This window comes from Chiloscyllium punctatum, chromosome 15, assembly GCF_047496795.1.
Source record: "Chiloscyllium punctatum isolate Juve2018m chromosome 15, sChiPun1.3, whole genome shotgun sequence".
Taxonomy (NCBI): domain Eukaryota; kingdom Metazoa; phylum Chordata; class Chondrichthyes; order Orectolobiformes; family Hemiscylliidae; genus Chiloscyllium; species Chiloscyllium punctatum.
The window spans coordinates 42,607,863-42,674,193 of record NC_092753.1 but is presented as its reverse complement, the minus strand read 5'-3'; the positions used below and the strand labels follow the sequence as shown (position 1 = coordinate 42,674,193).

The 66,331-nt window shown below is 41.1% G+C and overlaps 1 protein-coding gene across 1 annotated transcript; it reads left to right on the top strand.

The window, feature by feature from the left end:
- The first annotated feature begins 33,654 nt into the window (after nt 1-33,654).
- On the top strand, nt 33,655-66,110 carry LOC140486215 (organic solute transporter subunit alpha-like). The gene is made up of 8 exons (XM_072585042.1): nt 33,655-33,775; nt 39,644-39,798; nt 42,094-42,167; nt 45,498-45,656; nt 50,172-50,283; nt 52,177-52,323; nt 62,361-62,466; nt 63,157-66,110. Exons 1-8 carry the CDS (start codon nt 33,700-33,702, stop codon nt 63,333-63,335), a joined length of 1,008 nt encoding a protein of 335 aa, XP_072441143.1. The 5' UTR covers nt 33,655-33,699; the 3' UTR covers nt 63,336-66,110.
- Nucleotides 66,111-66,331: the final 221 nt, after the last annotated feature.

Genomic DNA, 66,331 nt, shown 5'->3' with positions numbered 1-66,331 from the left:
TTTTTGTTTTCCCTATGATGGGGGTTTCAAGACTTGGGGGCATATTTTTAACGTGAGAGGACAGAGATTTAAAAAGTCATGGGGGCAAAAAGTTTTACAGACAGGGTGGTCCGCATGTGGAATGAACTTCCTAAGGAAGTGGTGGATGTGGGCACAGTAACAACATTTAAAAGACACTTAGACAAGTACACAAATAGGAACAGTTTGGAGGGATATGGGCCAGGAGCAGACAGATAGGATTAATTTGGGATTATGTTCAGCATGGACTGTTTGGATTGCAGGGTCAGTACCATTCTATGAATTAACAATTTAATTGTATGTCTTTCAATGTAACCTATGTAATTGCTGCACCTAATGGGATCTTCTTTATATGGGGGAGACTAAAATCAGATTAGGTGATTGATTTGGTATTCACTTCATTCAGTCTGTAAATAAGACTGACCAAGCAACTTGTCATTTTAATTCTCCACCCCATCCTTACAATGTTCTAGATATTTTCTAGTCAATCTTGTCAGAGTTGTTACAAATTCTAGAAAAGGTGAAACCTGAAATTTGAGCTTCTGCCCAGAGGGACCTGGAGTCTATAGATACTTTTTTTAATCAGTGTGTTCAGAAGCATTATAACACACCTCTGGAGAAGGTGAGACTTGAACCTAGGTCTCCTGATCCAGAAGTAGGGACAATACCATTGTACCACAAAAGAATTACCTACGATATCCTACCAAACTTAATACAGCTCAAGAAACAACACCATCATTAGGCATTTCACAGCCTCTTGTGCTCAACATTGAACTCACAATTTCTGCTCCTAACCAGTCTGTCCATTTATTTAAACATCAGCTGATTCTTCTACCTCCGTGAACTCCTTGTCTAGACATATTCTTTTATGTATCTTCTTTGCCTTGCATAATCGTGCTTTCCTATGTAGTTTCTCATTGCACCCCATCACAGATCTCCACTTTTTTTCTTTTATATTCTCCCTGTTTTTCCTATTTTTGTACTTTTTAAAAACTTGTTACATCCCTTGAGTTTTATAGTTTGAATAGAGATCATCAGGCTGAAATGTTGGCCCATATAATAACTAGAGTTGAAAAATGTGGTGCTGGAAAAACACAGCAGGCCAGGCAGCATCCGAGGAGCAGGAGAATCGTTGTTTCGGGCATAAGCCCTTCTTCAGGAATGAGGAGGGTGTGCCAAGCGGGCTGAGATAAAAGGTAGGGGGCAGGGAATTTGGGAGAGGGGCACTGGGAATACGATAGGTGGAAGGCGGTGAGGGTGAGGGTGATAGGCTGGAGAGGGGGTGGGGCGGAGAGAACAGGAAGAAGATTGCAGGTCAAGAGGGCGGTGCTGAATCTGAGGGTTGGGACTGAGATAAGGTGGGGGGAGGGAAAATGAGGAAGCTGGAGAAATCTACATTCATCCCATGTGGTTGGAGGGTTCCTAGGCGGAAGATGAGGCGCTCTTCCTCCAGGCATCGTGTGGTCAGGGTCTGGCGATGGAGGAGGCCAAGGACCTGCATGTCCTTGGTGGAGTGGGAGGGGGAGCTAAAGTGTTCAGCCAGGGACGTTTGGGTTGGTTGGTGCGGGTGTCCCAGAGGTGTTCCCTGAAATGTTCCGCAAGTAAGCGGCCTGTCTCCCCAATGTACAGGAGACCACATCGGGTGCAACGGATACAGTAAAAGATGTGTGTGGAGGTGCAGGTGAATTTGTGATGGATATGGAAGGATCCACTGGGGTCTTGGAGGGAGGTGAGGGGGGAGGTGTGGGCACAAGTTTTGCACTTCTTGCGGTTGCAGGGGAAGGTGCTGGGAGTGGAGGTTGGCTTGGTGGGGGGTGTGGACCTGACGAGGGAGTCACGGAGGGATGGTCTCTCCTGAATGCTGATAGGTGGAGAGGGAAATATATCCTTGGTGGTGGGGTCTGTCTGGAGGTGTGCACCCAATGTGATCTCCTCTACAGTGGGGAGATAGGCCGCCTACTTGCGGAACATTTCAGGGAACACCTCTGGGACACCCGCACCAACCAACACAACCGCCCCCTGGCTGAACACGTTAGCTCCCCCTCCCACTGCACCAATGACATGCAGGTCCTTGGCCTCCTCCATCGCCAGACCCTGGCCACGCGCCTCGGAACTCTCCAACCACACGGGATGAATGTAGATTTCTCCAGCTTCCTCATTTCCCCTCCCCCCCACCTTATCTCAGTCCCAACCCTTGGATTCAGCACCACTCTCTTGACCTGCAATCTTCTTCTCGAACTCTCCGCCCCCACCCCCTCTCCGGCCTATCACCCTCACCCTCACCTCCTTCCACCTATCGTATTCCCAGCGCCCCTCCCCCGCCCCCCACCTTTTATCTCACCTCGTTTGGCACACCAGCCTCATTCCTGAAGAAGGGCTTATGCCTGAAACATCGATTCTCCTGCTCCTCGGATGCTGCCTGGCCTGCTGTGTTTTTCCAGCACCACATTTTTCAACTCTGGTACTCCAGCATCTGCAGACCTCACTTCCTCCATATAATAACTAGATCAGTTTCACAGACAGGTCAGGATGGAGTTTCAAATGGAAACCCCCAAGGTACATGTTTTCCTGCAGACTGAAACTCGGTGGCATGCTAGAGTACAAATAACCAGACAGTGATGGGTCGACCACTGGACCACTTCAATTCACTTCCAAGCTTTGAGTTACAAACAGCATATTGTGCACTTTCAATATAAAAACTACAGTTTCAGTGAGTTCCTAAATGTATAAGCCCAGCTGAGTACCCAGCTAACATGCACAATCTGGATATAAGAAACCACCTACTTAATATACAGCTAACATGACATGTATCTTTAGTCTGCAAGTCCCAAGTTTCTCAAGTTCTGGGAAATCCAACTAGCCTCTTTCAGTCTGCAAAGTAGGTTTAATCAAAAGCTGCTAGCCTCACCAAAATATGTAAATTATCAATTCGTTCTTGATTTTGTTCATGATCAGGTTTCAGATTTTTAAAAATGTAAGCATTTGCACTATCTCCAACTCAGCCATTTTTGAGAATCAAAGTTCAGCAGGTGAGTTTGTTTCTTTCCACAGACGCTGTCCAACCTGCTGAGTACTTCTGGCATTTTTTTAAAAATTCAGGTTTCTATATCAGTATTTTGCTTCTGTCTGATTAAACTATTGCAACAATGATCCTGAACAATTTCCACAGCTTTTTGTGGTTGAGAAATAAGCAGCTTGTAACAAAGTTTAAAACAGAGGCTGTGGTTATTCTACTTTCAGTACAAACTCAACAAACTGAGAAAACCTCTTGGTGTGGCAGATCTCAGATGCTAGGGCTTTTAATCCGTTACTGATTTATAATCGCAATTAAATGCAACTAAAACTGCTTTTAATTTGTTTTTGTTTGGAAGGGGTCTGACACATGTGAAACAGGCATATAAAAGGGAGTTTTGTTGTGAAGTACTGCAATTCATTACCAAATGTTCCCAAAAGAAACTGCATTGTCAACTCTGTTTTAGCAAACTATATTGGAACGTTTGCCATCTACTTCCCTGCAAACTTTTTGCATTGTTTTTAACTGTTATAATAATTTATTTAACAGATCAACAATGTAGTAATTGAGTGAATAAAATTCATTTGCTGTCTGCCCCTCCAATCTAAACATCCCAATTTAAGTTTCTTCACTTTGTTTATGATCATAATTATCAATTATATTGTGCTAATTCAACCACAAAGTTACTTATATTCAGTCCAAGCACCCATTTCTCACATCACTACATTAATTGTTGATAGAGCTGGTGCTGGCCCTGATATTATCCAATAGAACATTGGAATGCAAAATGGGGTGAAGCATCAGCTGAAGAATCCCACATTGTTTCATTTGTTAATGGGACATGGCAGCTGTTGACAGCAGTTAAGTGTCAGCAACATTGCCATGGGATCTGGACCCACAAATAAAACCCAGTAAAGATGATCTATTTCTTCCCTGAAGGACATTTGTGATCAGAACTGTCAGGAGGGGCAGTTGAGACAAAAAAAAGAGAATACTGTAGTCACTTTCAGAACCATGCATAAACCTCATCATCCAATCAGAATATTTTTCTAGATGAACCGTTTGCTGCTCACTCACATATTTTTTCCATAGGAGTTACCTCCTGCAGCTGTACCAACCCATTACAAACCATTGGGAGCCCTGGAATCCTGAATGTTGATGACCTCAGGATGTTTTAAAAACAGTCTTACCAGGATTAACTATACCTAATAGTCCTTGATGGGGTGGGGGGGGGGTCCTTTTCAAACTATTATAATCTGAAGTGATTTATGGGAAGTGTAGGTTAACCCATAGTGCTATGAGGAAGGAAGTTGTAGGATTTTGACCTTATGCCAGTGAAGGCCAGTGAGGCAGTCAAGAAGGCAGCTGCAACTGGCTGTGACCATAAGGTGGCAGTAGCAACATTTGGGCCATTGGAGGTTAACATGTCAGATTTAGTTAAAAATCACACAACACCAGGTTATAGTCCAACAGGTTTAATTGGAAGCACACTAGCTTTCAGAGTGCTGCTCCTTCATCAGTTGGTTGTGGAGGCCACAATTGTAAGGCACAGAATTTATAGCAAAAGTTTACAGTGTGATGTCACTGAAATTATACATTGAAAAATACCTTGATTGTTGAGTCTTTCATCTACTCGAATACCATGATAGTTTCACTTCTTTCATGTGTAAATCGCAAAACTTTATTTTAAAAGTTGCATTCTCAGGTTAACTGTAACAATGGGTGTTAGCTAGACAATATGTTGAAGGTGTTAGCAACCTGTGTTCTCTGTCTGTGCCATGATGTTTCAACTGATTCTAATCTTAAAAGTGAGATAACAGAGTCGTACATAGATTCATACAGTTTTTGAGCAAAGTACAATGTAACTCTGCAAGTACAAATTCACCCCACAAATGTATATGTATATGTGGGTCTTTGTGTGTGTGTGTGTGTGTCTGTCTGTCTGGGTTGGGGGGGTTGAGTGTGAGAGAGAGTGTATATGTGTGTGTATGTGAGTGTAGAGTGTCTTAAGTCTGTGAGGGGATGCATGTGTGAGTGTGGGAGTGTGTGTGTGTCTGGGGTAGGGGGTTGTGAGTATCTGTGAGAGAGAGTGTAAATGTGTGTGCGGCACAGACAGAGAACACAGGGGGCTAACACCTTCAACATATTGTCTAGCTAACACCCATTGTTACAGTTAACCTGAGAATGCAATTTTTAACATAAATTTTGTGATTTACACATGAAAGAAGTGAAACTATCATGGTATTCGAACCACAGTGTGTACTCCACAACCACCTGATGAAGGAGTGGCGTTCCAAAAGCTAGTGCTTCCAATTAAACCTGTTGGACTATAACCTGGTGTTGTGTGATTTTTAACTTTGTACACCCTAGTCCACCACTGGCATCTCCAAGTCATGTTAGATTTATAGAGGGATATGGAAGAAGTAGCAAACAGCGGTAGAACACCAGGGGGCAGTAAAAGATACTAATGGCATCTGGCAGGAATAGAAAAGAGTGGCAGCATGATGTTGCATTCAGCAAACCTTTATGAAAATACAATATAGGAATGCACAACATGGGAAGGAAGCCACATAGAGGAGGTTGGGTAACTGATGGTGGTAGCAAGGGAAGTGAACAGTCAGAGAAAAACATTGTCAGTAACGTCTGGTGCACATTCAAAATAGCCTGAGAAGACCAGTCAAGATCCACATGTTGCATCAGCTCTGACCAAACGGGCCGCAGGAGCAGTCATAGAGTCATGGAGATGTATAGCACGGAAACAGATCCTTCAGTCCAACCCGTCCATGCCAACCATATATTTTAACCAATCAAGTCCCATTTGCCAGCACTTGGCCCATATCCCACTAAATCCTTCCTATTCACATACCCATCCAGATGCTTCTTAAATGCTGTAATTGTACCAGTGTCCACCACTTCCTCTGGCAGCTTATTCCATAAACACAACACCGTTTGTGTGAAAAAGTTGCCCCTTATGTCCCTTTTAAATCTTTCCCCTCTCACCCTCAACCTACACCCTCTAGTTCTAGATTCCAAAAAACCCCCTCCCCCACCAAATCCGACTCCCCATCCCAGAGAAAAGACCTTGTCTATTTATCCTATCCATGCCCTTCATGAGTTTATAAACCTCTATAAGGTCACCCCTCAGCCTCCACTATGCAAGGGAAAACAGCCCCAGTCTATTCAGCCTCTCCCCATAGCTCCACACCTGGCAACATCCTTGTAAATCTTTTTTGAACCCTTTCACATTTCACAACATATGTCCGATAGGAAGGAGACCAGAATTGCATGCAATATTCCAAAAGTAGCCTAACCAATGTCTTGTACAACCACAACATGACTGCCGACCTACAATACTCAATGCTCTGACCAATAAAAGAAAGCTTATCAAATGCCTTCTTCACTATCGATCTACTTGCAACTCTACTTTCAATGAGCTACGAACGTGCAGTCCAAGGTCCCTTTGTTCAGCAACACTCCCTAGGACCTTACCATTAAGTGTATAAGTTCTGCAAAGATTTGCTTTTCAAAAATGCAAAACCTCTCATTTATCTAAATTAAACTCCATCTGCTACTCCTTGGCCCATTAGCCCAGCTGATCAAGATCCCATTGTACCCTGAGGTAACCTTCTTCGCTGTCTATCACACTTCCAATGGTGGTGTCATCTGCAAACTTACTAACTACATCTTCTATGTTCACATCTAAATCATTTATATAAATGACGAAGAGTAGTGGACCCAGCACCAATCCTTGTGGCACTCCACTGGTCACAGTCCTCCAGTCTGAAAAACAACCCTCCACCACCACGTTCTATCTTCTACCTTTCATCCAGTTCTGTATCCAAATGGTTAGTTCTCCCTGTATTCCATGAGATTCCACCATCAGGAGCCTTGTTGAGCACCTTACTAAAGTCCATATAGATCACGTCCACCACTCTGCTCACATCAATCCTCTTTGTTACTTCTTCGAAAAATTCAATCAGGCTTGTGAGACATGATTTCCCATGCACAATGCCATGCAGTCTATCCCTAACCAGTCCTTGCCTTTCCAAATAAATGTACATCTTGTTCCTCAGGATTCCCTCGAACAAAATGCCCACCACTGATGTCAGGTTCACTGGTCTATAGTTCCCTAGCTTTTCCTGACCACCTTTATTAAAAGGGAACACATTAGCCAATCTCTAGTCTTCAGTAAGAGGCCAAGCAATTACTTCCTTAGCTTCCACAGAATTTTAGAGTACAGCTGATTAGGTCCTGGAGATTTATCCACTTTTATGCATTTCAAGACATCCAGCACTTCCTCCTCTGTAATATGGACATTTTTCAAGATGTCACCATCTATTTCCCTACATTCTATATCTTCCATGTTCTTCTCCACAGTAAACACTGATGCAAAATACTCGTTTAGTATCTCCTCCATCTCCTGCTGCACCACGCATTGACTGTCTGTTGATCATTGAGGGGCCCTATTCTGTCCCTAGTTACCCTTTTGTCCATAATGTATTTGTAAAAACCTTTTGGATTCTCCTTAACTCTGTTTGCCAAAGCTATCTCATGTCCCCTTTTTGCCCTCCTGATTTCCCTCTTAAGTATTCTCGTACTACCTTTATAGTCTTCTAAGGATTCACTCGATCTATTCTGTCTATACCTGATATATGCTCCCTTCTTTTTCTTAACCAAACCCTCAATTTCTCGAGTCATCCAGCAGTCTTACAACTACCAGCCCTTCCTTTCACCCTAACAGGAATGCACTGTCTCTGAACTCTCATTAACTCATTTTTGAAGGCTTCCCATTTTCCAGCTGTCCCTTTACCTGCTTACATCTGCCCCCAATCAGCTTTTGAAAGTTCTTGCCTAAAACCATCAAAATTGGCCTTTCTCCAATTTAGAACTTCAACTTTTATATCTGGTCTATTCTTTTCCATCACTATTTTAAAACTAATAGAATTATGGTCGCTGGCCCCAAAGTGTTCCCCCACTGACCCACTCCCCCACTGTCACCTGCCCTGCCTTATTTCCCAAGAGTAAGTCAAGTTTTGCATCTTTTCTTGTAAAGGTCATCCACATACTCATTCATAACATTTTTAAATTGCTTGGAATCAAACAAAAAATTCACACCGACTACCATTTGCAAAGCTCAGGCATGGTATAGCAAATGAATAAGACAATGAAGAGAGCAGTAGCTGAGGTCATCCAGGAGACAAGAGAGGGATGGATTGGTCTGTTGTCGAGTATCCAAATGGGTTTCATGGCAACACCGTCTAGAATGACTGGATACACTCCATATAAACTAATGGCAGGAAGCCAAATGAAATTCCTTAGGATTTTGTGACTGGCTTTGAGTATGTAGGACCCATGAGAGAGAGTTAACTGTTTGTGAGAGAGCTGTGCAAGCAGCTGCACAGACGGAGACTAGAAGTTCAGAAGTAAAGGCAGGAACAGAATAGGCTGAGATGTCCAGAGTCAGGGTTAAGGCAATGGAGAGACTGACAACAGAGAAACCATGTTTTGCCTGCAAGTGAAAAGGACTTTATGAAGTAATAAAGAATAGTGATATGAAAGAGAGAGGGCACTGGAAACACTGGTCACAACTGAAGGCAAGTCATTCATTAACTAATATTGTATATCTTTTCCAGAGTAATTAGTCATGGGGGTAATCGAATCTTGCTAACTGCAGTAGTGGCATGGACTGTTGGGATATAAACTGCCTCCCCAATAACTCCTCAGACCTATTAATAAATGAACATTTACTGTGCAATGGAACTGTTTGCTGCTTTGACTAGGAGCATCTTACCTTTATGCTGAATCACTTATTGTGCATGACAGTAGTTTTCTTAATAGTGCACAAGTGGAAGAGGAGGAATAAGTAAAAATACAGCTGCCCTTTGCTTAAAGCTTACAAACCACACCATGGTAGCACTTGAATCTTCCTCAGGTAGACCGACAACAATAGCATTGACTGCCATCATGTACATCTAAAGTGAGGCAAAAACATTTCATCACCCATCTTGAGGATGGACTGCATGAGCAAAGAGATAGTGACAGGGTCAACGAAACTGGAGATGCTAACAGGAGAATGCTCATAGAGCAACAAACCTACCACGAAAAGTAGCAACAACAATTGCATCCATCATCTACTGTGCAGCAGAGGATAGAGAACCAGAGCCACAAGTAACAAACCCATCTAGTCTGGCTCTAAGCCCAGAATGAGAAAACTGTCTAGTGTTTGTGAAGGATGAGAACATTTTTGACAATAACATACACCATAAGTTGTAACCCTTACTTCTACACATCTCCAATACTGGTTTGCCAAAGTGGTGTTTGGTTCAGACCCAAGCATTGTTTACAGCTTTGGTTAAACAAACGTCCACACAGGACAGCAGCATGGAAGACCGTCAATGGCTGCATCCCAACTCAGCGAAAGGGTCGACTAAGTCTGGTTGATGATGTCACCATGGCATTTAACAAAGTGACCTCAGTAGGCAGTTCACTTGATTTGGCCACCATGGACCAAACATTTTGGACATTAAGTTGTCAAAATAGTTGAAAAGGGTCATGGGATCCAGAAGAGACAGCTCAGTGTGGAGCAAGGCTTGATGTGTAATTCAGAGCTTGGCCACAGTGGCAGATAGTTATGCTTAGACTATTAACGGATGGATTACCGTGCACAAAATTCTATCAAACAGTACAGTCAGGAATGATACCTCCAACACTTTGAATCATGAATTCTTGAGCAGATACAGGAAAACCTGAGACAAATTCATGAGAGTGAGGCACCCCCTGTTGATAACAACTGCACACTTATTTAACCTGCCACAGCACAAGAGCTTGCCTGACAGGCTACCAGCTTGGGGGTTTAACAATTCTACTTGTGCCTGATGCAGAATGTAATATAAATAGTAGTATGTTAACTGGTATTGTTATGATAATTCCAGTTATACCAGTATCGTTATCCAATAAGACAGTATATAGACTGGAGAACTTTGAGGTAATTAGCAGGTTTAGTACATTTGCACTATTTATTTATTATGTAATGTGTTATTATGTGGGGAAAATAGAAGGAAATATTGGAAGCACCAATATAGATAGATTTAGTGTAGAAATCTCTTTGGTAGTTTGTCCCCAGATGATAGGAGTCAGATGAAGTAAGCTGAGGGTTTAATGCAACAGTGTATTGTGTAATGGATGTTGAATGGGCTACAATAGAACCAGCTACACTGCATACCTGGGTACAGGAAGATATTGTGTTACCATTTCACGGAAAGAGTACCAACATAGGAACAATCAATCAACTCTGAATGACGCATGGAAGGCTAGCAGGCTGGAGGCCTGAGCAGAGAGGGATAGGTTATGGATTGGGGAGTGGTGCAAGTGGTCAGTATTTTGCGAGTCCAGTCAGACCATGTGTGAAAGCCCCTTGCGCTGATCTACGCAAGCCCTTCATGGAAAGACTGTAATACTTATCTTTTAAACTTTATTTCTCATTTTTCTGACTTATAATATGGATAACTGTAAGTAATGTGTCTTTTTTTCTTTTTTTTCTTTTATTTCTCGATTTTGTATCAAAGATCTGTACCTAAGTACTTTGTACCTAAGATGGTGCCATGTGGGGTAACATTGTAAACTTCGCTGTACTCCTGTGCTTCCATACTTGAGTACAGACAACATATAAAGGATATTTTAATTCATCTCTTATAACCAACCATGCTAAAAAAAACATAAAAACATAAAAAACATAAAACAACAGTGTGTTTATACTCACAGCTAGCAGCTAGGGTGACAAAGGTAGAATTGGTAGAAGTGAGGTAGAAATTATTAATGTACAGGTGAAGGAAAGGAAGGAAACTCTGATACAGTATCTGAACAAGATCTATTATGTAATCTTACTGTTATCGGAACACATTATAAGTATTCATAATGAAGCTCAGTGAATGCAGAGCATATATTACACACTGTAGAAACAAGCTATGACATTGGCTAATGATGCCATGCAAATACGTGCCATCGCTTGGTGAAAGGACCTTTGAAATTTGGGAACAAATGCACAGATTCACTCGTGGATGAGGATCTGTCCCACATTTTCATTGTTAACCTATTAATATTGGTTCTATTATTGGCCGACTTGCGTAAGGGTAAAGAGATGAGAACTTGTGGGTTTTTGCCAGAGTTCAGTTCTAGAATGGAAAAGATTGACTCTCCTTGGCTCATAGTTTTTGGTATCAAGATGAACCAAAATAGGTCCATCTGATTCTGCTGACCTTACCTGGTCTTGGAGATAGGGAAGACTGTTGATGCTGGAAAGTCAGAGTCGATAAAATGTGGAACTGGAAAAAGCACAGCAGGTCAAGCAGCATCAGGGGAGCAGGAGAGTCGACATTTTGAGCAGGACTTTTCATCAAGACTGATGAAGGTCCTGCCCGAAACATAGATGTGCCTGCTCCTCTGATCTTGCTTGACCTGCTATGCTTTCTCCAGCTCCATATTTTATTGACCTTGCCTGGTCCGGCATACATGTGTCTCCAGGCTCAACAGCAATGTAGTTGATTCTTAACTGCTATCTGAAATTGTCTAGAAAGACATTCAGCAGTATCAACCTGCTATGAATGAAATCTGATTGATCACTGAGCATCAAACTAGGCATTAGAAACAAAAGTGACAAATTCAGCATTGTTGAGTCTGAAAAATCATCTTATTAACATCTAGAGGCTAGTGCCAAACTTTGGAGAGTTGTCTTATGCATTAGGCAACCAACTGTCTGACACAGTCATCTGCAGTTCGCTCGTTCATCTAAGGTACGACGTTCATTTTTGGATGATTTGTAAAATGCTCAAAAAGGTCCTAGGGTCAATTCTCATTTCCAGGAATATGGTGAAAAGGCAGCAGATTGACACTAGGTCATTGAACAATCACAAAAGATGAGCTGAATGGCCTCACTTAGCACCGTATCAATTTTGTGCTTCTGTGATACTTATAGAATCATACCTTAGACATGATGTCCCAAACAATACTATTAACAGGTTTGGACCTATCCTTTCCCACCAACATAACAGACCCAGCAAATATGGTGGTACAGTGGCATACAGTGGGGGGGTGGTAGAGGGGGATTGCATTGGGAATCTTCAACATTGATTCCTGACCCCAAGAAGTTTCATGGCACCAGGTCAAATATGGTAAGATACTGCTGATTACAATCTATCATGCCCTTTCCCCCAGATGATGAATAAATATTTGATGAATCAATATGTTGAACATCATTTGAAGGAAGCACTGTGTATGAAAAGGGCGCAGATTAAACTTTGGGTGGGGAACTTCAATGTCCGTCATTGAGAATAGCACAATCAATCAAAGTTAAAAATCACACCACACCAGGTTACAGTCCAACAGGTTTAATTGGAAGCACACTAGCTTTCGGAGCGATGCTCCTTCATCAGGTGATTGTGGAGGGCTCGATCGTAACACAGAATTTATAGCAAAAATTTACAGTGTGATGTAACTGAAATTATACATTGAAAAATTGATTGTCTGTTAAGCCTTTCATCTGTATTCTAACAGATGGAAGGCTTAACAGACAATCAATTTTTCAATGTATAATTTCAGTTACATCACACTGTAAATTTTTGCTATAAATTCTGTTACGATCGAGCCCTCCACAATCACCTGATGAAGGAGCGTCGCTCCGAAAGCTAGTGTGCTTCCAATTAAACCTGTTGGACTGTAACCTGGTGTGGTGTGATTTTTAACTTTGTAAACCCCAGTCCAACACCGGCATCTCCAAATCATGACAATCAATCAAGATCAAGTCCTAAAGAGCATAGCTGCTGGATTCTGTTGCAGAAGGTAGTGAGGGACCCAACAAGAGGGAAAAAACATATTTAACCTTATGCTTGTCAATCTGATAGTAGCAGATGCATCTGTTCAAGACACTATTGATAAGAGTGACCACTTGGACAGTCCTTGTGGAGACAAAGTCCCACCTTCACATTGAGAATACCATCCATCACATTCTGTGGCACTACGACAGTACTAAATAAAATAGACTTTGAATAGAACTAGTGACTCAAGACAGGAAATTTATGACTCACTGTTGTCCATCTGCAGCAGCAAAATTCCACTCAAATGCAATCTGCAACCTTATGCTTTGGCATATCCATCACTCTATTGAGACCATCAGGTCAGAGGATCAAAGCCAGCTCAGTGAAGAGTGCAGAAGGGGATGCCAAAAGAAGCACAAGTTGTATTTAAAAATGAGGTGTCAACCAGGTGAATCTACAAACCAGAATGACTTTCATGCTGACCAGAGTACGCAGCAAGATACCAGCAGGGCGAACTGATTCTAATAGATTACATGTAAGCTGTGTTGTCCTGCCACATCCAGTTGTAAAATGTGGTGGTTAATTAAACAACACCTTGGAGATGGATGTACCACAAATATTCCCATTCTCAATGATGGAGGGGAGCAGAACATATCAGTTCAAAGGATAAGGCTAAAACATTTGCAAAAACGTTCAGCCAGAAGTGCCAATGATTGATCCATATAAGCTTCTCCTTTCTGTCCTCATCTTCACAGATGCCAGTCAATTTGATTCACTCAACATTATAGCAAGAAATAGCTGAAGAAATTGTTTACTGCAAAAGGTTATGGAACCTGACAACATTCCAGCAATAGTATTGAAGACTTGTGCTCTAGAACTTGCTGTATTTCTACCCAACAACTACAACAAGACTGCATTTTACTCAGTATTACATCAAGGAGCCCAACTAAGATCAAATGCTGCCATCCTGAGTAAGAAGAGCAAGAATTTGCAGAAGAAAGTCACTGCCACTTCTCCGGGACAAGAGTGGAACTATCTAGCCAGGCTGTTGTGACAACCTGCATGACCCACTGAGCTGCAATGGCAGCTGTCTGAATCTATATGACACAAAGCTGGACTTACATGGAAATAAGCATGGATCTGATTACCTCAACCTCCATGTTCAAACAATGGATTCTGACTATGTTGCAATGTAAATTGACACTTTGGCCACTAGACATTGCATCATGGCTGAGCTTCAGTGTTCTTATGATCATGTCTGCCTGGTGGGAAAGAAATGCGCTCCAATGTGTGTGCTAAACCCTGGACTTCTTCTTGCTCCTTGCTGGTGGAAATGAGCTCTGAGGCAGGCAGCTAATCCATAGGGTTTTTCAGTATGTATGCCACCAACCTTTTGCTGAATGCTGTTCCTTCAAAGTTCTCATAAGTGACCTGAAACAGAACTCATCTGCAATCTTCCACGATCATGATTCTTTTCACCTGACTGTAGTCCATCCTGACCACGAGCTCCACCATCTCATCTACATACCACCTTATAAGGTAAAGGCAGTTGCCAATCTCTGAGCTGCCTATAACTGTCAGATCAAGTGGCTGTGTTAATCCGATGTCTGCTCTGGCTTGTGTACCTCATGGTGAGGTTGTAAACATATAAATGCAGACAGGAAGGTTAGTAGTGAAAGAAGAGAATTAGTGTGGAAAGCAGATGCCCCTAGACAAATCATCTGCAGCTTGTGCCTCAAGTCAGATAGTGGATTTGAGAAGGGGTATGAGATCAGGACGTACTGTTATTGTGCATGCTCGTGGTAACTCTAAATGGAATGACCTCAGTTGACATTGATCCCATAATCCAGAATATTGCCTCCTCCAAAGTATCCAGGAGATGTAGGCACTAATTCCATGCTATCATCTCTTGTTATGTGTGACATTGTCCTGCAAAAAGGTAGCAAAATGTATTGCATTATGTTTAGGTGATATGCCTGTTATAGCTGGAACTATAGACTTTGCAAGATATGGATGTGGAGTTGCTACATCAGTACATATATGAGAGGGAGATGAAGCATTCATTAGGTATAAGTCTTGATTGCTAATTGCTCTTCTGTGAACAGAAGAGAATCTGGTGTGTGGTTGGTTGGCGCCGTCATGGGAAGATGCATTCACTGACCTGACCATTTCCTTTTACTGCACCAGAACTTGGTTATTGGAGCTAGACTATTGGAATTCACTTCTGCGCCGACCGTTCCCTCTCCCTTTGCAGTATATTCCTGATGGCCTGCTGGCAACAAGGAAGAAATGTAACCTTTCAACCAACAGGACTAAAGCCTCCAGCATAGCATCAGAGAACCTTGGACTGGAGAGTAATGTGTGTGCTGGTAAAGGTACTGTTGGTTAGATCTGATCTTGTTGTGCTGAAGTTCAAGTTCTCCAAACAATAATAGATTGTTTCTATGATCTAAGAATCTTATAGCATAATTTAGAAAGTAGTAACTTTGCGCTTATTTATTTCATTAGCACAAGGGAATATCAAGTTTAAATTTAAGAGCTATTTTCTATGTATGAAAATGTTAACATTTGCAATGTATTATGAATGTGGCTGTTGTATATGTTCTGCTGTAGTAATTTCACCACTTTCCTCAGTTATGTGCAATTAACCTTTCATTTAAAATCAGATAAGAGTTTGTACAGAAACAGTTTATGGTTATAGAGTTGAAATGACATATCTCATAAATGATTAACATGCTTTGGAATTAAACGGTGATAGAATTTAAGCTACCAAGGTTCATACAATCACAGAATTATTATACTACAAGAGGCCATTCAGCTTATCAGATCGGCATTGTATTCTGTAGGACCAATTTAAACAGTGCCACTGAACCCAATTTACCTTATTGCCACTTAACCTAATCCTCTTCCACCCTTTTCCCTGTGTCCCTACACATCTTTCCTTTGCAGATAGCAATCCAATTTCTCCTTCAACTCCTTACTGAACCTATCTCAATCACATTCTTAGATAGTGCATTCAAATCGTAAACATATGTGAAAAGAGTTTCCTTGGCATCATTGCTTTGCTTGCCAATTAATTAAAATTTCCTTCTTGATCCTTGTTCCAATGGGTCAGGAGCTCTTGTTTCGAGGTAGGGTATTACTGTAGCATAAAAGCTCTAACTTCCAATAATTTTATATTGTATTTAAAATGTCTAAGTTGCTGTTATTAAATTCTTTCTCAATTTGGCCTGCCATATTCAATGATTAAATCCTTTACATTGTTTCTCTGCAAAAAAAAATCACTCTAGTTTATCACTATCCTCCTCACAATTTACAATTCTTTCAAGCTTTGTTTCATCTACACATTTTGAAGTTGTGCCAGGTACATTTAGCCTGGATCATTAATACTTAGCAAGAAATGTAGAGCTCTGCCCCTGGGGAATTCCATCATACACCTTCCTATGGTCCATAAAACTACTTTACACAACCATGTTTTGTTTCTTTTCAAATTTGTGCAAATTTATAGTCATGCTTCTACTTTAATTCCCTTTAAGTCCCTTTAATTCCGCGTGCTTTAACTTTGCTGACAAGCCTGTTGAGTGGCTATCCAAGTATGTCACATGAATAACATTACCCTCATCAACGTTCCTCAAAAAACTAAATCAAGTTAGTAAAACCTGATTTGTCCATAACATATCTGAGCCAGATTTACATAAATAATCCACAAGTTACCAAATGGCCATAATGTCCCAAATTGTTACGTCTAAAGCTTTTCTCATCATTTAGTTTATACTAACTGGCATATATTTGCCAGACTTATCCTTACACCAGACACATCCTTACACCACAAAGGTGTAGCATGTGCAATTCTCCAGTCCTCTGATACCACCTGTGTATCAAAAGAGGATTAGAAAATTATGGCCATTGTGCCTGTATTTTCTACCCTCGCTTCCCTCAATGTTGTATGCATTTCATCCAATCCTGCTGAATTAGCAGGTAGGATCTTACAGGAGCCTGAATGATATGGGCTACAGTGAGATTGATGTCAAGAGTAACTCACTGTATCTTTTCATGCAACTGTTGAGCAACAAGGCAAGTTTCTTTGTAGTTCTCCCATAGCAAGTTGCCAAATAATGGGGACTGTTGCTTTATAAATGTCTTACTGATGGCACAATATACCTCATTTATATTCACCTCCTATCTTCCCAAATGTGTCAACCAAGCTAGACATCACAAAATCTTGACATGGTAGTCAGAGAGGCTACCAGGTGAATGCAGCCCATTGCTTACTCCAAACAACCTCCATATTGATAGCAGGTACCATTATCAGAGGGCATGCTCCATTGGACCTGGCCACATGCACTTGACATGGGCCAGTCTCTAGGAACTCACATCTCAAATCCACACACAGAATGCATCTGCAATTTTACGCTGCACTGGTAACTATCATTTTAATACTGTAGCAAGGAGAATGTGCACTCAGGGACATGCACCCAGATCATGGACTGGATCGGCTGTATCACCACTTTCTCTCCTAGCAACGACTCTGAGCCTACTCAGAGAATTCCTGCCTTGCATTGCCTTATCTTGCCTTTTAGAGCTTGGTCCCCTTGACCAGAGATACCAGACTCAAAGTAATGTTGTATTGCCTTGCTGTTTACTGCTGACACAATGCCTGGAAGCTTACCAGTTGTTAGCAATCATTAGTCCAATCAAGGGAGATAGGCTTTGGTCAGGGGCTTTCAGTACCAGAGAGACTAGGGTAGCCTTTGATTCTAGTCCAGGGACTAGTTCAGCTGCTTGCGGCTGTCAGAGTCAGGATGCTCTTTGTATAATGGGTCAGAATCCTAGAATCCCTACCATGTGGAAACAGACCATTAGACCCAACAAGTCCACATCGATCCTCCAAAGAGTATCCCACCCAGACCCATTCCCCTATCCTATTGCTTTACATTTTCCCTGACTAATAAACCTAGCCTACACATTCCTGAACAATATGGGCAATTTAGCACAGTCAATTCACCTAGCCTGCACATCTTTGGACTGTGGGAAGAAACCGTAGGACCTGGAAGAAACCCACACAGACACAGGGAGAATGCGCAAACTCTACACAGACAGTCACATGAGGCTGGAATCAAACCCAGGTCCCTGGCACTGTGAGACAGCAGTGCTAACCATTGAGTCACTGTTCCACCCCGGGGGGATCTTTGGTTATGATTACACAACATTCAGCACCACTCACAACTCCTCAGATACTGAAATACTCCATGTCCACATGCATCAAAACCTGACACCACCTAGCCTTCTGCAGATAAGTAACATATGTGGGATAAATGTGCCAGACAATGACCATCTCCAACAAGCATAGATCTCATAATTTCTCCTCAACATTCAATGATATTACATTATTGAATCTCCCACACGATCAGTATCCTGGGAATAGATATCAACCAGAAACTGAATTAGACTAACCTTACAAATAATGTAAAGAAAATAACAGGTCAGTGGTCAAGAATCCTGCAGATGTTAACTCACCTCCCCCATCTACAAAAGCACAAGTCAGAAGTGTGATAGAATACTCTCCATTTGTCTGGATAGGTGTAGCTTCAAGAACTCTTAAGAAACTTGCCACCATCAAGGACAAAACTACCCTTTTGTGTGGAGCTAAATATCTTTTTTTCCCTTTTGGGGGGCTTCTTTCCTCCTGAAAAGATAGACAGACATATATTAAGGGAGATAAGTGTGGGTTGCACAGTTGTTATTTATAATGCAGGTGGGAATGTGTCCCAAATGAGTGTGTAGCAATGCAGAGGGCTTGCAGAGTTGTTGGAGTCAGGGTTTGGAGTTGGCAACATCCACTGGAGGAAAATGTTGCAGGTAATAATGATGGTGGTAGAACATGCTCCTTGCTGTAAGGTGGGTCTAGTAGCAGAGATAGAGTGTAAGGTATTAGAGAGAAGATAATGGCACCTACACAGGTTGAGTGGAGTATGTCATTAGCCTTCTTTCTGTAGTGTTGCGCGTTCCTCCACATGGCTGAGAATGCACTGACCTGAGTGGCAATCATAGATCAGGCTGGGTATGGTCTGGTGCCGTGGCCTCCTTTGCTGCAGACAATGGCAGATGAGGAGATTCTTCCGATACATTACCCTGTCTACTAGGACCTCCATTTCCCTGCCCACAATGTAGGGAATTAAATTTCCCTCATCTGCCACATCTGAGCAAAAATCATGAACTGTGCAGGGTAGCTTTGGACTGACAGTGCTTGTTCAGGTGTGTAATGTTCTTTGAAAGATGGTGTCAGTGCTAGGTTGATGGCCAATTTGTCGTACTGTGGCATGGGCAAATTGTTCTGCGAATAGCATGTGGTAAAATGGGGAAAATAATGGATCGAGAGGAATGAAGTAGATAATTAATGAGGTGAATTTGGTAAGACACAGCAAGAAAAACTACTAGGCCTTCTGGGAAAACCCGTTCAAAAAACTCAATGCAACTAGCACTTCACCAAAACTACATAAGATTCAGCTCATGAACCTAAAGCATGGCCAGTCTATATAATCCTCTTTCCTTTCAATTTTCAGTTTATCCAGTGACTTGGCTACCTTCTCCTAAACTATTATTGGGTTTCCATTTTCTCTTTGGGTGAAGATAGACAAAGATTATTCATTTAGTATTGTGGTTCTGTTCGCCGAGCTGGGAATTTGTCTTGCAAACGTTTCGTCCCCTGTCTCGGTGACATCCTCAGTGCTTGGGAGCCTTCTGTGAAGCGCTTCTGTGCTGTTTCCTCCGGCATTTATAGTGGCCTGTCTCTGCCGCTTCCGGTTGTCAGTTCAAGCTGTCTGCTGTAGTCGATGTGGACCCAATATACCAGCCACTACAGCGGACAGCTCGAACTGACAACCGGAAGCGGCAGAGACAGGCCACTATAAATGCCGGAGGAAACAGCACAGAAGCACTTCACAGGAGGCTCCCAAGCACTGAGGATGTCACCTAGACAGGGGGATGAAACGTTTGCAAGACAAATTCCCAGCTTGGCAAACAGAACCACAACAACGAGCACCCGAGCTACAAATCTTCTCCCAAACTTTGAACATTCATTTAGTATCTCACCCATGTTCCCTAACTCTAGATATAGAGCCCTATCAGTTCTCTAATCAGCCTCACTCTTCCTTTTGTCATTCTTTTATTCTTTGTATGCTGAAAGAAGACTTCTCAATTAGAGTCAGAGAGTCATAGAGATGTACAGCACGGAAACAGACCCTTTGATCCAACTTGCCCATGTTGACCAGATATCCCAACCCAACCTAGTCCCACGTGCCAGCACCCGGCCCATATCCCTCCAAACCCTTCCTATGCATATTCCCATCCAGATGCTTTTTAAACATTACAATTGTACCAACCTCCACCACTTCGTCTGGCAGCTCATTCCATATACGTACCACCCTCTGAGTGAAAAAGTTGCCCCTTATATCTCTTTTATATCTTTCCCCTCTCACCATAAACCTATGCCCTCTAGTTGTGGACTCCCCTACCTCAGGGAAAAGACTTTGTCTATTTATCCTATCCATGCCCCTCATAATTTTGTAAACCTCTATGAGGTCACCCCTCAGCCTCTGACGCTCCAGGGAAAACAGCCCCAGCCTGTTAGGCCTCTCCCTATAGGTCAAATCCTCCAATCCTGGCAACATCTTTGTGAATCTTTTCTGAACCCTTTCAAGTTTCACAACATCTTTCTGATAGAAGGAGACCAGAATTCCATTTTTATTTTAGCTACAATTTGCTTCTCATATTCTTTATTCACTCCTTTTTATTATTTTACTTTCCCCTTGTGATATTTATATTCAACCTGATTCTCAGCTGTAGCATACACTGATATTTAGTCACATCTAGTCAACTGTGGATTTGTTGATCCAACCTCAAATACAAATATATCTTGATTTTACCCAAATTACTTTTGCTTTAAAGGCTCGCCAAAGGAAGAAATTCTTTTGCACATTTTATTAAGTGTCAAGTTCTACAATCTATTATAACTGGAAGTGAAGACATCCTGAGCAGAGAATTCCTGTATGTTGATAACAATGCAGTGCTAGCTGATTACATGGAAACTCAGCTACAATGGCATATAAACTGTCTTACCTGTTACCTGTTTGATCTATTTTACCCTTCTTTTGATCTCCCTTCCACTACTTCCCTGCTCCCCACTGAATTAGGGTGAAGTTTAGGCTTAAGGTCCATTTATGTCACTACACGATTGTTAAATGATTGCAATTTGTTAGCCTGATTAGTTAACTTCTACATAACCTTTTAGATGTGAGCTAGAACTGCAATTCAGCTTATGGCCTGCAGACCTGGTATTTAAATAAAATACCATTATGATCATCATTTATGTTGCATTATGACATAATTATTGAGCATGTGCAAGGGAAATAGCAGATTACTGCTGATTCTCTCAAGAATAATCATCAACTGCCCAAGGAAGGAAGATGACAAATGGACAGACATTGATACTTTCATCACCTACTATTTGCTGGACACAGTGAAGAAATTGTAGGAATATCAAGACGCTCAATTGTTTGATGGACATCATGCGCAAATTCAATGTCCTGTAATGATGGCCAGGGGGTATATGTCCTCAGTAACCTTGTTCTGTGGCAGTACCTTAAACAGTGCCATCAAATCTTCATAATTAATAACCTTGTGGTTTATGATGGGAAGTGGGTGCCTTAAGTGTTCCCCATTTGGAATTCTTCAGAAAATCCATCAGAAATCTGTGTGTTTCCGTATTGCACCAGGGCACTACAATCGCACAGTGGCCAGGTATTTCATATTACCTGGAGGACATATTATCCAATTGTGCCACCTGTGCCTCTTAGGATTTCTGCCCTCCTCGTTTCCTAAAAGCCATGGGAACACCTTGCAATAGATCTTTTTTAAATTAAAGAAATGATTTTCTCATCCAAGTGGGCTATTATTCCTGATGGATTGATGTCTAGAACCTCAATCACTCCACCTCAGAAGCTGTTATCACTTCTTTGAAGAGGTTATTTTCAATTATTGGTCATCGCAAAAAATGGGCCACAATTCATGAACAAGTGTTTCTAATTTCTTTGTGGTCTGATTTGGATTTGTTCACATTACAAGTTCACTGCAATATCCTTGAGCCAATGGCAAAGCCACATGAGGGGTACCGTAAAAGACCTACTGAGAGAGAATGAAAACTTTCATTTAACCTAACTCAAATACTGTTCTACACCACTGCAGAATAGTTTTGCCACATGCCAGCTTGGGTAAGCTGCAGCTGGTGAATCCAATTCCCTTCTCCTTCCCATCCACTGACACCAAGCTTCACAGTGTAGAGTAATGAGCAGGCATGACACAGAGAAATGCTAAGGACAGACTGAGCCTGTACTTTCAACCAGACACAAAGGGCTTGCTGTCTTCACAAGGGGATTGCACATGTTATTTGGGGACCAGCAGCAGGAGGGCATCAACGGAACAATTAGGAGTGTCTTGATTCACTGAAACATAAGCGAGTTGCCTGATGGGCTGCATACACTGATCCCCCAGAAGAAAATATGACTGCATAAACACTGATGGCAGAGATGAGGGATTAAGCTCCTCAGAGAAGGAGTCTGGAATGTACAGAGACCCCAACAACGTCCAAAGGAACTCAATATATATTCACCAGAAATGTTCCACAGACATGGGATGGGGTGGTGTAGAATGATGTGCAATTAGTGTAACTAGCGTAAACCATAAATGGGGAAAAAGACTTGGGGAGATGTGAAGTAAAGGGTTAACAGTACCTTTACTCTTTATGATAGCTACTGTGCATGCACACAAGGAGCTGTGTACTGATGATGTCACAACCAATTTGGGAATTTGCACTGATGTTTGAGCTCCACTACTCCTGGGGGTCATCACAAACATTAAAGGTTTAACTAAGTTACTCAAAGTCCCAACCTTCCTGTCTGATGAACTCAGGTTATTTGAAAACATTGACCAGGGTTTGATACTTAAAAGGGAATGACTAGTTATAACAAAGAAAACAATTCTAATCACAGGCAAACAAATCTATGAATTATCGACATGTAACTTTATTAGCTGAAACTGTAGCTCCCTCTTAAATACCTTCATACATTATAGACTGACACAGAAAAACAGAAACAAAAACATGGATATTATGGGGGGAAAGAGAGGAAGTATAGTTCAATAGCAACAATCCAATGATTTCAATGAACTGTCCCCCTTTTTTCCCAGTCACTCTGATCTCCAAGATTCTTGTTTCCATATCTTTCACTTCTTTACTGCAGATACAGTACAATTGGTACGCTAATTGTTCAGTTTTTTTAGTTATTGGCTTGAGACAATGTTTACAGGAACTGGTAAAGAATAAATCCCTATTTTTCAGGCTTTGGTTATTTGTCTGCAGAGGAAGGGACAGACTGCTTTTCTATTGCAGTCTACAGGCTTCTGCCTTTGTATTGTTCCAAGTCTCTCTCTTCACTTGCCCAGAAGCCAATCAGAGTGGTGTTATGCTGATGAGGCCTGGCCTCCACAACTGGTCTAAATTTCACAAACCAGTCAAAAATCACCCATGGTGCTGTGGCATCTTAGATATCTTTCCCCTCTGATTGACCAAAACAAAATTGCAACACAACTCTCAACGAGTTCAGTTACATGTTGTTAAATGTATAGCAACTCCTTTCAAAGTCCTTGACTTAAAGTAATCATTTTCATATTTTGTTCCACAATAAATAACAAGAAAAAACAAATGTGGTCTTTACAATGATGTCAGATCACAAAGAGGGAGTTGGATACCAGAAATGTCACCTCTTACTCTCTCATGTATGTAGTGTAAATACTTAATAAAGATTGCTTGTGTTCCCTGATGAGTGTGTGTACAACCTTCTATCTATAATTCAGGCATGATCTTACAATACCCCTGCTTGCTAGTTTGTTCTATTGTTCCCTAGATTCTACCTGTAGTCATCAAAACTTGTGACAATTGCTCGTCTCTGGTTAGGCTGACTATTATCTACAAATTGATTCATCTGGGGATAAATGCAGCTGGGTAGGAGCAGGAATGTATTTGGCTATAATTTCTATTGCACATGTCTCTTAACTTATTGAAGTGTAGTGCCCGATAATTTATCATCACTCAAGCTTGTAGTCAATGCTACCAAAACCATTCATCAGATTAAACAACATATCCAGTTTGAGCAGCTGGATATTGGGGACATTAAAGACTTTGGGGACATAAAACTCCTGAAAAGAGGTGTGATTTGGCTGCAGACACCAGGGAATTACTTAGAAGGAAAGCTAAAGCTGCAAATTGAGCTCAGGTTTACACATCCTAGACAAGGCTTTATAATGACCACCAAGCCATTTGAAATGATCTCTATGGTAACTCAGCAACTTTATCTTTCAAGCTATAGCTACTGTGAAACACTTTATAAAATAATTGGAGTAGATTAATTAGCACTGAATGCATTTCATTGCTCAGGAGAAGGCTGATCCTTCATGATGACACACTTGAAGCAGCTGTTCATAAATCTGGATCAATGCACTCAGCAGCTCCTCTACATATTATGCAATGGAAACATTTTTTGAATACTCAGATTATTTACAGTCAGGTTGTTTTTGGTTATGTTGTTGTCACTGTGAGTGGACTCTACTTGTTGCTTAGTAGCTAGTCTTCATTTTGATGGTGTTATAATGCCAGCTGAAGTTACAACTGGCCAAGTCAGATCCCAGATTGAAAACTAACTCGATGGATTATATTTTGTTTTATTTGTATTTAATGAGGTGATTTATCATAGAAACGCAAGCACACACTGCTATAGATTTGATTTTAACATAAAACAGAATCTTCTATTTTGTAATAAACCAAGCTATTTATGCAAAATATAATTTGTACTATTTTGAAACACAACTAAAGACACAATTCCACCTAACACATCATGACTACTTCACAGTGCTCAAACACCAGAGAGAATTCATTTTTCTATTACATCCGTAAGTTTAAATTATCTGGGTTTATTTTTCAATTCCTGATCTAGAGAGTTTGATTGCCCTTATGATTAGTCACACAACTGAACTCAAACTTTCTTAGATTAAATAACCCCTTCTGGGTTCGACTCAAACATTTCTGTTCTGGAGCTTTAAACAAAAACCCCTTCACTGAGGTATCTTATATCCTAATTTTTCTGAACTAGTTTCTTTCTCTAAGAAGAACAGTTTCATACATCCAATTTTAAGCAAGTCTTCTGGACTGATTTATAAAGCTTTCCAAACTAGGGATTCCCCACTAAAAAAACCCCATGACTCTTCTAACTGAAAGCAAGCTAATGTTCTTCAATGTTTACTTTGTTTCCTTGTAAAATACTCCCAATGTAAACAAATTCCTATTATCACCCCATAACCTCTCTCTCTCATATTAAATTAATAAAACTTGACATGTAAATTATTAAACATCATACACATAGGCCAAAACCCATATGCCGCTAGTTCATGCCAGGCTAATGGCAGGGACCATACAAAACTTGGCTGAAACCTGTGATGTGGTCAAAGTTCAGTGTAATTGCATCCTGCTTCCCTCTGTCCATGGGGAATTAAATGTGGATGTTTTGTAGATGTAGAACCAAAATGTTCTCCTGGTAGAATGCAAAAGGAGATTTATTGCTGATTTCATGATGGCCTTCTTTTCAAAGCAAAGGTGCCACAGGTAATATTACTCAGTGAAGTTAAAGAGTTCCTTGAATTGTGGATAAGGCTTCCTTTGTTGTGCTTTCCTCCTCATCTCTAGTGCAACTGCTGCTCCTGCCTTTTACTCTTTTGTCCTTGCTTAATGCAGCTCATCACACTCCAATGTGAAAGGGAGTCTTTTAAACTCTCCCCATCCCACCCCACAACTGGAGACAAATTATTTGAGTAAGTCATCATGATAGTATTAAAATCTTGTTTGATGCAGACAATATCAAATGTTCAGAATAATTATTTTGTTATTTTTTAAGCACAGAGGTGTAGACTATGTTCTAAATAGTAAAAAACTTCAGAAATAGAACATAGAAAATTACAGCACAGAACAGGTCCTTTGGCCCACAATGTTGTGCCGAGGTTTAATCATAATGTAAAATATAACTTAACCCACGCATCCCTCAACTCACTGCTATCCATGTGCATGTCCAGCAGTCGCTTAAATGTCCCTAATGACTCTGCTTCCACCACCTCCGCTGACAACGCATTCCATGCATTCACAACTCTCTGCGTAAAGAACCTTCCCCTCTGGCATCCCCTCTGTACCTTTCTCCTAATATCTTAAAACTATGACCCCTCATACCAGTCAATCCTGCCCTAGGGAAAAGTCTCTGGCGATTGACCCTACCCATTCCTCTCATTATCCTGTATACCTCGATCAGGTCTCCTCTCTTCCTCCTTCTCTCCAGAGAAAAAGTCTGAGCTTATTCAACCTTTCTTCATAAGGCAAGCCCTCCAGTCCAGACAACATCCTGATAAACCTTTTTTGCAAAGTCTCTGTATCTTTCCTATAGTCAGGCGACCAGAACTGGACACAAATCTGAAGCATTAAGGGACTTAGGAGTCCTAGTTCAGGATTCTTGTAACATGCAAATTCAGTTGGCAGTTAAGAAAACAAATGCAATGTTAGTATTGATTTCAAGAGGGCTGAAATACAAGAGCAAGAATGCACTGTTAAGGCTGCATAAGGCTGTGGCCAGACCACATTTGGAATATCGTGAGCAGATTTGAGCACAGTATCTAAAGGAGGATGTGCTAGTATTGGAGGGGTCCAGAGGTGGTTTACAAGATTAATCCCTTTTCATTTGACAAGTGGTTGAGGGCTCTGGCTCTGTACTGGATGGAGTTTAAGTTGAGGATGGTTCTCATTGAGACTTACATAATACTGAGAGACCTAGATAGAGTGAATGTGGAGAAAATGTTCCCACTAGTTGGAGAGAGAAGGACCACAGGGAACAGTCTCAAAGAGAAAGGATGACCCTTTAGAGCTGGAATGATGAGGAACTTAGCCAGAGGTTGGTGAATCTGTGGAATTCATTGCCACGGAAGTCTATGGAAGCTAAGTCATTGAGTGTATGTTAGACGGAGATAGATAGGTTCTTGCCTAATAAGGGGTTCAAGAGTTACAAGGAGAAGGCAGGAGAATGGTGTTTAAAACATATCAGGTAGTAGAAAGTTCAGGACTGCAGATACTAGAGATCAGAGTCAAGAGTGTGGTGCTGGAAAAGTACAGCAGGTCAGGTAGCATCTGAACATCAGGAGAATCAACATTTTGGGTATAAGCCCTTCATCAGGAATCATGAAGGGTTTATGCCTGAAATGTTGATTCTCCTGCTCCTTGGATGCTGCCTGACCTGCCGTGCTTTTCCAGCACCACACTCTCGACCTTGAAACACATATCAGCCAAGATGAAATGGTGGAGAAGACTCAACGGGCAAAATGGCCTAACTCTGCTCCTACAACGTATGGTCTTGTAACATGTACAGTAAATAGTCACAGAGCCAAGCAAACCTAGTCAGTGGCTAGATGGATGAAATCATGTTGTTGCTCAATTTTGGTTCCATGATACCAAGATTCTTCAAGTGCTGATTTGTTGAATTTGCTTTGCTGGGAGGAACACTGGCTTTCCCAGTGTGGGCTGCATGTTGATGATTGGGAGGAAAAGGGTGCTGATCCATTGCCACCTTGTCTAGCATTGTAACATATGCAAAGAAACAACCAACCAACTAGCAGCCTGAAATGATTAAACAGTAACTAATCTGAAATTTTATATCATCCCTTTAACTTGCAGTGATTTGAAGACTTTACCTTGCTGCTAATTAGCAACCCTTGTTGCTGGGCCAAATTTGGGATGGGTTCAGCAAACGCAGAGCTCTAATTTAACTCAGTTACTCATCATTTTAAATACTCATGAAGTATATTCCCATTGATAACGGAAAAGCTAAATTCAAACAGGTTGACAGTGCCCATCTGGCTTGAAAGGTGCATGCACTTCCTACTTGTAGGTTGGAGACATAGTACATTGTTGAGTGACTAAAAAATTGGGCGTGATTGAATATCTAGCCCACAGACTTACCATTGAACCTATAGTTCATTGCTCTGGAGAACATACAGATTACCATCTGTAAAGTCATTTTATTGCTTTTTTTATCTTTGTTGAAATACTAGCTATTAGTCAACTCATGACTAATGCTGATGTAAAGCATGTAAGAATAAAATAATCATCTTGACCTCATAATGGAAGTACGTGGTATGACTTGTATTATATTAAGTTTTGCAAAACATTTTCTACAAATGGAAATGTAATCATACATACATTGTATTAGAAGTCTGTAAATTATATTTATCAATTATTTATGGAGAAACTAATCTTTTGCAGAAAACCACAATTTATTCACAAAATAACTAATTTCTTTCCTTAATTTTTAGGGAAATACAATTGTAGAAAATTCAGCATGCAACTTTTAGTGACCACATAATTTATTTTCCTGCTTTGGATATTTCCTGCCACCATGTCTCTCCTGCCAATAGCTATTCAACACAAACTTCTTGGGTCGACTTTCATTCCACTGGCATCTGTAATCACATTGCACACATTTCTTCAATTGCTATTAATCACATCCTTTTCTTTCTTGCCCCCTTAAAAGGTCTGACTATTCTTTGTTAGTTAGTCAATTCTTTGACTGCTTGTTTATGATCTTGTCTGTTTTGCTGTTTTCTTCAAACATGGAAATAAACTAGACATACGTAGAAATGACTTTTGAGAAAGACAATTAATATTAGAATGATGAATAATAAGAAAAATAAAAAAAACAAATACAAACAAATTTGGGCAAGCTATTCCATTTGTAGTAAGCCTGACCTTCTGAATATAAAAATATATCTGTGTACCTCATTAAATCAGGGCTCTTTCCAGTCCAGTGCCCTAACTTGATTTCTAAATAAAAGAAATGCACAAAGAAAGTGACATTTACAAGTAACCAGGCGAGCACATACTAGCAAAAACACTCACTTGGAGCCAAGATTTTCTGTGTTTTTTTTGTGTGATTGGAGTATACCATTAAAGAAAGTACATGTGCATGTTGAGCTTGCAAAACTGAAAGATTTACTGCTCATCTTGGATCATGTCCAGATGGAGAAAAGATCTTTTTTCATCCTTTGATTACTGTGTGCATATATGCTTATATATAATATCTTTTAATTGATGCATTCTCAGGGATCTTGCCTCTCATGTTATCCTGTTTCCTCACTAATTTTTAAATCTATAAATCCTCTTTCTCATGAAATGTGAAATCAAGAGATGTCAGCCCTCTGGTCATTATCTCATTATTTTATACTTCCTATTTTTTCTACAGTGCTGGTCTGAACTAATACTGTATTTTAATTAATTTTTCATAAAAATAAACATTGCATTTGCATTTTGTCAGAGAATTTTTGAAATTCTTATTTCAAATTTACTATTTTTGGCCATGCCTTTTTATATGATTTGGCACATATGATTACTCTTTTAGTATTACAGCCATGGATACTAGAATTTCCCAAACTACCAGACATGGATCATTACCAAAACCTAAATTCCAAGAAATTACTTTATTCATCAGCCTATGAATAAAGAAGTAAGAAAGCAATCTGTATCGCCGATGGACGTATTCCTAACTTCTTAGTTTTCCTTCCTCACTTTTGCATTCATCAACTTGGGCAGTTGTAATTTCCTATGATATCATGTCCTTTTGCAGATTTCTCTAAACCAGAAAATATTTCCTCTTTGTCCTTTTCTCTAAATGAGAAAGTTTGCAACCACAATCACTAATTGCCCTCTTTCCTGCCTTTGACATAAACCTGAGATAGGGCAATTAAACAATATAATTTAAGAAGACTTACTTTATGCTTTTATTATCCGCATTACTATTCCTTCATTTTGTTTTAGCTACAGAATAATAGACTTAATTGTCAATGTTCTGAAATTGATTTGGAGGCAATGGAAATACTTGCTGAACTTGAGGATTAGCTCTATTGCCAACAGTTGTTCATTGACACTGTAGCATGCCAAATTTCAGATGTCACATTTCACAGCTGAAGCAAGTTGTCACATTGATGGTTGTTGAAGCATACATCTATTTCAAGCTTCTTATGGCAAAACGTTCAGTGCTTCCTAGTGCTCAACGGAGCATAAGTTGGAACAGATGCAATCAAGTGTGTCAACTATGGCTTGATTGGTAGCAACTTGTGACTCAAAGTCAGAATATTGTGAATCAAAGTCCACACTAGAGCTTTCAGACACTAATCTAAGCCAGTACTTCAATGCAGTATTGAGTAAATGCTGTGGCAATTTTTTTTGTTTGAGATCTTAAATGCAGGCCCTTTCTGCTCTCTTAGGTGGGTATTAGAGATCGTGTGGTATGATAATAAGAAGAACAGGGGATTTCCTCCGTGGGCAATTTATATTCCTCAACCAACACTGCTGAAATACTCTGATTATCCAAGCATTACAACTTTCCCCTAAGTGGGAACTCATTATGTGAAAACTGACAGCTGTGTTTCTTTGCATTTCATTGGAAACCATACTTCAAGATTACTTCATTGGCTTTAGTGCACTTTGTGACATCTTGAGGTCATATAAATATAAGCCAGTTGACAATGACTGAATGGCATGATCTTCAAATGTTGATAGTGATCAAGGAAACAATTACATATTTGAGACATCTGCTTGGAATTATCTGTAGTTCATATTAATGATATTGTCAGTACATGTCAAGGTGACAAAACTTTCATTAATTATGGCTCCAACCCTTATTGTTACTGCAATAAAGAGGTAAAGATGCTTTAATCAAGAGGTTACATTCATTTCTCTCCCACTGGTTAGAATTAGCACATTTCCAGGTTGCATAATTTTACCAAAGTCCTGAAGTATAGGGTTGATGATAGCTCCTATTTGACTACCTGACTAATTGTCCACAATTCAACAGGAATTTGGGTGGCACAGTGGCTCAGTGCACCAGGATCCCAGGTTCAATTCCAACATTGGGTGACTGTGTGGAGTTTGCACATTCTCTCTGCATGGGTTTCCTCCCACAATCCACAGATGTGTGAGTCAGGTGAGTTGGCCTTGCTAAATTGCCCATAGTGTTAGGTGCATTAGTCAGAGTGAAATGGTTCTGGGTGGGTTACTCTTTGGAGGAGTGGTTGGGCTGAACGGCCTGTTTCCACACTGTAGGGAGTCTAATCTAATCAGGACAATATGGGATTCTGGAGGTAATGTGCGAGCCAGAAGCCAGTTCCCAACAACTAGCTGCAATGTTTTTATGCTGTACTAATCATTATGCCAGACTGATTGAATATGAGAAGAGGTTGGAACGATGGCCCCTGGAAGATCAAGGTTACTCGTTTCAGCCCTGAAAAATGGCACTGTTATGACAATCATGGACAGATTTGTAGCATTAATGGAAAGGGGTCAAGGGACCAGTATTGATGCATCAATGTCAGCCAAAGGCAGAACTTTGAATGTTTGCATAAAGAGGACTGGATTTTGTTTGTGCAGTGGTGGCAGTGAAGATTGGATGGAAAACCCAGATCCTATGGCAACCTAATTGTTAATGAGCTTTCATCTCCTGTCCCTTTAACATGCAAGATCCCACCTCCAAAAGCTGCAGATATTACGTCTCAGTTATATCACTGGTAGTGGTGAATACAGCTGGGTCTGCACCCAGCCAGGAGAATCAGCATTGTCATTCCCCTTAGAAGCTGATAAGTGGGGTCACATTGCCAAGACCAGTCAGATTCAATGGAAGGAAGGCTTTGCCTATTTAGAATGAATAACAAAACAAGATGGTAGGTGTGTTGTTGAAGTTAGAAGTAGTGATTTTGTAAGGATGAAGTATGTGTTAACAATAATAAAACTCAGAAACCTGGAGCACAAGGAAAGATTTATGGAAGAAAACAAAGGCCTTTGAAAAGTAGATGTTAAACATATGCTTAAAATTGCAAATACAATCTATAAAACAAATGAAGAGGTCCTTCAAAATGCAAAAACAAAAATAACCCTAAGTTGTACAGAAAAGAAAATGAAGATAAAGTCACCATAGTCTTACTAGATCAAAGGACTGCTCTCACAATAGAGAGATGGCTGGTGGTGGTGGTTTAACTTCAAGTCACCATGCCTCAGGAGAGGGGAGAAGTTGACAAGGTGAGTCCTTTATGATAACCTCAGCCAATCTGGGAATTGAACCCCCACTGTTGGTGTTACTCTGAATCTCAAACAAGCCATCCAGCCAACTGAGCTAGCCAATATCCAGAAAAGAAAGAAACTGTCAGTATTTCAGCTATTTGATCAGGGCTGAAAAGCTACAGGAATTTTTTTTAGAATCGTAGAACTGTTACAGCACAGGAGAAGGCTATTCATCTCATTGAGTAGATTATACCCTTTTGAAATTAAACATAGCATCAGTCTTGTTGGATAGTATCATATGTGCTGATGACTGAGGCATGTTGCTGCCTACAATCACACACTTCTCTGTCTATGCAAGTGAAAAGTTGAGCAAATTACAGGACGAATCATGTGGTAGGATCACAGGTGGGTGGGACCTCCATGTCCGAATGGTCTGGCACCATAATTAAAGGTTAGTTGGCCACCACACTAATTCTGGAAGGTATGACTTTGGATGAAGGGCTCCGGCCGGAAACGTCGATTTTCCTGCTCCTCGGATGCTGCCTGACCTGCTGTGCTTTTCCAGCACCACACTCTCAACTCTGATCTCCACCATCTGCAGACCTTGCTGTCTGCAGGTATGTCTTTCTAGTGGTCACTTCTACAACACAAGAGATGTCAGTTTTTAAAAAGCCTGTATTGGCTCCCCACTTCATAAAGCACATCCCGAGGTGATATTGCTGGATGGAGTCACAAAAAGATGTCACATCCCGCTGAATAAAATCACAAGACAGTCACATCACAGGCATCAAGCCTGAGCGCTGTTGGCAGTGCATGTCAGTCCTGTTGGACCTCACAAAAAGGATGGTAAACAGTACCAGAGCAAAGCCAAAAATCTCCTGAGCTCCTCAAGGATGAATGGCGCTATTTTCTATCCTCTGCCTCCCACCTACGGGGCAATCATTCACTCTAACTCTGCTTCTGCATACACACCTCACAAAGCCTCATATCCTCAAGTTTCAGCAACACATGCGTGATATCCAGTCAAGTGCTCACACTTACCTCATCCTCTCATACCACTAATCCTTCCTGCCCTCTGCACTTCATTCTCATTCACTCTGTTGTCATTTTGTGTATTCGTAAATTAGTTGGTCATGCTCAATGAATTCAGTCAGCTACTGAATAAAAAAATCTGATTATAATTAGAAAATTATTATTGAATTTTGGTTATAAAGTTGTAACATTATCAGGTAAAAACAATGACTGCAGATGCAGTAACATTATTAGGCAGAGCCACATGAATTTCCATCTCTATGACTGTATGACTCCAAATCAACAGACAATCTGTTCCCGTAATGTGGATCGGAAAGTTAAGAGATAATGGCCATTGCATTGGAATCATTTTATGGCGGCTGACCCATCTATTTCCCCGTGAGCTGCCAGCAAAAGTGGAGTTGACATTTCGGTTTCAATAGTTTGTAATCTCTAAATTACTTTACGGCTTTGATTATTGATGTTTATGTATTGATGGACGTGTGGGAGTGAGAATGGGTGAAGGTGTGTGGAGAGAAGGAACAGCCCCACATTGTGCAGCACTCGCCAGCCTGATTTGGACAACGGTGCTGAGCCTGCTCTCAGTCTCACTGCTGACTCCTCACAAACAGTTCCTGTGAGAGTGTGTGTGTCTTGGAGAAATGTCTGACGAAGCAAACCAGAGCCTGGAAATTTATTGCGGCTCCAGCCCACCCAGGGCCGTGGATATTTTAAAGAGTAAGTAAGCAAGTTGGCTTCTGTCCAACTCTTGTCGGTCTACTCAGTGGGGAGCGGTGTTTTGTGAATCAGCCACTCGATACCAGGAGGGTGAAGATGCTGCTCAAATCCTGCAGTTCTCAACCTGGTTAAAAATCACACAACACCAGGTTATAGTCCAACAGGTTTAATTGGAAGCACACTAGCTTTCGGAGCGACGCTCCTTCATCAGGGGATAGTAGAGGGCTCGATCGTTTAAAGCAAAAATTTGCAGTGTGATGTAACTGAAATTATACATTGAAAAATTGATTGTCTCTTAAGCTTTTCACCTGTTAGAATACAGTGATAGTTTCACTTCTTTCATGTGTAAATCACAAAACCTTTTTTTTTAAGTTGCATTCTCGGGTTAGCTGTTAACAATGGTGATAGCTAGACAATATGTTGAAGGTGTTGGCCCCCTGTGTTCTCTGTCTATGACCTGATGTTTAGATTGATTCTAATCTAAAAAGTGAGATAACAGAATTTTACATAGATTCATGCAGTTTTTGAGCTCAGAGTTCGACATGAATGTTTGCAGTTTTTGAGCAAAGTGCAATGTAACTCTGCAAGTACAAATTCACCCCACAAAATATATGTGTGCATGTGGGTCTTTGTCTGTGTGTGTGTGTGTGTGTGTCTGTCTGGGGTGGGGGTTGTGGGTGTGAGAAAGTGTGTGTGTGTTCTCAACCTGAGCAGCTGAACTCAAACTGGTCAATGGAAAAGGAGCCTAGGGAGTCGCGCAGAGCAACAAAGAGCCCGGGGACAGCCCCAGCTCCAGTTCAGGGGGTTGGGGAGGTGGATGAAAAGGGCCAGAGTCCCGGTGCCTCCCCAGCCTCAGGGAACACTCCCTTCCTCAGGAGGCACTCGGTCTGAGGAGCGGGGCTGCGGCTTCTCCCAGCCCCTGTCACTGCTAACTTTCCGGCCTTTTGCTCGAAGTTGCTGCTCTGCTCTCCTGAGTTGTCGGAGCTGATGTGGTGAGAAGCTGTAATCGAGCTGTTACTGAACTTTACTCGATTAGACACACGGAAATCCATCCAGTCTTGCAGCAGTAATACCATTCTCTGATCTAGTTTTCACCCATTCATGTGCAACTCTTTCTATTCCGTCCTTTTCAGATTTGTTGATGTGGATAACTCCTTAATTTGCTGGTCACAGCATTTGCAGACCATATACTGTTCCAGTTTATACAAGTGCTAAACTTCTCTGCTGTCAGTATTGTAACTTGCAGCTAATTCAATGATATAACGAGCAAATACATTTCCAACTGACATTTCAATGATTTCGTTCGGCATATTAACTGTCCTGCAACCTGCTGGACGATACAATTTTGTTTTGCTTCCTTTTGGGCCTGGGGCCTTGTGACTTAGTGGGCAGTGTGCCATCATTTTCATATCCCACTCTCCAATGACCATGAAAGCAGTGTTCATGATGTGTTTCACCAGCTTGGCAACTGACCTGCAAGTCCTTCTAATTATTCCTTAAGAGGGGAAGCGTGAGGAAAGCAAATTTTGAGTCCAGCTTGGTCATCACACCTGATTATTGATGCAAATTTACAATTGTTGCCAAAGTTTTTGCTCCATCGTAAAATAAACAAAAATATGTTCATAAGTAACTTTTCAGTAACTGTTAAATAAAGGCTGCTTGCAGCAATGGTTTCCCAAATTTCTAACCTTGAAACAAACTGCTGACGTCTTTGGAGCAGCTCATAGTTTTTTAGTTAAGAAAGCAAACATATGAAAAAAAAATCTGAAGAAGTGAAGAAAAGATTTGCTTTGAAAATAAACAAAGCAAATTGTACTAAGAGTGAAAATCTCCATTTAAAGCGTTGGTAGGTAGAAAGTGTTTCAATATGCATTCACAGTCCTTCCTTATGCAATCCTACAGTTCTGAGTCTCACATATAATGGAATCACTGATCAGCTCCTTACTTTGGTCGCTTTCCAAAATAATGCTAAGCGGGTTTCTTGGCAGGCTACGTTTTATTAAAAATATTTCAACTACATCCCGAAAATAGCAATACTGTGTCAACATAATTGTTGCCAGCAATTACACAGCATCACGGGAAATGTTTTCCATTAACAATAAATTAATAGAAGGATCCACCCTTCTCAATTTCATTGGAGGGGAAGAAAATCATATATGCAATTGCGCAACATTCAGCTGATCTGAAAAGGCTCATATAATGAGTGCAGTGATGATTGCTTTGTAGTTATTGTTCGGTTTTCAAAATGTTTTATTTTGCTAAATATTTGATGATAAAATCTTGTAATCACAAACAAGTAGAGTCACAGGTAGATAGGATAGTGAAGAGAGCATTTGGTATGCTTTTCTTTATTGGTCACAGTATTGAGTATAAGAGTTCGGATGTCATGTTGCAGCTGTACAGTACATTGGTTCGGTCACTTTTGGAATATTGCGTGCAATTCTGGTCTCCTTCTCATCAGAAGGATGTTGTCAAACTTGCCCATAAATGGTTTTTATTTCTCTGTTCGCCTTCTGTTCATATGTCTATCAAGATAAGCCTTAAACATGCCTGCTTCTACCACCTGTTCTGGCAGTCCATTCCAGGCACCCATTACTCTCTGTGTGAAAAATTATCCCTGCGCTTCTCTAAATGTCCCTCCCCGACCTTGAACCTGTGCCCTCTTGAGATTGACCTTTCCACCCTGGGAAAAAGCTTCTGACTATCCACTCCATTTATGCCCCTCATAATCTTGTAGACTTCTATCAGGTCACCCTTCAGCCTCCATCTTTCTAGTTAATCCAACCTCTTCTCATACCTAAACCCTCCAGATCAGACAACATCCTGGTAAACCTTCTCTGCACTCTCTTCAATGCATCATGCCCTTCTGGCAATGTGGTGGCAGAACTACACATAATATTTCAAATGTGACCTAACTAAAGTTTTCTACCACTGTGACACATCTTGCCAACTTTTGTATTCAATGCCCAGCTGATGAAGACAAGCATGCTATGTGCCTTCTTAACCACTTTATCCACCTGAGTTGTCAACTTCAGGGATCTGTGGACCTATACACCCAGATCCCTCTGTATGTCAGTGCTCCTCAGGATTCTGCCATTTATTGTATAATTCACACCTGAATATGATCTTCCAAAATGCATCACTTCACATTTGTCTGGATTAAACTCCACCTGTATTTCTCTGCCCAAATGTGCAATCTGTCTATATCTCACTGTATCCTTTGACAATCCTCCTCATTACCTGCAATTCTGCCAATTTTGGTGTCATTTGCAAACTTACTATCAGACCACATAGATTTTCCTCCAGATCACTTATATATATATATATATATAAAACAGACAATAAAGGTCCCAGCACTGATCCCTGTGAAATACCACTAGTTAGTGATCTTCCTTGTGAAAAGCTGCTACTCTCTGTCTTCCATGACCAACCCTGTTTTGTGTCCATCTTGCTGGCTGTCCTCAGATCCTACCAGCCTGCTATAAGGTACATTCTTAAAAGCCTTACTAAATTCCATGTAGACAACATCCACTGTCCTTCTGTCATCAATTATTCTTGTCACCTCCTCAAAAAACTCAATCAAGTTGGTGAGACATGACCATCCCCACCCAAACCCATGCTGACTATCCCTAACAAGTCCATTTGCTTCAAAATGTAAATAAATCCTGTTTCACAGTATCTTTTCCAACAGCTCCCCAACCACTGACATCAGGCTCAGTGGCCTAAAATTACCCAGAATTATCTTTGTTTCCCTTCTTAAACAAAGAAACCACATTGGCCATTTCCAGTCCTCTGGAACCTCACCTGAGGCCAAACAGTATGCAAAGATATCTGTTAAGACCCCAGCTACTTCCTCCCTTGCCTCCCACAGTAATCCTGGGATAGATCCCATTTGGACCTGGGGACTTTGTCTAGCTTAATGTATTTCAAGACACCCAATACTCCCTCCTTCGTTATGTTGACTTGCCTGAGAATATTCACATACGTTTCCTTAACCTCAACATCTCTCATTGGTGAATACCAATGTAAAGTACTTATTAAGAATCTTGCTCACTCTTTCTGGGTCCATACATAGCTGCTCGCCTCTATCTTTGAGTGGGCCTACTCTTTGCCTAGCTACCGTCTTGCTCCAATATATGGTGAAAATGCCTTGGGATTCTCCTTAACCCTGTTGGCCAAGGACATTTCATAGCCCCATTTAGCCCTCCTAATTCCCCTTTTGAGTTCCTTCTTACTTTCCTTATATTCTACAAGGACTTTGTCTGTTTTTAGTTGCCTCGACCTTTCTTCTGACGAAGCTGATAATTTTCCCTGTCATCCAAGGTTCCCAAATCCTGCTATTCCTGTCCTTCATTTTCACAGGAACATGCATGTCCTGCACTCTGATCAACTGGTTTTTAAAAGATTCCCACATGTCAGTTGTGGCTTTATCCTGAAACAGTCACTCCTAACCCACATTCTCCAATTCTTATGTAATTCAGTTATGGTTGGCCTTCTCCCAATTTAACATCTCCATCGAGCTCTACACTTGTCCTTATTCATAAGTATCTGAAAACTTATGGAATTGTGGTCACTATTCCCACAATGCTCCCCACTGAACCTTTATTACCTGGCAGAGCTAAGTTCCCAACATCAGGTCTAGTATGGCCCCCTCCCTCATTGGATTGTCCACATACCGTTTCAAAAAGCTCTCCTGAATACACCTAACAAAGTGCTCCCCACACAATCCCCCAGCACGAAGGGAGAAATTAAACTCACCCACTACACCAACACTGTTATTCCAACATCTTTCCAGAATCTGACTACATATTTCTTCCTCTATCTCCTGCTGATAGCTGGGAGGTCTGTAATGCAATCCCAGCATTGTGACTGCATTCTTCCTATTCCTGAGCTCTACCCATAATATCTTGCTGCAAGATCCTCCAGGGTATCCTCCCTCAATACAGCTGTGACATGCTCCCTAATGCTCCCTGTAATATGCAACATCACCATCTCTCCCACCCACCCCCCACCCCATCCAGTCCACCGTTTTTGCTTTCCCTCTGTCTCTATAGTGAATGTAAAGAGGTCAGCCAGGTGTTCCTCATAGTGAGTTCCCTGATTGGAGCTGAGGGAGCTGAACCATTTTCCATGTGTAAATTAAGGGTGATTTGGTAATGGGATACCGACCTCTTAGGAGATATTTCAGTCTTATCTAAAATATCAATATCCTGGAGCGTTAAGCTACCAATCCTGACTTCTTTCAACCATATCTCTGGGATAGCATCAACATCATAATTGCATGCATTAATTCAGGCTCTAAATTCATCCGTCTTACATGTTATGTTTCTTGGCATTGAAGTAAATGTAGTCCAAGCCTTCAGTTCTGCTAAGCTCAGTAACCTCTCCCAGACAGTGCTTCTTCTTAGTCTTTAGTCTCAAGCTCTTCCCCAGTCCCTCTACTTACTTGCTGCTCTGGTTCCCACCACTCCACCCATTTTAACTTCTCCCAAATGGCACTATCAAACCTCCTGGTCAGGATATTGGTGCCTCTCTAGTTTAGGTGCAACCTGTCCTTCTTATGCAGGTGGCACCTTCCCTAGAAGAATCAGCCCCCTGAGAAGTGCAGGATTCTCTTTGGAAAAATTGAGTCACCAAAATGCAGCATTACAGAACATAGGACACTCAGAAAGCTCTTGATTTTTTTTCCATTTGTCCATACCTCCTGATTGTTTCCGTATCACTATCTCACCCCAAGCCAGCCCCTTGACATTAATATTTTCTTGAGCACAAATGCAAATGAGTGTTATTAATACATTTGTAAAATTGTTTGTGAAAGTGACAATGGAGAGAGCTCATTTAAATAACTAATATTATTTATTTCTACAGATTTAAGTTTGCCTGCTATCATCTTATACACTGTTCTCACTCTAATGGTTGTAATTGCAAATCTTGTGTATTTTGAGGAAATTATCTACCTGTTAAGAAAAGTCCCTGCCACAAACAGGAGAACAACTATTATGTGGGTGAGCGGGGCTGCACCTGTAAGTACATTTGCAAAACCTTACAAACTATACGTTTTCCTTCTTTTCAGAAATCATCTTCAATTTTTCATAAGATTTCATAATTTCCCTTTCAACTTATTAAACTCTCTGATTTCACCCAAGAGGTTTGAAATTGATCAGTCACCTGACCATATAAATTGTATAATTTAGTTTGGAACTCTGCTTAAAAACTACAGGGCTATTTTTTAAGGAATGCCAGCATTTTGTGTTTTATCTGATATCCCTCTCTTCCCCACACATTTCAGTGATGTATTAATGCATGTCTTTTAAGTAAAACAAAAAAATGTGTTGATTGTTTGAATTATTTATAATTATTTGGTGTAATTTCAGGGCTCTTCTCCTGTCATGTCCTTCAAAGAACAGCTCAATGTAGCACTTTAAGTAACTGGAAAAAGGAAGCTATAACAAAGAAAAAGAAACATATTCTGACTAACAGCTAAATTCCTAAATGTTAAAGTAAATGTATAAGCTATCTAAAACCTAATGAAACAACTAAAATCACTGCACATCATATGCCATTAGACATTTTCATCCCACAAATATCAATTCAGGAATTAATTTTCAACAGACAATTTAGAAATTCTTTTTCACAACATTAAGGAATGTTAACTTTTAAAGTACATAATGTCATTGTAAATGTTTGATTGTGTATCTGATAATCATGACCTTAAGTGATACAACTTTCAGTGAATAATGGGTTCCATTAGGAATAAATGGTAAAGCCAGAGCTAGGTTTCTTTGAACATTTTGTATCTGGAGAAATCAATGTGCAAGTTGAAATATAAAAGCATGAATATGCCGTGCCACACTTTCCTAGCTAAAATAACTTCTAAAACATGATACATCACAAAATATAAAAGACACGTAAACCACTCAACATACATTGTAAAATGTTTAACAGAAACTTACAAAGATGTTGGCAGGGTTGGAAGGTTTGAGCTATAGGGAGAGGCTGAATAGGCTGGAGCTGTTTTCCCTGGAGAGTTGGAGGCTGAGGGGTAACCTTGTAGAGATTTATAAAATCGTGGGGGTCATGGATAGAGTGAATAGCCAAGGTCTTTTGCCGGGGTGGGGAAATCAAAAACTAGAGGGCATAGGTTTAAGGTGAGAGCGGAAAGACTTAAAAGTGACCTAAGATGCAACTTTTTCACACTAAGACTGGTACGTGTATGGAATGAGCTGCCACAGGAAGTGGCGGCAGCTGGTACAATTACAGTATTTTAAAGGCATTCGGATGTGTATATAAATAGGAAGGGTTTAAGAGGGATGTGGGCCAAATACTGACAAATAGGACTAGCTTTATCTGGGATATCTGGTAGATGTGGACGAGTTCGACTGAAGTATCTGTTTCTGTGCTGTACATCTCTGTGACTTCAAATGCTCATCTACAGTACAGCTCATTTAGATTAATTAGGCTCCACCTAATGGCAAAGATTAGTTGGTGCGGGTAGCAAGTGAAGACCCAGGACTACTGGCACACACCAACTTCTGCCACCAGATGGAGCCCAGGTCATCCATGTGATTTCAGAATGTGTGCAGTGAAAGAAGAAACGCCAGGTCTGAGATAAGAAGACAGAGCAGGAAGAAGAGCCAGGGAGAAGAGGGACTGGGGCAGGGTAGATGTGGGAACCAGAGTAGGAACATGGGCTGTTTAAGGTAAAAACCTAGAGACATGTTGGAATGTCCCCCTAAGCTGCATATCCTTTCTGAGGGTCAGTGTGTGACACATTGACTTGCAGTTCTGGAATCTGCTACTTTACACGAAGGTCCATGCAATGGCAGGGAAAATGAAAGGAAACACAGAATTGCCAGGGATGAGCAGTTGAAGTCTCCAGTGGCTGCACAATACACCGAGGATTTCAAAAGTACAAATAGAAATTGGAACCCAGGAGGAAATGAAACCTCAAGACCAAGGGCTGGAGTGGAAGCACTAGAAAGTAGGATAATGGGTGCATTGTAGGCCATAGAACAGGAAGTGGCAAACAAAGTTAAATCCTGGATCAAAGTCCTGGATACCCTCCCTAAAGGCATTGTGGGTCTACCTGCAGCAGTTCAAGATGGCAGTTGCCCCCATCTACTCAAGGGCAATTAGGGACAGGCAATAAAAGCTGTCCAGCCAGTGAAACCCACATCCTATGACTGAATAAAAAAAACTCAGTGATGGAACGGATATGTTGAGGTAACTTTAATAATTTTGTTAAAGTAAATCAATGTTAAGACAATGTTAAGCAGGACTTGATGTATTAAAAAAAAGGTTATATATTTTTGTTTCAGGTGATTGCATCTACATCCTGTGTAGGGATGTGGATTCCTCTAGCATCAATGATCACAGATTTGACGACAGCAGTGTAAGTATTCCTTTTGAGTTTACTATTACACCCAGGTCGTATTTTATTTTAATGGTCTTCATTAAATTCTGGGAAGTAGAAATGCCTTAAAAGCACTTACTGCCTAGACCAAGAAATCCAGATCCTTTCAACTGAATCTCTCATTTTTATACAAAAATAAATTGTTTTTTGTGGCCGTTGGAGATGGAAGAGTCTAACATCTGTTTCCATATCTCTGATGTGAGTTTTAAAGTAACACACTCACGTGTTTCAATAAGAACCAGACAGTGTTCCAGCAACACAAAAATGCGATTGAAATTCTCCCAGCAATGCATTAGCTGCATTCTCCAGATTCAGTGGGAAGGCTGTCAAACATACTGCTTTTTGTGAGTCAGTTCTACAAACATTCAGGCAAAACTTATGCAAAATCAACTAGGACAATTGTGGACTGCACAGTAGGTCCAGATGACCGAAAGTGTATTCTCTGCCTGGCCTTGTTTTCTCAATTCTGAAAAGGTTCATGTTCCAGGGAAGGTAAAAACAGACATTTCAAAGATACTCTCTGACACTCTCCTTGGAGTGCAGCAGCATTGACGTTAATGTATGTGAGGACCTAACTACTCATCCTTCAAAATGGTGACAACTTGTCCATCTTGCTTCATCATGCTTTGAGTACAAATGCTTTGGTGGTGAGGCAGAGTGGGAACCAAAAGAAAAGATAAGGTAGCAAATCTCACAATCTGGAATGCACTTCTCTGCACAGAGTCGAAACTCTGTGGGTCGAGAAGTGGCCTGTTCAGTTACCTGAAGAGCCATGGTAAAGACACATTAGATATCATCCTTAAATAAAGGAAAGCCAATGATATCAAAAGTACAAAACAAAAAAAAGCTACCATAAATTATGCTACTCCATCATGTTACAATGTCTAATATTGAATGGGAATGAATCAATGCAGTTGCCATTTACTTCATTTCTTCATTATGAGCTATGTTAGAATAGTTAATAACAGAGCTGAAAATGTGTTGCTGGAAAAGCGCAGCAGGTCAGGCAGCATCCAAGGAGCAGGAGAATCGACATTTCAGGCATGAGCCCTTCTTCAGGAATGAGGAAAGTGTGTCCAGCAGGCTAAGATAAAAGGTAGGGAGAAGGGACTTGGGGGAGGGGCGTTGGAAATGCGATAGGTGGAGAGAGGTCAAGGTGAGGGTGATAGGCTGGAGTGAGGGTGGGGGAGGAGAGATCAGGAAGAAGATTGCAGGTTAGGAAGGCGGTGCTGAGTTTGAGGGTTGGGACAGAGACAAGGTGGGGGGAGGGGAAATGAGGAAACTGGTGAAATCTGAGTTCATCCCTTGTGGTTGGAGGGTTCCTAGGCGGAAGATGAGACGCTCTTCCTCCAACCGTCGTGTTGCTATGGTCTGGCGATGGAGGAGTCCAAGGACCTGCATGTCCTTGGTGGAGTGGGAGGAGGAGTTGAAGTGTTGAGCCACGGGGTGGTTGGGTTGGTTGGTCCGGGTGTCCCAGAGGTGTTCTCTGAAACGTTCTGCAAGTAGGCGGCCTGTCTCTCCAATGTAGAGAAGGCCACATCGGGTACAGCGGATGCAGTAAATGATGTGGGTGGAGGTGCAGGTGAACTTGTGGCGGATATGGAAGGATCCCTTGGGGCCTTGGAGGGAAGTAAGGGGGGAGGTGTGGGCGCAAGTTTTGCATTTCTTGCGGTTGCAGGGGAAGGTGCCAGGAGTGGAGGTTGGGTTGGTGGGGGGTGTGGACCTGATGAGGGAGTCATGGAGGGAGTGGTCTTTTCGGAATGCTAATAGGGGAGGGGAGGGAAATATATCCCTGGTGGTGGGGTCTGTTTGGAGATGGCAGAAATGATGACAGATGATATGATGTATCTGGAGGTTGGTGGGGTAGTAGGTGAGGACCAGTGGGGTTCTGTCCTGGTGGCAATTGGAGGGGTGGGGCTCAAGGGCGGAGGAGTGGGAAGTGGAGGAGATGCGGTGGAGGGCATTGTCAATCACGTCTGGGGGGAAATTGCGGTCTTTGAAGAAGGAGGCCATCTGGGTTGTATGGTATTGGAACTGGTCCTCCTGGGAGCAGATGCGGTGGAGACGAAGGAATTGGGAATATGGGATGGTATTTTTACAGGGGGCAGAGTGGGAGGAGGTGTAGTCTAGGTAGCTGTGGGAGTCGGTCGGTTTATAGTAAATGTCCGTGTGGATTTGGTCGCCCGAAGTAGAAATGGAAAGGTCTAGGAAGGGGAGGGAGGAGTCCGAGACGGTCCAGGTAAATTTGAGGTCGGGGTGGAAGGTATTGGTAAAGTGGATGAACTGTTCAACCTCCTTGTGGGAGCACGAGGCAGCGCCAATACAGTCAACAATGTAGCAGAGGAAAAGGTGGGGGGTGGTGCCAGTGTAGCTGCGGAAGATGGACTGTTCCACGTATCCTACGAAGATATGTGCTGCCTTCCTAACCTGCAATCTTCTTCCTGACCTCTCCGCGCCACCCCCACTCCGGCCTATCACCCTCACCTTAACCTCCCTCCACCTATCGCATTCCCAACGCCCCTCCCCCAAGTCCCTCCTCCCTGCCTTTTATCTTAGCCTGCTGGACACACTTTCCTCATTCCTGAAGAAGGGCTCATGCCCGAAACGTCGATTCTCCTGCTCCTTGGATGCTGCCTGACCTGCTGCGCTTTTCTAGCAACACATTTTCAGCTCTGATCTCCAGCATCTGCAGTCCTCACTTTCTCCTCTAGTTAATAACAGAGTCAAGAATAATTTGATGACAGTTATCTTTAATCTGAAATGGGTAATCTCACAACCTTATACTATGAGTGAGAACCATGCTCATAGAAACTGGTTTAGAGATGGGGGTCTAAAGTTTATAAACCTGATTCACTGAATTAAGTCGTCATGTGGAATGCCAAATCAGAGTTATCCCTCAAGTGACAAGATTAGCTTAATTCTCTAGTACTTATCACATGTGACTAATTTCTATTCTTAATTTGTATTAGTGCTAGAAACACACTCTGCAATTATAAGGTACAGTCCTCCCAAAGTACTTATAATCTAATGCACCCTTTCATGAGTGGAATAGAACTTCAAAAATTGTCCATTTCCAAGCTTCCTTCAACTAGATGTTTTGAAACGTAAGACAAATGTAGTACCATCATTATTAATTTCATTAGGAGAACAGCATGAAGATTAAGGAAAATGCTGTCAGTACCAAGGAAGTTCATGGTGAAAAATTCTAAAACATTCAGCATTATATATCTAGGAATGATACTAAATCATTTAATTGAACTGTATTTTGTCAGAGAAATGTCTTTAACTACTTTATCATTACTTCTCCAGGTATTTTGCAATTGTCATCCACAAATTCCAGCGAATGATGATAGAAGAATTTGGAGGTGATGAGCTATTCTTGAAACGATTTCAGAATACACCTGCCAAGATTAGTACAGGACCCTGTTGTTGCTGTTGTCTTTGTTTGCCTTTTGCAAAGATTTCAAGGTGAGCTATAGATTTGGTTGAGAAAAACGTTTTGTGGAACTACAGCTCATTCTGCTATCATGCATGTTTTGTTAACACATTCGCTGCAATACGATTGATGAATTGGGGACACTGTTACAAAAGCACAAACTTTTAAAATGTGCATTGACTGTAATGTGATTACATCGCCAACACTAAGTGCTATTTCTAAAGTGTGATTTTTCTATAATGCAGGGCTGCACAAGAACGCAACCATCGCATTATAGAAAAACTACATGTATTGTCAGTTATAGTTCGTAAGGCTGGAGGGATCAAAGAGTATGAACAGAAGTCAGGGAACGGATACTGAGTTAGATGATCAACCATGATCAGATTGAATGATGTAGTAGGCTTGAAAGAGCAGGAATAGGCCATTTGGCCTTATTTACTATGATTCAATATTGATTCGGAAACAGGGCAGTATTTAATGTAGGTGATGGGAGTCTCCCCTACCAATTAGAGAGCTGGTGAAAATACCATCACCATTTTATTTGGAGGCAGAAGTATTTTTTTAGATTAGATTAGATTACTTACAGTGTGGAAACAGGCCCTTCGGCCCAACAAGTCCACACTAACCCGCCAAAGCGCAACCCACCCATACCCCTACATTTACCCCTTCACTTAACACTACGGGCAATTTAGCATGGCCAATTCACCTGACCTGCACATCTTTGGACTGTGGGAGGAAACCCACACAGACACAGGGAGAATGTGCAAACTCCACACAGTCAGTCGCCTGAGGCAGGAATTGAACCCGGGTCTCTTGCACTATGAGGCAGCAGTGCTAACCATTGTGCCACCATATGTATCTGTTAACATCCACAACTGTGGGAAATTGTGCATGGGCGCTAGTCCGGAAATATGCTCACGCACAATATATCATGACCAACAATTTTGATGACACCATCTGCAAAGGCCCAGAATCACGATATTGAAAAGAGGGTTCATTAGGAGGTAAGGGAGAGAGTCAGGGTGCGGTATGGGAGCCAGGAGCTGTTCAGTGAGGGCAGGCAGGGAATGAGGACCAGGGGCCAGGAAGAGTGAGAACTGTCCTCTCACCTATCTCCCCTTCTCCCATTCACACTTCCCTTCTTTATCACCCCTTCCCCATCCTCCCACCCCATTCGCTACTACCCACCCCCATTCATCCCCACTGCCCGGATCAGATGCAGTGAAACATTTTTGTGAAGATTTTATAGCTTAATGAATACAATCTTTACTCTTCTAGTCTATAATATATTTCACAGTGGGATAGAGTTCTGTTCTGAAAATCTTTGGACTGGATATATCATGTGTGTTCTGCTTAAAGGCAAGTCCTTCCCTCATTGTCTGCTGATGCTTCGTCCTGAACTGCTTCCTTTGCAGATTCCATCAGTGGTTTATAAAGTTAAAAATCACACAACACCAAGTTATAGTCCAACAGGTTTAATTGGAAGCATTAGCTTTCAGAGCGCCGCTCCTTCAGGTGATCATCAACCACCTGATGAAGGAGCGTCGCTCCGGAAGCTAGTGCTTCCAATTAAACCTGTTGGACTATAACCTGGTGTGGTGTGATTTTTAACTTTGTATACCCCTGTCCAATACCGGCATCTCCAAATCACTTTCAGAGGCAGGCTGAGGATACAAGTCTACCTCAAATAAAATGAGAATTGAACCCTGGTTATTGACATTGATCTGAATCACATGTGAACCAACTGTGCTAACCAGCTCCCCCATTGGAACTAGATATTTAATAAAATTGACAATAAACTTATGCAGAGACAGACAATTGTGTGTATTCTTCAGTAATTTTCTGGATATTTTTAGACAATATTTCACTTTCTAAAAATTGTTCAATTTTATGCCTATTGAAACAGTTGCTTATATTGAATTCAGTTCGGAGTATTGACATTTTTTTCACATATGAGCACAGGTAATGAGAATTAGTGGTAAGTGTTGCAAGGAGAACATCATAGCAACAATTGGTCCAGCCATCATAGTCATATATTGTGATGTCCCAGGTGAAATCATTGAATATGAATGAAGAGCAATATCTTACAGGCACTTTGTTTTATTTAATTCAGATGTTAAAGCTTCAGAATAAATTGCCACTAGTTTGCCAATGAAAAAATTTTTAAAAATGCCTGGCTTGAAAATCTTAGCTCCTGGCTATACTGTATCTATAAGCCATGTAATGGGAGATTGTGCATTCAAGCATTAACAATGCAGTGAAGGAGGACACAAATGACCTTGAGCACATGCTGGGGGAATAGAGGGTGATGCATGTAGGAACCACTGAAAGAAATCTTTATTAGTCAGGAAATGGTATTGGGAAAATTGATGGAATTAAAACCATTAGGTCCCAGGGCCTGATGCTCCTCACCCAGAGTTTTTAAGGAAGTGATCCTAGAAATAGCAGATGCATTAGTGATCATTTTCCAGCAGTCTGTAGACTCGGCAAGAGTTCCAGTGGACTGGAGGGTAGCTAATATAACCCCACTCTTTAAAAAGGGTGGAGGAGGGAAAACAGGGAATTATTGTACAGTTAACCTGACATTGGTGGTGGGGAAATCATTAATGATGTAATAACCGAGCAGTTGGAAAGCAGTGATAGAATTGGTCCTAGTCAGCATGGATTCACTAAGTCAATTGTGGGCAATTGTGCCTGCACACTAATCCAAAACATGCTCATGACTTACGATTTTTGCCTAAATCAATCATGCTTGACAAATCGTCTGGATTTTTTTGAGTATGTGACCAGTAAGAGTGGACAAGGGTGAATCATTGGATGATGTGTATCTTAACAGGCTTTTGACAAGGTCCCACACAAAGGATTAGTAATGAACATTAAAGCTCATGATATCGGAGATAATGTATTGATGGGATAGAGAACTGGTCGGCATACAGGAAGTGGAGAGTTGGAATAAATGGGTTCTTTTCACAGTGGCAGGTAGTGACAAGTGAGGTGCCGTAGGATTCAGTGTTGGGACCTCAGCAGTACACAATATACATTAACGATTTGCACGAAAGAACTGAAAGCAATATCTCCAAATTTGTAGATGACACTAAGCTGGATGGCAGTGTATGCTGGGAGGATGATGCTAAGAGGCTGCAGGGTTACTTGGACAGACTGGCTGAGTGGACAAATATTTGGCAAATGCAATATAATGTGGATAAATGTGAGATTGTCCACTTTGGCCGCAAAAACGAGAAGGCAGATTATTATCTGAATGGTGGCAGTTTAAGAAAAGGTGAGATGTAATGAGACCTGGGTGTCATGGTGGAACAGTTGTGAAGGTTGACATGTAGGTGCAGCAGGTGGTGAAAAAAGCTAATGGCATGCTGGCCTTCATAGTGAGAGGATTTGAGTATAGGAGTAGGGTTGTCTTGCTGCAGTTATATAGGGTCTTGGTGAGACCACGCCTTGACCATTGTGTGCAGTTTTGGTTTCCTAGTCTGTGGAAGGATATTCAATACTATTGAGGGAGTCCAGCAAAGGTTCACCAGATGGCAGGACTGACAATATGAAGAATGACTAGATTGAGTGGGCTTGTACTTGCTGGAATTTAGAAGAATGATGGGGGGGTGGGGGGGAAACTCTCATAGAAACATATGAAATGCTGATGGAACTGGACATACTAGTTGTGGGAAGAATGTTCCTGATGTTGGGGAAGTCCTGAAATAGGGCTCACAGTCTAAGAATAAGGGGTAGGCCATTCAGGACAGAGATGAAGAATTTCTTCACGCAGAGAATTGTGAACCTGTGAAATTCTCTCCCAGAGGAAGCTGTTGGGGCCTAGTTCATTAGATATGTTCAAGTGGGAGCTGGATATGGCCCTTGTCGATAAAGGGATCAATGGGTATGGAGAGAAATTGAGAAAGGAATACTGAGATTGCATGGTCAGCATTGATCATATTGAATAGTGGTGCAGGCTTGAAGGGCCAAATGGCTTTCTCCTGCACCTATGTTCTATATTTCTGTTTCTATGAAGCTGTAGATGATTTTCTGATACAGTCTACCTTGGTGAACTATGACCTTAATTTTCCCAAGGGAAAATTGCCTGATTCAAATTCCTGCTTCACAGTAGCTATTTAGGATTGTTTGGTTTTTTTGACACTTTCAAATAAGTTTTGTTGGCACTTTCTCTCACTTCAAAGAATGATTGGATTGGATTAATTAATAATAACAAAAGGAGGTAAATATATTAAAACATTTTGATTAATCATTGGTAAATTAACACAACTGATTGTAACAATTTGTATCAGTGCATATATTTAACATAAATATATAATATAAATAATACCTATATGTTATCCTCTATCCTGACAGTGTTTGCAAACTTACAGTAATTAATTTAATTCAGAGTATCTAAACTTAATGCAACAACAAAAGCCTGTCGTTGCCCTTCACAAAGTGTTAATTTGTTAGGTTAAATATGTTAAAAGTGAACAAAATATCTATATTTACCATTTTTAAGCTGTTGTCTAAAATGCTAATATTTGTTTCTGTTCTTTCAGGCGCTTGATGTTCTTATTGAAATTGGGAACATTTCAGCTCGCTTTCTTACGGCCAGTCCTAATGATCTTCACGTTAGTCCTTTGGGTGAATGGGACATTTAGTCTGGATGATGTATGTTGTTTTTTTTCCCTGTCTCATAAATGCTTACAGTACAGAGAGAGACTATTCAGCCTGAGGTGTTCACATTGGTCCACAAACATCTGTTTACACTAATCCAATTTCCCAGCTCTTGGCCCTTAACCCTGGAGGCTAGGGCATTGCAAGTGAATATCAAAATACTGCTGAATTATTATGAGAGTTTTAGACTTAACCACTCTTTCAGGCAGTGAGTTTCAGATTCTCCAGATGAAAATGATTGTCCTTAACTCTGCTCTTAGCCCTCCATCTCTTGTGTTAAATCTATGCGTCTGGCTATTGAGCTTCTACTCATAAAATGTGCCTTCCTACCCACCCTATCCATGGCTGTCATAATTTTATACATCACTATCAAATACCCTCTTAAACTTTACTATTCCAAGGAAAACAACTCTAGCCTTCCAATCTTTTTTCATAGCTGAAACCGGCTTTTCAAGTAGAATCCTGGTAAATTTCCTCTGCACCATCTCTAATGCAAGTTCATTGTTCCCATTATATGGTGACCAGAACTGCATACAGTACTCCAGTTATTGTCTAACCAGCATTTTATGCAGTTCAGCATAACCTCCCTGCTCTTGTATTGTGTTTTGGCTGACTAAGGCAAGTTTCCCATATGTCTTCATAATCACTTTATCTAACTGCCTCACTACCTTCAGGGATTTATGGATAGATATCCCTCTGATCTTCAGTCCTTTCCTAGGTCCTATCATTCAAATTATTATCCATTGCTTTGTTAGCCATCCCCAAGGAAGCAGAGTGTGAGGAAGTGTAGACAAGATACCTGTGTGAGTTTGTAGTTTTATAATGGATATTGATGCATTGCTTATCCTCAGAAATGGAATTCAAAGTCAAGATAGGGAAGGAAAGATTCAAAGGTGGATCAGATGAACGTGAGAGAAGGATTAAAAACTAAATGCAAAATTGATCAAGTTTTCCAATTACAGAGAAGAAGTAATAGTGAAGAAATCATTGATTTATCAAAAAATGTAGTGTGGAGAGGGATCCAATAGACCTACTCCTACCCCATACCCCAAAAGAGACAAGCATAACTGAGACATAACTGAGACATACCTGTAGCTACATCTTTGATTTGGAGAGATTGTTCGAAGTGAAAGTGGGCTCAGCCAGAGGAGAAGGATGGTAATGGTTGGGACAATACAGGGCTCCTTTCAAGAAAGAAGCCTTCAGATCATCCTGATGGGGGTTGACATGTCGAGGGATCATACTCCCATGGCAAACAGGAGGTGGCTAAAGCCAGGACACTGAAAATTATGGAAACAGTATAAAGTATCAGAAGACTCACACATTGAAGTTGAAAGAGACTTGGATGAAGGGAGACAAAATAGTGTCAAGTTGGGAAGAAATAAGTTAAATAAAGTGGTGGTGATCAGTTGGTAAATCTTACATGTGACAAATTTTGCTTCTTCTTGAGGTAACTAAATGATCCTTGTATTTTGAAAAAAAGCTTTCTAAAATAAGGCTAATCCAGTCTAAAAATGCACACCATAATTTTTCAGTGGTTGCTGCAGTGTACTGTTCAATGAAAATGATGAATAGCTGTAGAGAAAGCTCTGAAGAGAGAACTGTGCTGAAGGAAGACTGGCTAAGAACTCTAACTCTTCACTTCTTCATGCCGTATCATATGTTATTACATTAACAATTAGCTGTATGTCTTCACATTTGTGGTCCATATTTGGGTTTCAAATCTCAACTGCAGCACCAACAGTTAGGTACAAAGAGGAGTTCAGCTGTTAATACATAAGATTGATTATATACAGCAAAAGACACCAAAGAACGCATGATATAGAATTAACAATAGGTGAATGTGTTTTCAGTGAAGATAACAGTTTATAATTTCTTATTTTACAGCTTTCTGCTAGTGGACCTGCAATATGGATTAACTCTTCCCTTGGTGTGTCCACAATAGTTGCACTGTGGCCCATTGGAATTGTTTTTAACAAAGTTAAAGGTGAACTAAAAAATCAGAAGATAATTCCAAAATTCACTCTTTATCAGGTAAGGTTGGACTGTGGATGTTGTAGGTACTTACTTGAGCTGAGATGAGTGGTTTGCCAATGCCTAAGGTGATTTTTCTTATGCAATTTCCTCCTGTTCAGCTTATTAATTATGCAAATAGACTCATCAACACCTGTGTCATGGAATGCAACAGGAGCAGTGGAAGCTGTCATTGCTGCCGGGACTTTGTCACATGCATGCCACTGGCAATATATTTCAGCCTAAGCTGTACACCACTTCAAAGTGTGAACTACCCTTCACAATTCGGAGTGCCACTGTTATTACTAAGGACTTACTGAGAATAGGAAGCTATGTGCTCATTGGCAGTTTTGTCAACAGGGACCAGAAGGGTTATTGGTGAATAGGGTAGTAGAATGGGATCTTTCTACTGACTGGCAAATGATGCTAAACCAACAGGGTCCCCCTTGTCCTCACCTACCACTCCACCAGTCTCTGCATCTAATGCATCATTCTTAAGCACTTCTGCCAACTCCAACTAGACCCCACCACCAAGAAAATCTTCCCCTTCCCATCCCTCTCTGCCTTCTGCAAGAACCATTCCCTTTAACAGTCTTTGGTTTGCACCATTTTCCCCACCAACCCTACCTGAATCCATAGGTGCCTTCCCCTGCAACCGGAAAAGAAGCAAAACTGACGAGTACACCACCCCCCCTCCCACCCATCCAGGGCCCCAAACAGTCCTTCCAGGTGAGACAGAGGTTCACCTGCCTCTCCTTCAACCTAGTTTACTGCATCAGGTGCTCCCAATGTGGTCTTCGCTACATCGGGGAGAGCAAACCTAAACTTAAGGAACGGTTCACCGAGCATCTCAGCCGGGCCCGTAGGTGCCGACCAGACTTCCCAGTCGCTGCCCATTTTAATTCCCCATCCCACTCCCTTTCCAACATTACCATCCTTGGGTCTCATCCATTGCCATAATGAAGCAAACCGTAAATTGGAGGAACATCACCTCATCTTCTGCCTGGGCAGCCTACAGCCCAGAGGATTCAACATTGAGTTCTCGAATTTCAAATAATAGACAATAGGTGCAGGAGTAGGTCATTCTGCCCTTCAAGCCAGCACCACCATTCATTATGATCATGGCTGATCATCCTCAATCAGTATCCTGTTCCTGCCTATCCCCATAACCCTTGATTCCACTATCATTAAGAGCTCTATCCAACTTTTTCTTGAAAGTATCCAGAGACTTGGCCTCCACAGCCTTCTGAGGCAGAGCATTCCATACACCCACCACTCTCTGGGTGAAGGAGTTTCTCCTCAACTCTGTTCTAAGTGGCCTACCCCTTATTTTTAAAACTGTGTCCTCTGGTTCGGGACTTACCTATCAGCGGAAACATGCTTCCTACCTCCAGAGTGTCCAATTCTTTATATATCTCAATCAGATCCCCTCTCAGCCTTCTAAACTCAAGGATATACAAGTCCAGTCACTCCAATCTTTCAACATAAGATAGTCCCACCATTCCGGGAATTGACCTCGTGAACCTACGCTGCACTGCCTCAATAGCCAGAATGTCTTTCCTCAAATTTGGAGACCAAAACTGCACACAATATTCCAGGTGCGATCTCACCAGGACTATGTACAGCTGCAGAAGGACCTCTTTGCTTCTATACTCAATCCCTCTTGTTATGAAGGCCAGCATGCTATTAGCCTTCTTCACTGCTTGCTGTACCTGCATGCTTGCTTTAATTGACTGATGTACAAAAACACCTAGATCTTGTGCTGCCCCTTTACCTAACTTGACTCCATTTAGGTAGCAATCTGCCTTCCTGTTCTTGCCACCAAAGTGGATAACCATACATTTATCCACATTAAACTACATCTGCCACGCATCTGACCACTCTCCTAACCAGTCCAGGTCACCCTGTAATCTCCTAACATCTTCCTCACATTTCACCCTGCCACCCAGCTTAGTGTCATCAGCAAATTTGCTAATGTTATTACTAATACCATCTTCTATATCATTAATATATATTGTAAAAAGCTGCAGTCCCAGCACTGATCCCTGTGGCACGCCACTGGTCACCGTCTGCCATTCCGAAAGGGAACCATTTATCACTACTCTTTGTTTCCTGTCAGCAAACCAGTTTTCAATCCATGTCAGTATTTTGCCCCTAATACCATGTGCCCTAATTTTGCTCACTAGCCTCTTATCAAAGGCTTTCTGAAAGTCCAGTTATACTACATCCACTGGATCTCCCTTGTCCATCTTCAGAGTTAAATCTTCAAAAAATTCCAGAAGATTAGTCAAGCATGATTTCCCCTTCATAAATCCATGCTGACTCTGACCTATCCTGTTACTACTATCCAGATGTGTCGTAATTTCATCCTTTATAATAGACTCCAGCATCTTTCCCACCACTGAGGTCAGACTAACTATAATTTCCTGCTTTTTCTCTTCCACCTTTCTTAAAAAATGGTACAACATTAGCCACCCTCCAATCCGCAGGAACTGATCCCGAATCTATCGAACTCTGGAAAATAATCACCAACATATCCACGATTTCTCGAGCCACCTCCTTCAGTACCCTGAGTTGTAGACCATCAGGCCCCGGGGACTTATCAACCTTCAGACCTAACAGTCTCTCCAACACCAATTCCTGGCAAATATAAATTCCCTTAAGTTCAGGTCCTTCAGCCACTGTTACCTCAGGGAGATTGCTTGTGTCTTCTCCAGTGAATACAGATTTGAAGTACCAATTCAATTCTTCTGCCATTTCTTTGTTCCCCTTAATATATTCCCCTGTTTCTGTCTTCAAAGACCCAATTTTAGTCTTAACCCTTTTTTTTGCCTTTCACATACCTAAAAAAGCTTTTACTATCCTCCTTTATATTTTTGGCCAGTTTACCTTCGTACCTCATTTTTTCTCTGGGTATTTCCTTCTTAGTAATCTTCTGTTGTTCTTTAAAAGCTTCCCAGTCCTCCGTTTTTTACTTATCTTTGCTATGTTATACTTTTTCTCTTTTAACTTTATATGTTTCTTAACTTCCCTTGTCAGCCACGGCCACCCATGCCTCCTCCTAGGATCTTTCTTACTTTTTGGAATGAACTGATCCTGCATCTTCTGCATTATACACAGAAATATCCGCCATTGTTCCTCCACTGTCATCCCTGCTAAGATATTGCACCATTGAACTTTGGCCAGCTCCTCCCTCATAGCTCCATAGTTCCCTTTATTCAACAGAAATTGTCACTTCCAATTGTACCCGCTCCCTCTCAAATTGCAGATTAAAGCTTATTGTATTATGGTCACTACTTCCCAATGGCTCCTTCATTTCGAGGTCCCTGATCAATTCTGGTTCGTTGCACAATACCAGATCCAGAATTGCCTTCTCCCTGGTAGGCTCCAGCACCAGCTGTACTAAGAATCCATCTCAGAGGCACTCCACAAAGTCTCTTTTTTGAGGTCCAATACCATCCTGATTCTCCCAGTCTACCTGCATGTTGAAATCCCCCATAACAACTGTAGTAACATCTTTGCGACAGGACAATTTCAGCTCCTGATTCAACTTACATCCGACATCCAGATTACTGTTTGGGGGCCTGTAGATAACTCCCAAGAGGGTCTTTTTACCCTTAGAATTTCTTCGCTCTGTCCATACTACTCTATATCCCCTGATTCTAGGTGCCCCCGCGTGAACTTGAAAGGGTTCAGAAAAGATTTACACACATGTTGCCAGGGTTGGAGGGTTTGAGCGAAAGGGAGAGGCTGAATAGGCTGGGACTATTTTCCCTGGAGCATTAAAGGCTGAGGGATGACCTTATCGAGGTTTGTAAAATCATGAGGGTGTGGATGGGGTAAATACACAAGATCTTTTCCCTGGGGTGAAGGAGTCCAGAACCAGAGCGCATAGATTGAGTGTGAGGGGGAAGATTTAGAAGGAACCTCGGGTACTTTTTTCACGCAGACGGTGGTGCATGTATGGAATGAGCTGCCAGAGGAAGTGGTGGAGGCTGGTACAATTACAACATTTAAAAGGAATCTGGATGGGTATATGAATAGGAAGGATTTAGAGGGATATGGGCCTAGGTTAATTTAGGATATCTGGTTGGCATGGACGAATTGGACCAAAGGGTTTGTTTCTGTGCTGCACATCTCTATGATTATGATTCCAAGGTACTGCATCTTCCTATAGGCTAAAAAGCAAAGCAAGCCACGGATTCTGACAGCCTCCATACAAAGTGCAAACCGAGTGAGCATTTAGAAATGAAGGGAAAAGCCATAAGGTACATCCCAAGTAGATGTATGTTATGCACGTATCCCTATGTGCAAAGCAACCTGACACAAACATGCAAATTGTAGGTGACCTTACACTCCAAAGTGGAGTCCTGAAGTGGCCTGTGAGTTGATCCAGGAGCAAGCCCTGATGATGTGTGAGGCTGGTCATTTCGCAATGCGATTTGCTTAGATGAAGGGTGGAAGAGGATAGTGTCCATGGAGAACACAGGGATATTATGAAGACAGAGTTGGATGAAAGCTTAGAAAAGCAATTGATGAGTTGTTACGACCAGATTATCTGCCACTCTAACTTTCATGTTGTCTAGTATCTCAAGATGGAAAGAATAATTAGCAGCTGCATGGAAATGAGGCTAATTCAGGTGAAAGTGAGGCAAGTTCAGTTAAGGTGCAAATGCATGGAACTAATGTAGTTACTGTTCATTGGCAAGATGCAGAACTTGCTACTTAAACCTGAAGGGGAAAATTGGAATTTTTTTCTCAATGTGAAAATCTGAATTTTCCATTTCCTTCATATTTTCCCAACTTTCTCAACCTTGCCTATTCCACCTAATGGAGAGGAAAATTTAGGCCTCTGTATTCTCTTTAAGAAAGATAATTACCAAGCCGAACATTTGTTCATTGTGAGGGTAATTGACGACATGAGTAGGGAGGTTATGCTTCAGTTATACAAGGCATTGGTGAGACTGTATTTGGATTATTATTGTTGTATACAGTATTAGTCACAAACCTTCCAGAAGGATATTAATGCTTTGGAAGTAGTGCAGAGAAGGTTTACTAGACTAATACTGGAACGAGGAGAAAGGACTGCAGATGCTGGCGATCAGTGTCGAGAATCTGATGTTGGAAAAGCACAGTAGGTCAGCCAGCATCCAAGAAGCAGGAGAATCGATGTTTCAAGCAAAAGTCCTTCATCAGGATTGAGGCTTGTAAGCCAAGGGGGTGGAGAAATAAGTGGGAGTGGGTGAGGGTGGGGGTGGTACTGGGGGGTGCAGGGGGAAGTAGCTGGGAGTGAGATAGGTAGATGAAGGTGGGAGTCACGGTGCTCGGTCGGAGAGGAGGGTGGAGCGGATAGGTGGGAAGATAGAGAGGTAGGACAGGTCAGGAAGGCAGTGTCGAGTTGGAAGATTGGATCTGGGATAAGATGGGAGAGGGGAAATGAGGAAACTGGTGAAGTCCACATTGATGCTTTTTGGTTGGAGGGTCCAAGGCAGAAGATGATGCATTCTTCCTCCAGGCACTGTGTGATTAAGGTGTGGTGATGAAGGAGGCCCAGGACCTGCATGTCCTTGGTGGAGTTGGAGGGGGAAGCTGAAGAGTTTGGCCACGGAGTGCTGGGGTTGGATGGTTCCCCAGTCCTCACCTTCCACCCCATCAACCTCCTTGTATATCACATCATCCTCCACCATTTCCACTACCTACAAATGGACTCCACCACCAGAGATATATTTCCCTCCCCACTCCTATCTGCGTTCTGTAATGACCATTCTCTCCACAACTCTCTTGTCAGGTCCACACCCCCCACCAACCCACCCTCCTCACCTAAGGCCTTCCCCTGCCACCGCAGAAATTGCAAAGCCTACGCCCATACTTACCCCTTCACCTCGATCCAAGGCCCCAAAGAAGCCTTCCACATCCATCAGAATTTTACCTGCACTTCATTTACTGTGTCCATTGCTCCCATTGCGGTCTCCTCTACACTGGGGAGGCAGGACGTCTACTTGCAGAGCGCTTTTGAAAACATCTCCGGATACCCGTAGAAACCAATCTACCGTCCCATGGTCAAGCACTTCCCCTCCCACTCCACCAAGGACATACAGATCCTGGGCCTCTTCCATTGCTACACCTTAACTACCCGATGCCTGGAGGAAAAACACATCATCTTCCGCCTTGGGACCCTCCAAGCCCAGGGCATCAATGTGGATTTCACCAGTTTCCTCATTTCCCCTCCCCCCACCTTATCCCAGATCCAACCTTCCAACTCGGCACTGCCCTCATGACCTCTCCTACCAGTCCATCTTCCTTCCCACCTATTCGCTCCACCTTCATCTACCTATTGCACTCTCAGCTACCTTACCTCCCATTTATTTCTCCACCCCGCTGGCCCACAAGCCTCGCTCCTGATGAAGGACTTATGCCCATAACATCAATTCTGCTGCTCCTTGGATGCTGCCTGACCGGCTGTGTTTTTCCAGTACCACACTCTCGACTCTAATACTGGAATGAGCAGATTGTCTTATAAGGAAAGTATGGACAGGCTAGGCCTGTATCCTCTGGAGTTTAGAAGAGTAATGAGGTGACTTCATTGAAACATATAAGATCCTGACGGAACTTGACTGGGTAGATGTTGAAAGGATTTTTCTCTTAAGGGAGAACCTCGGGGTTGTAATTTTAAAATAAGGGCATCCCCATTTAAAATAGAAATGAGGAAACATTTTTTCTTTGAGGGCTCAGAGTCTTTGGAATTCCCTTCCCCAAATACAGTGGATGTAGGATCTTGAAGGAAGAGGTAGATAGATTCTTAATTACCAAGGGGATGAAAGATTATCAGGGATATGCAGGAATGTAGACTTGAGGTTAAAATCTGATCAGTCATGGTCATATTGAATGATGGAGCAAGCGCGAAGACCGAGTCACACACTCCTGTTCCTTGTCCACATTGTTGGGCATATTTCATATCATATTGATGAAGAAAATAAATTAAGTTACAGAATACTAATTTTAAAAATACTATGTAAAACAAGATGAGTGCTCCAATTATTGGTTCCCTTTTACTCTTCTTCACTTTAAAAAACTACATTATCCATACCCAGGCACACATCCTACAGACAGAAATGAATGATCTTGTGTTCAGCATGGATAGGATGTAGCAAACAGAAAACAATTACTGCTAAATACACTAGTTTTTACGAGAGGTTGTCCAAATGTTCTATACTGCACTTCTGAAGGTAGAAAATAATGCACTGTCAGCCCATGATAGCAGCGATAAAATGGTGTGATTTATTTATATAGACATTAGTACAAGTCATTTTTTATCCATCAACGTAAATAGTTCACCATTGTAAACTTAAGTTAATTGAGCCTGTTACATTTTTTTATGTGGTGAAAGTCCACAGAGACTCTTTTACTAACTTGATGTAGAAATACTCAGTCCTGCCCAGGCACTGTAGACTCAGGGGAAAAAAAAACTTTTAAACTCTCCTGGAATTTCCAAAGGCAGATTCAATGCCTGTAGCCAAAGGTGTCCTTTCTTTATAAACAGACGTTTAACATGTCAAATACCATTCGTCAAACTGCTAAGAATAGCTTCAACAACATTGGCAAGCTGATACTTTCTACGCTGCAATCACAGGAAATAGAAACAAATGGCAGAGGGAATTTAATAAAGTGTGAAGCAGTGTATTTTAGCAGAAGCAATAATGAAAGGCAATATGTTCTCAATGGCACAGTTCTTCAGACTGTGCAGGGATGGAGAGACCAGAGAACTCATGTAGATTCATCTTTGTAAATGACAGGAAATACTGAGAGAATAATTAGCAAACTATATGGGATCTAGGGCTTTGTAAATTGGGGGATTGAGTGCCACAGCAAGTAATTTATGCTTAAGCTTTGTAAAACTCTGGTTAAATCACATTTGGTATACTAAGTGCAGTTCTGATCACAGCATTTTTGGAGGATACAATCAGAACACTCCCTGGAGAAAGGCAAATCAGGTTGATCATCCTGGGACTCCATCTTTAGTGGACCTGCTCTGGGCCCATAGGCACATGGGAGAAACCAGAAACCAGGGTGGAGTGACTTCCAAATAAGTGAGTGTGGCACTGTGTGGCCTTTGTTCCTTTCCAGTTTAGTTTGAAGGTGACATGACATTATTAATGCAAAGTAGCTGCACGGATTTATAACCTGTAGACATTCATTTGCAGGATGGAAGCAAAAATTTCAGAGCCACAGTGTGGGGTGGGGTGGTGATTTGTGGTGGGGCATAGCATAAGCTCTATTGTGTCTATGGCCCTGGGGAATGGGGTTCCTGCAGAGTCTGATTTACCATAATATTTGTACGCTGATATTCCCTCTAATTTTCTTACCAGCTGCGTGGGCCTGGAGCTAGAAGACAATGCTGTGATTGGTGTGCCAACGACAGTTGCCATTCATGGAACATATGGAGCGTCTGCACATGTGCTCAGTCATGTGGCTTAGAGGGAGTATTGTTATTCCCCACTAGAGATGGCTTTGGGTATAAGAATCTGTGAGAGGGTGCAGAGGAGATTTACTAAAATGATGCCAGGGATGAGAAATTTTAGCTAAAATGTTAACTTGGAGAAGATATTGTTCTGTTTGGAACAAAGGAGGTTGAGTGGAGATTTGATAGAATTGTACAAGATTATGACAGATAAGGTAGATAAAAATAAAGAAAATAGTTCTCATTCGCTAATGAACACAGATTTAACGTTTTGAGCAGAGACAGAGAGTAAGTTATTTGATGCAGGATCCCTAGCCTCAGATATACTCTTGTCCCCATGGTACCTATATAGCTGGTCTAGTTCAGTTTCTAGTCAATGGTAATCCCCAGGACCTTGGTAGTGGGGGAGTTGATGATGGTCATGTCATTGAACATGAAGAGTTGATGGTTAAGTTCTCTCTTGTTGGAGATGTAATTAATTATCATGAATTTACTTGCCACTATCAATCCAAACCTGGATGTTGTCCATGTCTTATTGCAAGTGAACATGGATAGTGCTGAACATTGTACAATCAGTAGTGAACATTCCCATAGCAGACTTTATGATCAAGGGAAGGTCATTGAAGCAAATGAAGATAATTCAATATCAGACACTACCCTGAGGAATTCTGCTCTGATATTCTGTGGTTGAGAGGATTGACATCCAATAACTACACAATCTTTCTTTGTGCTAGGTATGATTTTAACCAGTAGAGAGTTCTCCCCTTGATTGTCATTGACTTCAGTTTGCTAGAGCTTTCTGATGCCCTACTCAGGTGAATGCTACCTTGATGTCAAGAGTTCTAAGGAAAGGTCACTAAACCCAAAATGTTAACTCTAATTTATGTCTACAGATGCTTCCAGACCTGCTGAGTCTTTCCTGCCATTTCTGTTTTTGTTTTGTTGATATCAAGGGCAGTCACTTACACCTCGCCTCTGGAGTTCAGCTCTTTTGTCCATGTTTAAACCAAAGATGTAATGTGATCAGGAGCTGTGTGGCCCTTGCAGAATCCATCTGAGTATCAGTGAGCAGATTATTTTCTCACGAGCCTTTGTGGACTTCATGAGCTGAATGGCCTCCTTCGCAATAATTCTAACTTTGTATGAACTGTAATTTTCCTTGACTGGTATTTTCTACAATCATTTACACTTTACATTTGCACATCTACACTTTTCACCCTACCAATTCATTTCTAGTCTTGTCTCATCAAATATTTTACCCCATCTTTTAAAAGTTTGGCAAAGTGTGCATGAGGATAAGTGTTAACTAATAAGTATATGCAATGTGGACCATTGAAGCAAATGACCAACATATATTTAAACAATGTAAGTCATGTGGTCTGTTTACATGATTGACACTTGTACCTTGGAGATAATTTGACAGGCCTGAAACTTATAACATTCAACCTGTGTTTGTCAAATCAATTCCTTAATCAGTTAATTAATTGTCTCATCACCTTGGGACATCAAATTGTCAACCTCAAGAAATTTGTTGAAATGCATGTCTAATTCTCAAGATGTTTGTCTTACTTGATGCTTTAATTTTGTATTATATATGCAGATTTCATTCATTCTCACTCAACTCCAAGCTGCCATTATCAACATAACAGCACTGTCAGGTGGCATCGCCTGTGCACCTCCACTTTCACCCACTGCCAGAGGAGGATGTATGTTTTTTAAAATAATATTTTATTTGAAATGTACTATATCTTTTAAATTGAAAAAAATTGTACTGTTTGGATTTAAATCTGAGAAATGTGCCTGCAAACCATTTTCAAAAAAGGTTTCTGATTGTCCACATCAGAATTATCTCTAGCCTTGTTACTCAGAGATCTATCACTTGCCACTCAGTCAAAGAACAGCTTTGATGATGGATTGAACAAATTCTATGTGACAGACTTCCTTTACTATCTGGTTGACGAAACAGCTTGTACTTACTACTTATCAAGATAATTTAGGTGGTATCTTACTAACCCAGTGTATACCTATATTCCTTAGGGGTGCAATGTGCTTAGGAAAAAAAAACATACCTTACAAACAGAGTAATTTAGTTTTGCTTATGGTGCAGGCCTGCTTAAAGTATACATGTAAAACATTTATTTGACTCTTCTTTCGTGCAAATAAAGGTTCGGTTACAGGTACAGAGCCTCTTTAGCCTTAATGTCAGATCAGAAATAGGATTGTAACACCATCTTATGCTGAAATCTGTGCTTGCTACTGACAGAGCAATTTGTGAGGTTCTACTGAGAATTATTTATACTTCTGCACAAGTGGCCTAGGTAACCTGTGTCAAAATTAAATAAATCTTTTGACAGATTAGTCATTCAACTAGCTCATTATAGATCTATCTCTTCCAGATATGAACCAGCAGCTTCTCATTATGGAGATGTTCATTATCACTTTGTTATCACGAATCTACTATCGGAGAAAATACAATCAACAACAAATAGATGAAATGCAACCCCCAGTAAAAGCACAGGAGAACCAAAACCTCTCAAATGGTACCAAAACAGAAGCTGAAACTATGAGAGTGTAAAACATCTTTTTCATGGAAAGGGTTGATGATCTGTCATTGACAGTTTCTCAGTCTTCATTTTGGCTTCTCGGACAACTCAAAAATTTGTTGAGATTCACAATTTTCATGACTTCGATGGGGAAAATGTTTCCTGTTCCTGTATATAATGGATATCTGGATGCAGTGAATGCAGAACAAATATGTGGAGGTAAACACATGCCATAAATAAATCCACTTTAGCAGTTTTAAAAAATGTTATTGATGGGATGCCCTTGAACTGCATGGTTTGGTAGGCAGTTCAAGGTCAACTATATTCCTTTGCATCTGGAGTCACACATAGGTCACAGAGCAGATAAGGATAACAGGTTTTCTTCCATAAAGGACACTAGTGAATTAGATGAGTCTTTATAACGATGGTTGCATGGCCACTACTAGGCTAGCTTTCAATTTCAGATGTGTTGAATTCAAATGTTATTATTTGCCATAGTGAGATTCAAACCAATATTCCTCTAACATGAGCCTGGAGTTCTGGAGCAGTGACATTACCACTATGTTACCACCACCTCCATTTCTGTATTTGCTGTACCCATTTTGACTATATCAGATATAGATCTGAAGTATAGTCTAGATAATTCACCAATTTCACACAATTTTAGAGAAACTCAACAAGAGCTTTGCTTATGGTTTAGCTCTGATTGAAATGGGTATGTGAAGGGCTTTTACATCATCAAATGAAGATATAATCCAAGTAAAAATGCAAAAAGTAAATGTCACCTCAGCTACAACACAAACTGTAATGACATCTGATGAATCTTCATCCACAAATGAAGGATTTTGGGTATTTAGCATCATGGTATCATTCACTGAATGTCACACCTGTATGCTACTGAATAAATCTGTAGGAAGTGTGGAGATCAAATCCAACATTTTGGTGGCAATTTCTGGACCTAGAGTTATTTTGTTTCATACCAAATTCCAAACAGAATAATGGCAGGTCAGAGACTACTCATTGCTTCTGTTTAGAATCTCACAGTGCTAAATGCAATCAATTTTGAGGAAGAAGGAGAAAGCTTAGAGAGACATGGAGGGATCAAAAATGTCATCAACTGAAGACCCTGACTGGAGGAACAAATAATACTTAAAGGAGGTCTCTCCTCAGTTCTCATTAACTGTATTCTGGTCCACTCTTGCAGCTGCCTGGCAATATATCACTGAACAGTGGGGAAAGGGAAGGAGGCGGCAAATATGGTAGCAAACCTGAGCCTTGACACCTCCATTAGTAAATGCTAGTGTAGCATAGACTAGCAGTTCTAAGGAAAGGATGTTTAATTTGGATCATCTCTTAATTGTGCCCATTTACTACAGCTATCACAATTAATCTGAACTTCATGTCGTTCCAGCTGTTGTTAAAATTGAAGGGGTCTTGTCAGAATAGTATCACAACTAGAGTCGAAAAATGTGGCGCTGGAAAAGCAAAGCAGGTCAAGCAGCATCCAAGGAGCAGGAGAGTTGACATTTCAGGCATAAGCCCTTCTTCATTCTGGTGAAGGATGCAGTCCTCACTTTCTCCTAGTGTCACAACTAGCCAGGAGGCCCAAGTTCAAGTCCTACCAGCTCTAGAGATGTCTATTAACATCTCTGAACAAATTAACTTAGAAAATATCTGATAATGAAGCCTATTCTGTGCTCTTGGGTGCAGTGGTACGGTCTCTACATCATCGAGGCAAAGTCCCACTTGCTCCAAAGGTATGTAATAACAGGTTGATTCTAAAAATCCCAGTCTATTGTAACTAGTACATTGTTGCACACAGCATTTTCTATGCTGGTCAAATCAATCTTTTTTTATAATCAACCTGTTCAGTTGGCAAACATTTACTTCCTCAAATAGCATGATATTAATTTCTCATTTTGTTCCAAGTCCTCGTTTATGCATTTTGTTTTTACTTATTCACGTGTAATTAATGTGTACTTTTAAACCACAATGAACTTAATCAAAAACAGCATTTATAAATTACGCAAGTTTCAGAAACCTACAAACCAGCACGTAGCAGAAAACAAGTTCTAAGAAATACTGCATATACTTGTTACCTGAAAATGCTGTAATTCTCATTTTCAGTTTGAAACCATATTCTTTTCTCAATGGCAAATTGCAGCATACTGTGAGACTGATTATTTGTATATTAAGCCTAGTTCAAAAGCAAATCTTTTCATGCATGAAGATTAATTTCTAGTAAGCAAAATGTGAATCTGAGGTACCGAAACAATTGCTGATATGCAAATAATCTATTTTGCAGAATTTATTTTTGGGAGAAGACATTATTAGATCTATCTATTTTCAACAAAATTAGCAGCATTTAAAAAAAAAACTATTGTTGAAATCTGGTGCACTAATTATATATTCCTTCACTGAATGATGTGTTCACAGGAGTTACCTGATAATGCCACATCAAATAGATGAGGTATTAAAGTTCATACATTTGCATTATTAAGTTCTGTAATGAAGACATGCCAAATTAAAGTAAATAATATTGTCTGATTGTTATTCACTTTCATATACAGCAATAATGTGTGAACTTAGTGTCAAGTGAGCAGATTTCATTCACTCTACAAACTTCAGATTAAAAAATTGAATACATATGCATGTATTCCTTATGCATGTACTTAAATAACTTTTACTGACATTAGTTTTGTGCCTGTTAATAAGATCAAATAAATTTATTTTAAATTGTGGTCTAATAGTTAACAGGCACCACCTTTTCACAGCTCCAGGAGTTATGATATATGGGAGTATCCCCAAAACAGTTATGCTCTATTGTATTGCTATTATTGTAACATAGACAATTGTAATGAGCAGATTCCAGAAAAGGCCCCAGTTTGTTACAACCAGACCTCTAGGGAAGCACCCAACATTATTCTGTTTCTAGATGGGATACACCAAATTGTCAAGCACCCTGATGAGGGATGAAGTGTTTCCTAATCTTTTTCACCCACGTATTCAGTTGATCGTAAAAGGGTAA

Bases quoted from the DNA above. Each gene is read 5' to 3' on its own strand.
- LOC140486215 (XM_072585042.1), top strand. From the start codon at position 33,700: ATGTCTGACGAAGCAAACCAGAGCCTGGAAATTTATTGCGGCTCCAGC. The intron at 45,657-50,171 runs GTGAGCTATAGA...CTGTTCTTTCAG, and splicing joins CCTTTTGCAAAGATTTCAAG to GCGCTTGATGTTCTTATTGA. The intron at 62,467-63,156 runs GTATGTTTTTTA...TATCTCTTCCAG, and splicing joins ACCCACTGCCAGAGGAGGAT to ATATGAACCAGCAGCTTCTC.